Raw genomic sequence first — 72,089 nt, 5'->3', positions numbered from 1 at the left:
ATGATGCCAGGGAACAGCATAGGAGAAACCTGACCCCAAGGATATAAGGAGACTCACTGGGAAACCCTAGTCCGGGGACAATAAACCACTGGTGAGATTAAAAGAAGAATTTTGAGAACAGCAGAATAGCAGTTACTCTATTTTTCCAAAGCCTTGCAAACTCTGACCCAGGGACTTGGACCAGATACCTAGGGAGAGGTGCTTATAAAATGGTAGGACTCTATGAATAAAACTGCTATGGAACATTTGAGTTCAAGGTAAAGCTCTTTGTGTACTGGTGTAACAAAATGAGTATAAAGGATTTTTCCTTCTCTTTGCTAAAGGGGTTATAGGAGCACACTGGAAGGAATAATGGAAGAATCAATGGTTATCACAAGAAGTGACAGAGGACTTGAAGCCACAGTTGCCTACGTCAAGGTCACATTTTTTCACTCTTATCCCAAACAAAAAAAACTAAAAAGCAATAATAAAAACTGCAGATGAACAAACACAAATCCTCGGTGGTGCAATTAACTTCAAGAAATCCATGTGCTCATTGGGCATCTCATCATCCCTGACTTCTCAGCTTACACTTGTACCTCATCCCTCACCAATGTCAAGTACAGAGTCACTTTACTTTACTGTACAGAGGAGTAGAGAGTCATCCTCTAATGGATTCCCACCATACTCTGAATAAAACTGAAACTCCTTGCCAAGGTGAACAAAACTGTATGCATTGACCCCCTCCCTTCTTCACCCACTATTTTCCCTCCCACTCTCTCTCCCTCTTTCAGCTTTAGTCTTTATGACTTTCTTGCTGTTTCATAAGCAAGCCAAACTACTGCAGCCTCTGGGCCTCTGCACTGGGCTTCCCTTCATTCTGCCCTGCTCTCACTCTAGATCTTCACCGTGCTTCCTCTCTCATTTCAAACAGGTTTCTGCCAAAATGTCTCCTTCTTAGAGAGGCCTTTCCTGAGTTCTGGAACCTGTGAGGAAGAATTAGAGTTGGGGTTAGAGTTTCCCTGTTCTGAAGGTTGAGGCTAAATCAGAATTGTGCTCTTAGTTAACAATGTTTCTGTGACGTGTTGAGACTAGGGTGGCCAGAAACAAGTGGGTATCACAGATATATTTCAAGGTCAGACTGTGATACCTTTTTTATTACAACTGTTCAGCATCATGATTTGAACATTCCTTGAACTACTGTTACTCTGTAGAGTTGAATGCTGAAAGGTGCTCTACCCAAACTCTCAGCATTGACAAGTAATAGATCAAACATGGTAATCAGATCATTCTGGAAATTAAGTTTCTAAGAAATAAGGAACTCTATGAAGCTGTATAAGAACCTCTAACAGTCTTGTGGAATCACATTTTCACACACACTTCAAGACATCAATACTGAAGACTGCTTGGGGCACAGCAAAATGAGTCTAAGAGTAAAAATAAGTCATGTGACATCAAATTTTGACAAACAGGCAACCATTCTTAAATCTCTCTTTTCTATGATACAAAGTAATAATAGAACTAACAGAAAAGAGAACTGAGAATGAATATTTTTAACTCCTTTATTCTCAAATACCATGAATGAATATTTACTGCAAAAAAGATTGAATGCAGATGAGAGAGCATCTTATTATCAAATTTTGGTTTTAAAAAAACATGCTTTTAACTTTGGAACGTTTATAGGCAAGTTTGTTTATCTAAAGTCAATCACACCCCAGTGAATTTCCTAAAGTTACTACAGTGCTAACTCATTTAGTACCAGGCATGTCTAAGTCCTATCAGTTTAATAAGTCTTGGCACCATGCAAGTGGAGATGGAAAGAGATACTATCATAGTTTATAAACAAAAAAAGGGGAGCGACTAATGTTACATGAATCTGTTCACACTTGAGAGTGCCAAGATTTTTTTAAAGTTACAGTGCTGATCTTCATGATAATTAAAGAGTCGACACAAGCAGCCCTGATTTTCATTCATCAGTACTCATGAGGTGGGGTTTCTGCAGGTACAGGTGTGCATGGTAGGAGTATACACATGCCCAGGATGTCAGATTCCTGCTCTGCTCACACAGGTGAGGTGCGTAAGTGGGGAAATATTCTAGATGCTCTACTCAAAATTCATAGGACACAGACCCAAGAAAAGGCCTCCATCACCATAATGTAACCATTCCAAGTATAGGCCATGTAATGGGTGGGTCCCAGATTTAGATTTAAAGTAAACTTTAGGGGTTTATCCAGGACTATAATTTCTTATTTAAGGGAAACATAAGTACCTGAGTTTGTCTCAGATATTTCTTCTGAAACCTCCACCTAGGCAGTGCTGATTCATTATAACAGTATTTGTCCTGAAATATTCTTCTTTAAAATATACATGATTTGGAGAGAGAGCTGATTCTAGAATTAGGACAGGGAAAATCCAAGCTGAATCCAGAGCACCTTGTAATAAGTAGGAAATTGCTCAAAAAAAGAGAAAAAAAAGCAAAGTTTGGTATCGGGTAATAAGTAACCCAGTTGATACTAAGGTTGTCAATTCTGAACTGTATTTTGAAAGCATGGACCTAGAACTACCATCTTAACATTTTGCCTTTTAGTAAATAGATGAAGGCTGTGAAATGGTGTTGTTTTCCAAGTTATAGTCAGATTGACTGTACTACCAGCTGCTTAAGGTAAATGTGCCCTTAAGATGAGCTGAGATGCATTGTTTATGGACCACTTACACATGAATGATACTCTTTGTAGCTTATCAGAGTACTGAGTATTCCTTGTCAGAGTACTGAGTATTGCTCCGTAATGTGATACCAAGATAAACAATGGAGACCACTATTTGGCAATGCTTATGTTTCAGAGTCTTCTATAGGAGCATGGCCAGTCACCCTGACAGCTATAATCACACTCTATAAAGCAAAAGGAGTGAGTGGACTTACCCAGACTTTGCCTCCCTCCACTGTCAAATCTTCCCTTTTGCTGGTTCCTATTTTCCTTTTGGATGATTTATTTTCTCATTTTAGTGAAGTATGGCCACTAGAAGTCTCTTAAGAAAGAAGAATGGGAGGTAAGTAATTTTCAAACTTGCCTGTCTGAAAGTGATTTTTTTTGTATCCATATATTGGATTGATAATTGAAGTATCAATTATTTTAAGTTGAAATTCATGATAAGGTTATAACATTTACAATTTTTATTGCATTACCTCACTGTCTTCCATTTACCGGTTTTGCTAGACTGAAAGCCATGCTTATTCTCTCTCTTTTCTTCACAACAGAATGGTTTCTCCAGAATCTTTAGGATCTTCTCTTTATCCCAAATATTCTGTAATTCATGTTGTTATTGTGTCTGGGTATTGGTCTTTTTTATTCATTTAGCTGGAATCTCACATCCTTTAGTTCTGGTAAATTTTCTAATATTATTTCTTTGATAATTTGCTCTCCTCTATTTTCTCTGGTTTATTTCAGGAGTCCTCTTCATTACATGCTGGGCTGCCAGAATTGATCCTCTAACTTTCTTACATTTTATCTCCAATTTTCCATCTGTTTACCTTTTGCCCTACTTTCTTGATGATGTCTTTGAATTTATTTTTCCAAATCTTCTATCAAGTTTTTATTTATGCTATCATATTTTTAATTTTCAAAAGCTCTTTTTCTCTTCTTCCTTTTTTATAATACCTATTTTTTAATGAATGCAGTCTCATCTTTTATTTATCTAAGTGTGTTTATCAAAGTTGCATTTTAAAAGTTATCTTATATTCCCTGATTGTTATATTTTTTTCAAGTTCCTTATTTTCTTCCATTTGTTTTGGTTGCTACATTTAATTTTTGTTTTCATAATTAGCCTAAATGGTAGCTTAATCATTTAGGGGACCTCCAAATATCAGTATCTGTAAGTCTTTTCTTATGAGCTATTCCATTTCTCCAAAGGAAAAAACAATTCACCAATGTTCTGCAGAGGGTGGGGCTGGGGATGGTATATCCCTGACTGCCAGTGTCTCCAAAGGGCAAAGATGAGACACCGTTCACTACAGAACTCTTTGCTTAGTCCTCTTTCAGTTTGTATTTGACCCATTTCCTTCAGTTTTTACCTCTCATTCTCTTTGTCCTTTCTGGTTTATGTCTTTTTTTTTTTTTTTTCCTTTGGGTTTATTTATTTTATTTATTTATTTTTTTATGGCTGTGTTGGGTCTTCGTTTCCGTGCGAGGGCTTTCTCCAGCTGCGGCAAGCGGGGGCCACTCTTCATCGCGGTGCGCGGGCCCCTCACTATCGTGGCCTCTCTTGCTGCGGAGCACAGGCTCCAGACGCGCAGGCTCAGCAATTGTGGCTCACGGGCCCAGTTGCTCCGTGGCATGTGGGATCCTCCCAGACCAGGGCTCGAACCCGTGTCCCCCGCATCGGCAGGCAGACTCTCAACCACTGCGCCACCAGGGAAGCCCTGGTTTATGTCTTTTTAAAAATTTCTTTATTTCATGATTTGAGCTTGTGGTCTATCTACCATGTTTGACCAGTTTAAATTCCCCCATTCCACAGTGCCTAGAATACAACAGATTTTCAGTAAATGTCAGCTGAGTGGGTGACTGAGAATCACAGACATTTAAACATGAAACAAGAGAGAACATTCTATTCTTTGAAATTTTGTTTTCTGAGAAACACCATTTTTTCCTCAAATATAGTAGACTTCTTCGATTAAAAGAGATGAGTTATGTTCCTGCCACTTTCCTCGCACAGCATCTGAAATTTAGAATTTCAATCACGTTCCCTGATTCCAACCATGGTTGGACTGAGAGGTCCTCAAGGTCAGGCTCAAGGTCTGACTCTTCCTTTAGGCTGGCACACAGCCAGCTCCTAAAAATGCTGAATGAAATTTTCCTTTGGATAAAAATAAACCTGGTCTAAATTGATCTTAATCAAGGTCTAGCTCCGTAGCTTGACAACAAGATGGGAAAATCTCAGAAGAGTCAGACTGACAAATCTCTTAGGCAGACCAATGTTTGAGTGTTCTGGGAAGACCTTTTCACACTGGTATTTTAAGATTTCATTCACTTTTATTTGGAAGAGAGGCAAGACTGTGTATCAAATGGTAAGATAAGAGGACCAGAGGTGGCAGTGTCCCAAACTTGCATATCCCACTTTATAAAAGAGAAGCTTCACATTAAAAAGATTTGCAGTTAATAAGAGCCCTTTAAAAATTATTTCAGACACCCTCTATTGCATAAACACAATCCTAAGAAGTGGAGCAATGCTAGTGGTGGTGGGAGTTCTTATAGCTTATCCCATGTGACTTATATGTTCTCTGCCTAAAAGGAGTACACATATGTTCAATTTTCTCTATCTCACTACATTTCCAGTGCCTCTTAGAAATTCAGGTCTGGAATAATTGCTCAACAAGTATTGCCCTTAATTGAACTTTGTTGAATGTATATCTACATTGAATTATGTTTTTTGTTTTTTTTTTCTTTAAGCTGAAAAACTGATACTGGAGAGAAAGAAAGAAAAAGGTGACTTTATGATCTTAATTGAGCTAATTAGTCTTCCTAAGCTTAAATCTAGGGTATGACCACATATACTGATTTCCCAGAATTGTTATGGGATTATAAAGTGAATCTCATTTTACTAATCTGTAATTAGGTTTTGAATAATAAGTTCTATTAATTAGGTTAAGTGTTTCTCAGAGCTCATTGTACACCAAAATCACCAGAAGCACTTAAAAATAAATACAGATGTCTGAGCCTCAGAGATTCTGATCCAACCAGATGGTGTAGGACCTGGACGGTGGTATTTTTAAAGCTCCCCAGGTGATTCTAATGTGCAGCCAGTGTTGAAAACTATTGGACTAGAGCTCAGTGAATGTTGATGATCATCATTCTGGGGTGATGATGAGTAACTTCTTCTCAGGAAACTTAAAATGTTAACAATTCTTCAGCCACCATGGGGAAGATGAGAATCTATGGGCTAAAAAATAATCAGTTCATTTTCATCTACCCTCAGGGTTAGCAATACTAGAGGAAAAATAGTCATATATGGCATTTCTTCTTTTTTCTGCAGCTACAAAGGCCCTTGAATGTATTTTATAGGTTCTGCAGAGAGAGAGCGGAGACTAGTGATCTTAATATCATCAAGATATTTTAAAAAACAGATTTTTTTAGTGGTTATTTCTCATAGATGCTCTCCTATAGTGGTTCACAAAATTTGATATAAAATTAAAAGGAAAATCCCTTACAAGGAGTCAAAATAATTCTTACATGTAAATTTACAGATACATTTTAAATGTTTGATATTTATTTTTTTATAAAACTTCAAATTGGAAACAGGTTATAAAACTTTAATATGTGTACTAAACAAAGTTTTAAGCTATTCTGACATAAATGTAAGTCAGAAATTCTCTATAATCTTCCTGGGATGGTTTTTGCTTTCAGTTGAAAAAAAAGACATAAATCTCATAGCAATATGTTACTAGTACTGGGGGATCTATAATTAAGTTATTCCATACTTAAAAGGTAACTCTAGAAAGTAAGTCAGAACAAACATTTTCACATGCTAACAAAATCAGAATAAGGATAAGGCCACCGGGGATGAATAAAGATCTGATTTCTTTTGTAGCTTGTCCAGAGATCTGACTACAAGACAATTAATATACAGTACTATGTTGAAGGTAAATATATTATTATTTTTATTATTACCAATAATAATAAATGTATTCACTGCACTGGAGAGACTATATAAACAGCCAAAAATAACCACTTAAAGGAATTACTACAGTGTCTGGAAATGTAAAATAGAAAATTTGGAATGAGTTATTTGTTCCAGAACACACACACAAATTCACATCAAAGACATATAGGATGCCTTTGTGGGTTTTCCCATAAAATGTAACTAATATATAGTACTAAAATATCTTATCCTATTATCAAGCACTTAGTAGTTGCCTGGTTTCATCTCATTCAATCTTCATAACAACTTAACCATTATTTCCCCCATTTTATACATGAAGAAACAACTGAGGCTCAAAGAGTTTAAGTCCCCATTACTCAAAGGGTTGTCTAAGAACAACAGCAGCAGCATTACCTAGGAGCCTGTAAAAAATGCATAACGATAGGCTCTTTCCGAACACTATTAAATCATCATGAGCATTGTAACAAAATCTCCAGGTGACTCTTATATGAGCGTAGCACTGGTTTAAGTAAGTTGCCCCGGCCATGCATGTAGGTGTTAACTGAGCCAGGACTTAGCTTGGTCAGTGTTAGAATCAACAGGCTCTAAAATGTGTATCTTAGGAAGTAAATGATAATATTATTTTATAAATTAAAATAAAAGAGGTAAGACTGTGAAAATGGGCACGCATAGGTCATCCCAGAGTGAAGGAGGGTAAAGAGGATCGCAGACCCTACAGGTGTGAGCCAGAGATGAGTCCTCCACATTCACAGCAATGTGATCCTCTGCCCTGACTCTGAGCAGACAGTTGCATCTGTTTCTCCAATGGCCCTAAGTGCCCACACCTCACGGTGTCTGTCCCCTCACACTCCACACACGGAAGGAGCCATTATCTTGGATGGGGTCAGCAGAGGAACTGCTCCACTCCCCTTGCTGTGGCTGTGGTCACCGTTGCTGGGACCATCCTCTGAGTCGGGTGTCAGCTCATGCTCCTGTAACAGGACAGGACTGCTTGTGAGTTTCCCTGGTTATGGAACATGCCTCTCGCTGCAGTTCTCCAAACCCTCACAAAGACAGAGCCCCCCTCATCTGTGTCTGAGAATCCCCATGGGTATCTTATGTGTGTTCACAGGTAAGTCCTACCAGCTGCCCCTTGGTGCCTGCTGTTTTCCTTTTCCTCCTCTGGTTTTCCTATTCCCAAATCCCTTGACTTTGTCCACAGATACTGCTCTTCAGCCAGTCGCAGCTGTAGGTTTTCCTGAGAACCTCTCTGTCCACCAGGCAGCAGCCAACACAGCGTTCCTGGGAGACTTTAGCAGCTAAAGGCAGGCTATGACTTGTGCAGCTGTGAGAAGAAAGACACTGTCCCTCGAGGTCCTCCCCTCTACATCCCCGGAGAGCTCATAGGAAAGCCCAAGCCATGTGACCATGGGACAGCCCAGACTAAGACTAAGCTAAGACTTCACAACTGGCACCGCCTCCTCTGATTGTTTTCCTTTTCCTGCACAGCACTATCTGTTTACCTCTTAGTATATAGGGCTTTGTTCAGCGCCTAGTGCATCATAGATGCTCAATCAGCACTGATGGTTTTGAATGGATCATTAATTCTCTCTCCATAGCTCCTCATGCAAATTCACTAGACATGCTCAGACGTGTCTGAGCCACCTCAGTGGAGAGAGCTTAAGCGCCCAATGGGATTCCCTTCCATTGATGCTGATGATGGATTCTACAAAGATCGGGGTCATTACAAATCAGAGAGGAGCCACTGCTCTGCTCCTGCCTCTCCCCACTGCAGGCTTGTAACCTGCAGCTCCTGGAGGGCGGCCTCTTCTCCTGAGACACTTCCCCGACTGATCCTGCAGCCATGTGAAATTAAGGGAAGACCTGGCTTCCCTGACTCCCAAGTGATGTGGTCAAATGGGGCTTATCAGCCCCAGCCACCTCCTTGCCGCCGATGCACCTGACCCAGCCCCAAAGAGACGGGACTCCTCCTTATGATACCCCACATTTGCCAAGAAACCTCTAATCCCAGGGGATATGTGAATCACCACACTAGGGAATTATTGTATGTTTGGGTTCACTTTTTTTTTTAGGGAAAGTAGCATATAACCAGAGACTAAACTAAGTGCTGTAAAATCAATTACTGCATTTAATTTAATCCTTACAGCCCCTTTGTGAGATAGAACATTTTTTAGGTGAAGAAACAAAGACTGAGCTAGGCAAGTTGACAAGCTAGGTAGCTAAGGAAGTAACTCAGTTAATAAGTGGTATAAGCTAGATTAAAATTCATATCTAGCTGCCTCCACATCTGGTCAGAGTCTCTGGACAAGTGTAGACAGTGGTCCGAGGGAGTGATGGGCTCTTTCTCCTGATGGGGCACCTTTACGAGGACGTGCGCCTGTCCTCAGTAGACAGAGAATTGGTGACTCTGAGCTTAAATGAGGGAAATGACGTGTGTGGTGTCGCTTAAGTCTGCACTACATCACACCTACAGAGGCCGTTTACAAGTTCATTTACAGATTGGTGTATAGGAACTCCTATGGAAATGCTCGGCGAGTCCCTGCTCTGAGCAGCCGTCCAAGGTGATGCTTAAACTGTCCCTACCTGTGTCAGCAAGACCCTCAGGGCCCAAAGGTGGGCCCCAGGAGTAGCGCTGACAGAAGCATGTCCTGCCACTGCCAACAGAAGGCCCTGTCGACAAGAGCCACCATCATTGTAACTTGGTGATGAGGCATGCCTGGGAATCTCTGGCCAACGACTGCCGCCTCCTCCGAGAGCCAGTTCCTCCCGGGAGGCTACGTGGAAGCCGGGCGCTGGCACAGCCCCTGGAAGGCAAGCCAGGCCACATTTGGGAGCCCAGATAGCACGTAGACTGGGGAGACCTGGCTCCCCTCACCGTTCCCAGCGTGAGTCACATTCGTGAGGATAAAGTTTGTTGATCTTTCAGGAAACTCCTCACTGAGAATGAATAACAAATTCCCAAATGAAAAACTGGCAGGATTAGAGGCGCTGAAACTTGAGGCTGGGGATCCTTCTGCAGAGAGTTTCAGTGCTGACTAGGTTCCTTGGCTGGCGGGGCGGCGGAGGGGGGGGGGCGCCGGCAGAAGGAGCGTACGTGTTATTATTTGCCATGTGCTTTGGGACATCTGGCCAGCAGCTGTTTACCGGAAGTCATCTCTTCTAAACTTCAGGGGTCCCCATCATCACTGCGCAAAGACTTTTTTCCCTTATCCTTCTGGCACCTCCATCTTTCTGACATCTATTTTTGAGGTGTAACCTAATTCCCTCCTGAAATTTCTCGGTGTTTCTCTGAGGCTCTCGCCTTGTTCTCTATTCTAAACACTGTTTTGGGAGTTGTGTTTACACGCCTTTCTTAAGGGTCCCCAGACTCCTCTCCTTCAGCTGCCCTGGGCTGCCAGTGCAAAGCCTCCTTTCATCATTTCACTCATGTTTGGGTCTTGTCTTGCAGCTCCTTAAATGTCCCCTTCATGTTCCCACCACACAAACATTTCACTCTTCGCTCTTACACAAAAACACCCTCAGTGATGTTTACATATAATAAGCTACCTTTTTTCCAGGGCTTGAGAAATTCTCTAGGAAAAACTTAGTCATTTGCGGAGGCTTCTTTAAACTCTATCGTTCTGCTGAGTCTCCAGGTAATTACTGCTAACTGCAATGCTAACAGCAGCCTCGGATTACCTTCTCCGCACCGGCCAAGGACATTCCCATGGCACTAGGCAGAGTTTCCGAGGGTGGGAGGTCACTGCCAATCCCTCCTTCAATGAAATGTGCCACAACGTGCTGGTTGTCCCACAGGCTTGCCGTGGAGACTGAATGACATCATGGTTCAATGCATTAATGTATATTAGTAAATACAGCACAATGCCTAGGCTCCTTTCCATCTGCATTATATGTCTTTGGTGCTAAATATGTTTGAATTCCTTTCCAGTCATCATTCATTTTTCTCATATACTTTGACTCTCTTGTGATCAGGTGTCCCTACAGAGATGATTCTTAGGAATTGAATAAGTCTTTGCAAAGACTTTGCCTTATACATATAGACTATTTTTCCTAACAAATGGCACCTTTTACTTTTACTCTTTTCTTAATTTGTTTCTCCTTTTCTTACCCAAAAAGATTGCTAGAAATATGTACTGAATTCTCATTAAAGGCAACACGCCCCTATATTCTCAGGTGAACGTGCTTAAGAAATTTAATTACATTTTTTCCAGTAAAACAATTCCAGTGATTTTTTTTTTAACTAAAAATATTTTCTCATTACCTTGATGAAATGTTGTAAATGTCGTTTCTTATCTGGTTCAGACTCACCTTTTTGTTTGAGAGTAAAAAGATTATATATGTTCCCTTAATGCTGAAATACTTTATTGCAGATATTCCAGACCAAACATGCTTTAATTATTCTTTTAAACTCACTCTTTTAATTTGAAAATAGAAAATGTTTTTAAATTTAATCAACAACTGAATATATGCCATAAAAGGACATCTGAGAATGCCAAAAATGTCACAAGACCCAAGAAAAGGTCTTTATTATTTAATGATTTTAATCATTTAGTCATTTAGTTATAGGAAATATGCATAAAACAATAGATTACTAGGTTTAGAAAGTAATTCTTTTCTCCTAAACCAGGACTACTAATTTTCATCGTTTTATTATGGTATACTTGATGCATAAAAATAGAATATATTTAAGTTGTACACAGTGATGATTTCATATAGGTATACATTGTGAAATAATTACGACAGTCAAGTTAATCAACACATCCATCACATTATATAGTTAATATTTTTGTGTGTGGGTGAGAACACTTAAGATCTACTCTCAGGAAATTCCACGTATACAACACATTATTATTCACTATAGTCATCCAGCTGTACATTAGATTCCCAGAACTTATTCACCTTATAACTGAAAGTCTGTATGCTATGGCCAACATTTACCTGTTTCCCCAGTTCCCATCCCCTGGCAACCACCAGTCTACCTTCTGCTTCTAAGAGATTTAATGTTTTAGATTTCACATAAGAGTGAGATCATGCAGTATTTGTCTTTCTCTGTCTGACTTATTTCATTTAGTGTAATGTCCTCCAGGTCCATCCATGTTGTTGCCCATGGCAGGATTTCCTTCTTTTTTATGGCTGATATATGTCAACAGACACTTAGGTATTTTCCATATCTTAACTAGTGTGAATAATGCTACAAAGAACATGGGATTGCAGATATCTCTTGGAGATCCTGCTATCATGTGCTTTGGATATATACCCGGATGGGATTGCTGGATCATATAATCATTCTACTTTTAATTTAACAAAATTTTAAAGAAATTTCCATACTCTATAATTTCATACTTTCATAATAGCTGTACCAGTGTACATTCTCATCAACAGTATACTAAGGTTCTCTTTTCTCCACACGCTTGTGAAGACTTGTTGTCTCTTGTTTCTTGATTAAAACCATCATAACAGGTGTGACATTTTGATTTTCATTTCCCTTATGATTAGTGACGTTGAACACATTTTCATGTACCTCCTGGCCATTTTGTTGGCCAGGTACCTGTTTGTCTTCTTTGAAGAAATTTCTATTCAGGTCCTTTGCCCATTTTTTAATTGGATTATTTGATTTTGTTTGCTATTGAGCTGTACATGTTCTTTATATTATTTAGATATTAACTCTATCACATTTGCAAATATTTTCTCCTATTCCATAGGTGGGCTTTTCATTTTGTTGATGGTTTCCTTCACTGTGAAGATTTTAGTTTGTTGTAGTTCCATTTGCCTCCAGGGTCACAGATGGATATGTCTCTTACCACGTTCCTGGACAGGTGGTGTTACTCCTGGACCATGGCTGAGAGGAGCTAGAGCTGGGTCATGGGCTTTATAGTCTACCCAAAGTTTTATCAATTTTGTTTATCTTAAAAAAAACTCCTACTTTCATTGATCTTTTCTATTATCTTTCTAGTTTCTATTTCACTTATTGTTTCTCTAATTTTTGTTATTTTCTTCCTTCTGCTAACTTTGAGCTTAGTTTCCTCTCCTTTTTCTAGTATAAAGTTAGGTTAAAACTATATAAAATTAAGTTGTTTATTTGAGATCTGTTTTTTTTTTTTTTCTCTAAGTGTAAGCACTTATCATTATGTTTCCCTCTAGGAACTGCTTTTTCTGCATCCCATACATTTTGGGGTGCTGTGTTTCCGTTTTCATTTGTCTCAAGATACTTTTTGATTTCCCTTTTGAATTCTTCTTTTATACATTGGTTGTTCAAGGGTGTGTTAGTTAATTTCCACATATTAATGAATTTTCCCATTTTCCTCCTATAATTAATCTCTAATTTCATACCATTGTGGTCAGAAAAGATACTTTATATCAGCTGGGTTCACAGACAGATCTGCAGATGGTGAGCCTGTTACAAGGTCCACAGAAGGGGTGCTTCAGGGTCCATAGTCAGGACCAAAGTTGACCTGTCCATTACCCAAGGCATGGGCAGGCATGGCTTTTCCCGGGTAACCCGAGGGATGGTGCTTGTGGTAGGACCAAGGCTAAATGGGGCTATAGCCAAGTCCATGGGGGACTGGGCTGTTTTGGGGTCTGTAGCCAGAACCACGGTCAGCAAGCCTGTCACCTGCAAGTGGTCCTGCCTTACCAAAATGGCCCTTACCAAATGGCCCTTGGGCTCCATCAGGGCTTCACTACAATTTGACTGAATCCTAAAGCTCCCACAAAGGTACTTTTGCTCATGGATGACTACCAAATTATTGTTTCTGTAGGAGGATACAAGCAGGGTAATTCCTATTTTGTCATCTTGCTGACATCACCTCCAGGCTTATTAATTTGTATACTGGGAAATAGGAAACAGGCTTATCTAATTCAGTGTATTTTTCTTTCATCAGTAAATAACAGATAAAAACAGCTGGCAATCTTGGTTAAAAATATTGAAGATTAAAAATAAAAAGGGCAGCCGGGGCCTCCATTTATGGTTTTGTGATGAGGTTGGTGATCCTCTCCCCACCACTGCCACCCCCCAAAAAATACTTAGCTGGACAAAATTGGAAAAACAACCATTTCTTACTGATTATAGGTAGACAATAAATTGAAAAACATTTGTAGTTGAAAAATTCCTAGAGTATCAGGTAAGAATGTGGGAGTCTGTGGCCTATTTGCTAGTGGTTCCTCCCACCCCACCCATCCCGAGGCACAATTGGATGATAACTATAGTTTTTTTTTTTTAACATCTTTATTGGAGTATAATTGCTTTACAATGGTGTGTTAGTTTCTGCTTTATAACAAAGTGAATCAGTTATACATATACATATGTTCCCATATCTCTTCCCTCTTGCATCTCCCTCCTTCCCACCCTCCCTAACCCACCCCTCTAGGTGGTCACAGAGCGCAGAGCTGATCTCCCTGTGCTATGTGACTGCTTCCCACTAGTTATCTATTTAACGTTTGTTAGTGTATATATGTCCATGCCACTCTCTCTCTTTGTCACATCTTACTCTTCCCCTTCCCCATATCCTCAAGTCCATTCTCTAGTAGGTCTGTGTCTTTATTCCCGTCTTGCCACTAGGTCCTTCATGAACTTTTTTTTTTACCTTAGATTCCATATATATGTGTTAGCATACTGTATTTGTTTTTCTCTTTCTGACTTACTTCACTCTGTATGGCAGACTCTAACTCCATCCGCCTCACTACAAATAACTCCATTTTGTTTCTTTTTATGGCTGAGTAATATTTCATTGTATATATGTGCCACATCTTCTTTATCCATTCATCCAATGATGGACACTTAGGTTGCTTCCATGTCCTGGCTATTGTAAATAGAGCTGCAATGAACATTTTGGTACATGACTCTTTTTGATTTATGGTTTTCTCAGGGTATATGCCCAGTAGTAGGATTGCTGGGTCGTATGGTAGTTTTATTTTTAGTATTTTAAGGAACCTCCATACTGTTCTCCATAGTGGCTGTATCAATTTACATTGCCACCAACAGTGCAAGAGTGTCCCCTTTTCTCCACACCCTCTCCAGCATTTATTGTTTCTAGATTTTTTGATGATGGCCATTCTGACCGGTGTGAGTTGATATCTCATTGTAGTTTTTTTTTTTTTTAAAGTATTTGTTTTTATTTATTTATTTATGGCTGTGTTGGGTCCTCGTTTCTGTGCGAGGGCCCTCTCCAGTTGCGGCAAGCGGGGGCCACTCCTCATCGCGGTGCGCGGGCCTCCCACTATTGTGGCCTCTCTTGTTGCGGAGCACAGGCTCCAGGCGCGCAGGCTCAGCAATTGTGGCTCACGGGCCCAGCCGCTCTGCAGCACGTGGGATCTTCCCAGACCAGGGCCCGAACCCGTATTCCCCGCAGTGGCAGGCAGACTCTCAACCACTGCGCCACCAGGGAAGCCCCCATTGTAGTTTTGATTTGCATTTCTCTAATGATTAATGATGTTGAGCATTCTTTCATGTGTTTGTTGGCAAACTGTATATTTTCTTTGGAGAAATGTCTATTTAGGTCTTCTGCCCATTTTTGGATTGGGTTGTTTGTTTTTTTCTTATTGAGCTGCATGAGCTGCTTGTAAATCTTGGAGAGTAATACTTTGTCAGTTGCTTCGTTTGCAAATATTTTCTCCCATTCTGAGGGTTGTCTTTTGGTCTTGTTTATGGTTTCGTTTGCTGTGCAAAAGCTTTTAAGTTTCATTAGGTCCCATTTGTTTACTTTTGTTTTTATTTCCATTCCTCTAGGAGCTGGGCCAAAAAGGATGTTGCTGTGATTTATGTCATACAGTGTTCTGCCTATGTTTTCCTCTAAGAGTTTTATAGTGTCTGACCTAACATTTAGGTCTTTAATCCACTTTGAGTTTATTTTTGTGTATGGTGTTAGGGAGTGTTCTCATTTCATACTTTTACATGTAGCTGTCCAGTTTTCCCAGCACCACTTATTGAAGAGGCTGTCTTTTCCCCACTGTATATGCTTGCCTCCTTTATCAAAGATAAGGTGACGATATGTGCATGGGTTTATCTCTGGGCTTTCTATCCTGTTCCATTCATCTATATTTCTGTTTTTGTGTCAGTACCATACTGTCTTGATTACTGTAGCTTTGTAGTATAGTCTGAAGTCAGGGAGCCTGATTCCTCCAGCTCCATTTTTCGTTCACAAGATTGCATTGGCTATTCGGGGTCTTTTGTGTTTCCATACAAATTGTGAAATTTTTTCTCCTAGTTCTGTGAAAAATGCCATTGGTAATTTGATAGGGATTGCATTGAATCTGTAGATTGCTTTGGATAGTAGAGTTATTTACACAATGTTGATTCTTCCAATCCAAGAACATGGTATATGTCTCCATCTATATGTATCATCTTTAATTTCTTTCATCAGTGTCTTATACTTTTCTGCATACAGGTCTTTTGTCTCCTTAGGTAGGTTTATTCCTAGGTATTTTATTCTTTTTGTTGCAATGGTAAACGGGAGTGTTTTCTTAATTTCACTTTCAGATTTTTCATCATTAGTGTATAGGAATGCAAGAGATTTCTGTGCATTCATTTTGTACCCTGCTACTTTACCAAATTCATTGATTAGGTCTAGTAGTTTTCTACTACTAGAAAACTTTAGGATTCTCTATGTATAGTATCATGTCATCTGCAAACAGTGACAGCTTTACTTCTTCTTTTCCGATTTGGATTCCTTTTATTTCTTTTTCTTCTCTGATTGCTGTGGCTAACACTTCCAAAACTATGTTGAATAATAGTGGTGAGACTGGGCAACCTTGTCTTCTTCCTGATCTTAGTGGAAATGGTTTCAGTTTTTCACCATTGAGGACAATGTTGGCTGTGGGTTTGTCATATATGGCCTTTATTATGTTGAGGAAACTTCCCTCTATGCCTACTTTCTGCAGGGCTGTTATCATAAATGGGTGTTGAATTTTGTCAAAAGCTTTCTCTGCATTTATTGAGATGATCATATGAATTTTTTCATTCAATTTGTTAATATGGTGTATCACGTAGATTGATTTGCGTATATTGAAGAATCCTTGCATTCCTGGGATAAACCCCACTTGATCATGGTGTATGATCCTTTTAATGTGCTGTTGGATTCTGTTTGCTAGTATTTTGTTGAGGATTTTGGCATCTATGTTCATCAGTGATATTGGCCTGTAATTTTCTTTCTTTGTGACATCTTTGTCTGGTTTTGGCATCAGGGTGATGGTGGCCTCGTAGAATGAGTTGGGGAGTGTTCCTCCCTCTGCTATATTTTGGAAGAGTTTGAGAAGGATAGGTGTTAGCCCTTCTATAAATGTTTGATAGAATTCGCCTGTGAAGCATCTGGTCCTGGGCTTTTGTTTGTTGGAAGATTTTTAATCACAGTTTCAATTTCAGTGCTTGTGATTGGTCTGTTCATATTTTCTATTTCTTCCTGGTTCAGTCTTGGCAGGTTGTGCATTTCTAAGAATTTGTCCATTTCTTCCAGGTTGTCCATTTTATTGACATAGAGTTACTTGCAGTAATCTCTCATGATCCTTTGTATTTCTGCAGTGTCAGTTGTTACTTCTCCTTTTTCATTTCTATTTCTATTGATTTGAGTCTTCTCCCTTTGTTTCTTGATGAGTCTGGCTAATGGTTTATCAATTTTGTTTATCTTCTCAAAGAACTAGCTTTTATTTTTATTGATCTTTGCTATTGTTTCCTTCATTTCTTTTTCATTTATTTCTGATCTGGTCTTTATGATTTCTTTCTTTCTGCTCTCTTTGGGGTATTTTTGTTCTTCTTTCTCTAATTGCTTTAGGTGCAAGGTTATGTTGTTTATTCGAGATGTTTCCTGTTTCTTGAGGTAGGCTTGTATTGCTATAAACTTCCCTCTTAGAACTTCTTTTGGTGCATCCCATAGGATTTGGGTCATCGTGTCTCCACTGTCATTTGTTTCTAGGTATTTTTTGATTTCCCCTTTGATGTCTTCAGTGATCACTTCGTTATTAAGTAGTGTATTGTGTAGCCTCCATGTGCTTGTATTTTTTACAGATCTTTTCCGGTAATTGATATCTAGTCTCATAGCGTTGTGGTCGGAAAAGATAATTGATATGATTTCAATTTTCTTAAATTTACCAAGGCTTGACTTGTGACCCAACATATGATCTATCTTGGAGAATGTTCCATGAGCACTTGAGAAAAATGTGTATTCTGTGGTTTTTGGGTGGAATGTCCTACAAATATCAATTAAGTCCATCTTGTTTAATGTATCATTTAAAGCTTGTGTTTCCTTATTTATTTTCATTTTGGATGATCTGTCCATTGGTGAAAGTAGGGTGTTAAAGTCCCCTACTATGATTGTGTTACTGTCGATTTCCCCTTTTATGGCTGTTAGTATTTGCCTTATGTATTGAGGTGCTCCTGTGTTGTGTGCATAAATATTTACAATTGTTATAACTTCTTCTTGGACCGATCCTTTGATCATTATATAGTGTCCTTCTTTGTCTCTTGTAATAGTCTTTATTTTGAAGTCTATTTTTTCTGATATGAGAATTGCTACTCCAGCTTTCTTTTGATTTCCATTTGCATGGAATATCTTTTTCCATCCCCTCACTTTCAGTCTGTATGTGTCCCTAGGTCTGAAATGGGTCTCTTGTAGACAGCATATATATGGGTCTTGTTTTTGTATCTATTCAGCCAGTCTGTGTCTTTTGGTGGGAGCATTTAATCCATTTACATTTAAGGTAATTATCAATATGTATGTTCCTATTCCCATTTTCTTAAATGTTTTGGGTTTGTTATTGTAGGTCTTTTCCTTCTCTTGTGTTTCTTGCCTAGAGAAGTTCCTTTAGCATTTGTTGTAAAGCTGGTTTGGTGGTGCTGAACTCTCTCAGCTTTTGCTTGTCTGTAAAGGTTTTAATTTCTGCGTCAAATCTGAATGAGATCCTTGCTGGGTAGAGTAATCTTTGTTGTAGGTTTTTCTCCTTCATCACTTTAAATATATCCTGCCACTCCCTTCTGGCTTGCAGAATTTCTGCTGAAAGATCAGATGTTAACCTTATGGGGATTCCCTTGTGTGTCATTTGTTGTTTTTCCCTTGCTGCTTTTATTATGTTTTCTTTATATTTAATTTTTGAGAGTTTGATCAATATGTGTCTTGGCGTGTTTCTCCTTGAATTTATCCTGTATGGGACTCTCTGTGCTTCCAGGACTTGATTAACTATGTCCTTTCGCATATTAGGGAAGTTTTCAACTATAATCTCTTCAAATATTTTCTCAGTCCCTTTCTTTTTCTCTTCTTCTTCTGGGACCCCTATAATTCGAATGTTGGTGCATTTAATCTTGTCCCAGAGGTCTCTGAGACTGTCCTCAGTTCTTTTCATTCTTTTTTCTTTATTCTGCTCTGTGGTAGTCATTTCCACTATTTTATCCTCCAGGTCACTTACCCATTCTTCTGCCTCAGTTATTCTGCTATAGATCCCTTCTAGAGTATTTTTAACTTCATTTATTGTGTTTTTCATCATTACTTGGTTCCTCTTTAGTTCTTCTACGTCCTTGTTAAATGTTTCTTGCATTTTGTCTATTCTATTTCCAAGATTTTGGAAGATCTTTACTATCATTATTCTCAATTCTTTATCCAGTAGGCTGCCTATTTCCTCTTCATTTGTTAGGTCTGGTGTGTTTTTACCTTGCTCCTTCTTCTGCTGTATGTTTTTCTGTCTTCCCATTTTGCTTATCTTACTGTGTTTGGGGTCTCCTTTTCACAGGCTGCAGGTTTGTAGTTCCTGTTGTTTTTGGTATCTGTCCCCAGTGGCTAAGGTTAGTTCAGTAAGTTATGTAGGCTTCGTGGTGGAGGGAACTAGTGCCTGTGTTCTGGTGGATGAGGCTGGATATTGTCTTTCTGGTGGGCATGTCCACGTCTGGTGGTGTGTTTTGGGGTGTCTGTGGCCTTATTATGATTTTAAGCAGCCTCTCTGCTAATGGATGGGGCTGTGTTCCTGTCTTGCTAGTTGTTTGGCATAGGGTGTCCAGCACTGTAGCTTGCTGGTCGTTGAGTGAAGCTGGGTCTTGGTGATGAGATGGAGATCTCTGAGAGATTTTCACCATTTGGTATTACGTGGAGCTGGGAGGTCTCTTGTGGACCAGTGTCCTGAAGTTGGCTCTCCCACCTCAGAGGCACAGCCCTGATGCCTGGCTGGGACACCAAGAGCCTTTCATCCACACGTCTCAGAATAAAAGGGAGAAAAAATAGAAAGAAAGAAATAAAGAGGATAAAATAAAATAAAATACAACAAAATAAAGCTATTATAATTAAAAATAAGGAAAAATTATTAAGAGAAAATTTATTAAGAAAGAATTTTTTTTAATTTTTTCAAAATAAATTTTTTAATTTTTAAAAATAAAAAATAAGAAAAAAATTATTAAGAAAAACATTTGTTAAGAAAAAAACATGTTAATTTTTTAAAATAAAAAATAAGAACAAATGTTAAGAAAACATTAAGAAAAAAAATTTTTTAAGTTTTTAAAATAAAAAATAAAAAAATTAAGAAAAAATTTATTAAGAAAAAAATTTTTTTAATAGTTAAAATAATTTTTTTATTTTTTAAAATAAAAAATAAGAAAAAAAAATATTAAGAAAAAAATTATTAAGAAAAAACACTTAAATTTTTTAAAATAAAAAATAAGAAAAAATTTATTAAGAAAAAAAATTTTTTAATTAAAAAAAAAAAAACGGACGGATCGAACCCTAGGACAAATGGTGAAAGCAAAGCTATACAGAGAAAATCTCACACAGAAGCCTACACACACACACTCACAAAAAGTGGAAAAGGGGAAAAAATAATACATCCTGCTCCCAAAGTCCACCTCCTCAATTTGGGATGATTCGTTGTCTATTCAGGTATTCAACAGATGCAGGCACATCAAGTTGTTTGTGGAGCTTTAATCCACTGCTCCTGAGGCTGCTGGGAGAGACTTCCCTTTCTCTTCTTTGTTCGCACAGCTCCCGGGGTTCAGCTTTGGATTTGGACCCGCCTCTGCATGTAGGTCGCCTGAGGGCATCTGTTCCCCGCCCAGACAGGACAGGGTTAAAGGAGCAGCTGCTTCGGGGGCTCTGGCTCACTCAGGCCGGGGGGAGGGAGGGGTACGGATGTGGGGCGAGCCTGCGACGGCAGAGGCCGGCGTGACGTTGCACCAGCCTGAGGTGCGCCGTGCGTTCTCCCAGGGAAGTTGTCCCCGGATCACAGGACCCTGGTAGTGGCGGGCAGCACATGTTCCCGGGAGGGGACGTGTGGAGAGTGACCTGTGCTCGCACACAGGCTTCTTGGTGGCGGCAGCAGCAGCCTTAGCGTCTCCCGCCCGTCTCTGGGGTCCGCGCTGATAGCCACGGCTCGCGCCCGTCTCTGGAGCTCCTTTAAGCAGCGCTCCTAATCCCCTCTCCTCGCGCACCAGGAAACAAAGAGGCAAGAAAAAGTCTCTTGCCTCTTCGGCAGCTCCAGACATTTTCCCAGACTCCCTCCTGGCTAGCTGTGGCGTACTAACCCCCTTCAGGCTGTGTTCACGCTGCCAACCCCAGTCCTCTCCCTGCGATACGACCGAAGCCCGAGCCTCAGCTCCCAGCCCCCGCCTGCCCCAGCGGGTGAGCAGACAAGCCTCTCGGGCTGGTGAGTGCTGGTCGGCACCGATCCTCTGTGCGGGAATCTCTCCGCTTTGCCCTCCGCACCCCTGTTGCTGCGCTCTCCTCCATGGCTCTGAAGCTTCCCCCCTCTACCACCCACAGTCTCTGCCCGCAAAGGGGCTTCCTCATGTGTGGAAACCTTTCCTCCTTCACATCTTTCTCCCACTGGTGCAGGTCCCGCCCCTATTCTTTTGTCTCTGTTTTTTCTTTTTTCTTTTTCCCTACCCAGGTACATGGGGAGCTTCTTGCCTTTTGGGAGGTCTGAAGTCTTCTGCCAGCGTTCAGTGGGTGTTCTATAGGAGCAGTTCTATGTGTAGATGTATTTCTGATGTATCTGTGGGGAGGAAGGTGATCTCCACATCTTACTCTTCTACCATCTTGCTCAGACTCCCTTGATAACTATAGTTTTAGTAGCTATGGACAGACTTCAAAACTTGCACCATTGCTACCAGAGGAGGCAGGATTGATTTGTCACAGAGCATGAAAACTCATAGCTTTGCAACATTGCTATACTTAGTAGAATTAGTCAATACAGTAGTAACTTGACTTGGATTATGATGAGATTATGACCAGTTAAAGATTTATCTTGGCGCCTTCAAGATGGTGGAGGAGTTAGACGTGGAGATCACCTTCCTCCCCACAAATACATCAAAACTACATCTACATGTGGAACAACTTCTACAGAACACCTACTGAATGCTGACAGAAAACCTCAGACCTCCCAAAAGGCAAGAAGCTCCCCACGTACCTGGGTAGGGCAAAAGAAAATATAAAAAACAGAGACAAAAGAATAGGAATGGGACCTGCATCTCTGGGAGGGAGCTGTGAAGGACAGAAGGTTTCCACACAGTAGGAAACCCCTTCTCTGGTGGAGATAGGGTGTGGCAGGTGGGAAGCTTTGGAGCCATGGAGGAGAATGCAGCAACAGGGGTGCAGAGGGCAAAGCAGAGAGATTCCTGCACAGAGGATCAGTGCCAACCAGCACTCACCAGCCTGAGAGGCTTGTCTGCTCACCTGCTGGGGCAGGTGGGGGCTGGGAGCTGATGCTCGGGCTTCGGAGGTCGGATCCCAGGGAAAGGACTGGGGTTGGCTGTGTGAACACAGCCTGAAGGGGGCTAGTATGCCACAGCTATCCAGGAGGGACTCTGGGAAAAAGTCTGGAACTGCCTAAGAGTCAAGAGACCATTGTTTCAGGGTGCATGAAGAAAGGGGATTTAGAGCATTGCCTAAACGAGCTCCAGAGACGTGCATGAGCCGCGGCTATCAGCGCAGACCCCAGAGACAGGCATGAGACGCTAAGGCTGCTGCTGCAGTCACCAAGAATCCTGTGTGCAAGCATAGGTCACTATCCACACGTCCCCTCCCGGGAACCTGTGCAGCCCACCACTGCCAGGGTCCCGTGATCAAGGGACAACTTCCCTGGGAGAACACATGCTGCACCTCAGGCTGTTGCAATGTCACGCTGGCCTCTGCTGCCACAGGCTCACCCCGCATTCCGTACCCCTCCCTCCCCCCAGGCCTGAGTGAGCCAGAGTCCCCTAATCAGGAGCTCCTTTAACCCTGTACTGTTTGTGGGGGAACAGACGATCTCAGGCAACCTACACACAGAGGCAGGGCCAAATCCAAAGCTGAACCCCAGGAGCTGTACGAACAAAGAAGAGAAAGGGAAATTTCTCCCAGCAGCCTCAGGAGCCATGGATTAAATCTCCACAATCAACTTGATATACCCTGCATCCATGGAATACCTGAATAGACAACAAATCATCCCAAAATTATGGCGGTGGACTTTGGGAGCAACTGTAGACTTGGGGTTAGCTTTCTGCATCTAATTTGCCTCTGGTTTTATGTTTATCTTAGTTTAGTATTTAGAGCTTATTATCATTGGTAGATTTGTTTATTGATTTAGTTGCTCTGTTCCTTTCTTTTTATATATATATATTTTTTCCCTTTTTCTCTTTTTGTGAGTGTGTATGTGTATGCTTCTTTGTGTGATTTTCTCTGTATAGCTTTGCTGTTGATATTTGTCCTAGGGTTCTGACTTTACTTTTTTTTTTTAGTACAATTTTTAGCACTTATTTTCATTGGAGGATTTGTTTTTTGGTTTGCTTGTTCTCTTCTATCTTTCTCTCTTTCTTTTTTTTAATTGATTTTTAATTTTTTTATTTTTAATACTTATTTATATTTTAGTAACTTTATCTTATTTTCTTTCTTTCTTTCTTTCTTTCTTTCTTTCTTTCTTTCTTTCTTTCTTTCTTTCTCCCTTTTCTTCTGAGCCATGTGGCTGACAGGGTCTTGGTGCTCTGTCTGGGTTTCAGGCCTGAGCCTCTGAGGTGGGAGAGCCGAGTTCAGGACGTTGGTCCACCAGAGACCTCCCAGCCCCACGTACTATCAACAGTGAAAGCTCTCCCAGACATCTCCATCTCAACGCTAAGACCCAGCTCCACTTAATGACAAGCAAGCTACAGTGCTGCACACACTATGCCAAACAACTAGCAAGGCAGGAACACAAAGCCACCCATTAGTAGAGAGGCTGCCTAAAATTATAATAGGTTCACAGACACGCCAAAACACACCACTGGACGTGGTCCTGCACACCAGAAAGACATGATCGAGCCTCATTCACCAGAACACAGGCACCAGTCCCTTCCACCAGGAAGCCTACAAAACCCACTGAACCAAACTTACCCACTGGGAGCAGACACCAGAAACAACGGGAACTATGAACCTGCAGTCTGTGAAAAGGATACCCCAAACACAGTAAGTTAAGCAACATGAGAAGACAGAGAAATACACAGCAGATGAAGGAGCAAGGTAAAAACCAACCAGACCAAACAAATGAAGAGGAAATAGGCAGTCTACCTGAAAAAGAATTCAGAGTAATGATAGTAAAGGTGATCCAAAATCTTGGAAATAGAATGGACGAAATACAAGAAATAATTAACAAGGACCTAGAAGAACTAAAGAGCAAACAAACAATGATGAACAACACAATAAATGAAATTAAAGATACTCTGGAAGGAATCAATAGCAGAATAACTGAGGCAGAAGAATGGCAAAGTGACCTGGAAGATAAAATAGCAAAAAAATTACCACAGAGCAGAATAAAGGAAAAAGAATGAAAAGAATTGAGGACAGTCTCCGAGACCTCTAGGACAACATTAAATGCACCAAGATTTGAATTATAGAGGTCAGAGAAGAAGAAGAGAAAAAAAAGGGACTGAGAAAATATTTGAAGAGATTACAGTTGAAAACTTCTCTAATATGGGTAACTAAATAGTCAATCAAGTCCAGGAGGCGCAGAGAGTCCCATATAGGATAAATCCAGGGAGAAAAAGGCTAAAACACATATTAATCAAACTATCAAAAATTAAATACAAAGAAAAAATATTAAAAGCAGAAAGGGAAAAGCAACAATTAACATACAAGGAAATCCCCATAAGGTTACCAGCTGATCTTTCAGCAGAAACTCTGAAAGCCAGAAGGGAGTGGCAGGACATATTTAAAGTGATGAAAGGGAAGAACCCACAACCAAGATTACTCTACCCAGCAAGGATCTCATTCAGATTTGATGGAGAAATTAAAACCTTTACAGACAAGGAAAAGCTAAGAAAATTCAGCACCACCAAACCAGCTCTACAACAAGTGCTAAAGGAACTTCTCTAGGCAGGAAACACAAGAGAAGGAAAAGACCTACAATAAAAAATGAAAAACGATTAAGAAAATGGTAATAGGAACATAAATATCGATAACTACCTTAAATGTTAGTGGATTAAATGCTCCAACCAAAAGGCATAGACTGGCTGAATGGATACAGAAACTAGACCCATATATATGTTGTCTACAAGAGACCCACTTCAGACCTAGGGACACATACAGACCGAAAGTGAGGGGATGGAAAAAGATATTCCATGAAAATGGAAATCAAAAGAAAGCTGGAGTAGCAATTCTCCTATCAGACAAAATAGACTTCATAATAAAGACTATTACAAGAGACAAAGAAGGACACTACATAATGATGAAAGGATCAATCCAAGAAGAAGATATAACAATGTAAATATTTATGCACCCAACCTAGGAGCACCTTAATACATAAGGCAAATACTAACAGCCATAAAAGGGGAAATCGACAGTAACACAAACATAGTAGGGGCCTTTAACACCCCACTTTCACCACAGGACAGATCACCCAAAATGAAAATAAACAAGGAATTGCAAGCTTTAAATGATACATTAAACAAAATGGAGTTAATTGATATTTAAAGTACATTCCATACAAAAACAGCAGATTAAACTTTCTTCTCAAGTGTTCATGTAACACTCTCAGGATAGATCACACCTTGGGTCACAAATCAAGCCTTGGTAAATTTAAGAATATTGAAATCGTATCAAGTATCTTTTCCAACCACAACACTATGAGACTAGATATCAATTACAAGAAAAAATCTGTAAAAAATACAAACACATGGAGGCTAAACAATACACTACTAAATAACCAAGAGATCACTGAAGAAATCAAAGAAGAAATCAAAAAATACCTAGAAACAAATGACAATGAAAACAGAGTGACCCAAAACCTATGGGATGCAGCAAAAGCAGTTCTAAGAGGGACGTTTATAGCAATACAATCCTACCTCAAAAACCAAGAAACATCTCAAATAAACAACCTAACTTTACAGGTAAAGCAATTAGAGAAAGAAGAACAAAAACACCCAAACTTATGAAAAGGAAAGATATCATAAAGATCAGATGAGAAAGAAATGAAAAAGAAAAGAAGGGAATGATAGCAAAGATCAATAAAACTGAAAGCTGGTTCTTTGAGAAGATAAGCAAAGTTGATAAACCATTAGCCAGCCTCATCAAGAAAAATAGGGAGAAGACTCAAATCAATAGAATTAGAAATGAAGAAGGAGAAGTAACAACTGACACTGCAGAGACACAAAGGATCATAAGAAATTACTACAAGCAATGATATGCCAATAAAATGGACAACCTGGAAGAAATGGACAAATTCTTAGAAAGGTATAACCTTCCAAGACTGAACCAGGAAGAAAAGGAAAATATGAACAGACCAATCACAAGTAATGAAATTGAAACTGTGATGAAAAATCTTCCAACAAACAAAAGCCCAGGATGAGAGATGGCTTCACAGGTGAATTCTATCAAACATTTATAGAAGAACTAACACCCATCCTTCTCAAACTCTTCCAAAAAATAGCAGAGGGAGGAACACTCCCCAACTCATTCTACGAGGCCAGCATCACCCTGATGCCAAAACCAGAGAAAGATGCCACAAAAAAAGAAAACTATAGGCCAATATCACTGATGAACATAGATGCCAAAATCCTAAAGAAAATACTAGCAAACAGAATCCAACAGCACATTAAAAGGATCATACACCATGGTCAAGTGGAGTTTATCCCAGGAATGCAAGGATTCTTCAATGTACACAAATAAATCAATGTGATAAACCATATTAACAAGTTGAAGGAGAAAAACCACATGATCATCTCAATATGTGCAGAAAAAGCTTTTGACAACATTCAACACCCATTTATGATAAAACCCCCCAGAAAGTAGGCAAAGAGGGAACTTTCCTCAACATAATAAAGGCCATATGTGACAAACCCACAGCCAACTTCGTTCTCCATGGTGAAAAACTGAAACCATTTCCACTAAGATCAGGAACAAGACAAGATTGCCCACTCTCACCACGATTACTCAACATAGTTTTGGAAGGTTTAGCCACAGCAAGCAGAGAAGAAAAAGAAATTAAAGGAATCCAAATCAGAAAAGAAGAAGTAAACTGTCACTGTTTGCAGATGACATGATACTATACATAGAGAATCCTAAAGATGCTACCAGAAAACTACTAGAGCTAATCAATGAATTTGGTAAAGTAGCAGGATACAAAATGAATGCACAGAAATCTCTTGCATTCCTATACACTAATGATGAAAAATCTGAAAGAGAAATTAAGGAAACACTCCCATTTACCATTGCAACAAAAAGAATAAAACACCCAGGAATAAACCTACCTAGGGAGACAAAAAACCTGTATGCAGAAAACTATAAGACACTGATGAAAGAAATTTAAAATGATGCAAACAGATGGAGAGATATACCATGCTCTTGGATTGGAAGAATCAACATTGTGAAAATGACTATATGACCTAAAGCAATCTACAGATTCAATGCAATCCCTCTCAAACTACCAATGGCAGTTTTCACAGAACTAGAACACTAAATTTCACAATTTGTATGGAAACACAAAAGACCCCCGAATAGCCAAAAGAGTCTTGAGAAAGAAAAACGGAGCTGGAGGAATCAGACTCCCTGACTTCAGACTATACTACAAAGCTACAGTAATCAAGACAGTATGGTACTGACACAAACACAGGAATATAGATGAATGGAACAGGATAGAAAGCCCAGAGATAAACCCATGCACATATGGTCACCTTATTTTTGATAAAGGAGGCAAGAATATACAACAGAGAAAAGACAGTGTCTTCAATAGGTGTTGCTGGGAAAACTGAAAAGCTCCATGTAAAAGAAAGCACTTAGGGCACTTCCCAACACCATACACAAAAATAAACTCAAAATGGATTAAAGACCTAAATGTAAGGCCAGATACTATAAAACTCTTAGAGGAAAACATGGGCAGAACACTCTATGACATCAATCAGAGTAAGCTCCTTCTGACCCACCTCCTACAGAAATGGAAATAAAAACAAAAATAAACAAATGGGACCTAATGGAACTTAAAAGCTTTTGCACAGCAAAGGAAACCATAAAGGAGACCAAAAGACAACCCTGAGAATGGGAGAAAATATTTGCAAATGAAGCAACTGACAAAAGATTAATCTCAAAAATATACAAGCAGCTCTGCAGCTCAATAACAAAAAAACAAACAACCCAATCCAAAAATGGGCAGAAGACTTAAATAGACATTTCTCCAAAGAAGATATACAGATCAACAACAAACACATGAAAGCATGCTCAGAAGCACTATTCATTAGAAAAATGCAAATCAAAACTACAATGAGGTATCACCTCACACCAGTCAGAATGGCCATCATCAAAAAATCTACAAACAATAAATGCTGGAGAAGGTGTGGAGAAAAGGGAACCCTCTTGCACTGTTGGTGGGAATGTAAATTGATATGGCCACTATGGAGAACAGTATGGAGGTTCCTCAAAAAACTAAAAATGGTACTACCATACGACCCAGCAATCCCACTACTGGGCATATACCCTGAGAAAACCATAATTCAAAAAAAGTCATGTACCATAATGTTCACTGAAGCTCTTTTACAATAACCAGGGCATGGAAGCAACCTAAGTGTCCATCGACAGATGAATGGATAAAGAAGATGTGGCACATATATACAATGGAATATTGCTCAGCCATAAAAAGAAAAGAAATTGAGTTATTTGTAGTGAGGTAGATGGACCTAGAGTCTGTCATACAGAGTGAAGTAATTCAGAAAGAGAAAAACAAATACCGTATGCAACACATATATAAGGAATCTAAAAAAAAAAAAAGAATGGTTTTGAAGAACCTAGGGGCAGGACAGGAATAATGACGCAGACCTAGAGAAGGGACTTGAGGACAAGGGGAGGGGGAAGGGTAAGCTGTGACAAAATGAGAGAGTGGCATGGACATATATACATTACCAAATGTAAAATAGATAGCTAGTGGGAAGCAGCTGCATGACACGGGGACATCAGCTAGGTGCTTTATGACCACCTACAGGGGTGGGATATGGATGTTGGGAGGGAGACACAAGAGGGAGGAGATATGGGGATGTGTGTATATGTATAGCTGATTCCCTTTGTTATAAAGCAGAAACTAATACACCATTGTAAAGCAATTATACTCCAATAAAGATGTTAAAAAAAAAAAAAAAGAATTAAGGGTCACCTGCTGTTACACATTTCACTCTCATCCCAATCCCAGCCCTTGAAAAGAAAGCTGAAGGAATTTTCACCGTGACAAAATCAAGCAGAGGATGGATCTGCCAAAGACTATTTTTTCTACTCAGGAAGAAATATTGTGACGTCTTGTTTCTAACAGCCTTGTTTTTATTTTGATTCCATTTTTTGTTTTAGGCATTTAGAATGATGTATATTTTGTTTTTTAATTCTGTTAGAAAAGGAGGGCATTCATTCCAAGAATGCAGAGAGATCTTCATGTCCGAGTTGGTGCTGAGGCTCTTTCAGAAAAATTAATGAACGTTTCTTTTTCAGACCCTAAATAAAAGACCAAATTTAAAGTCTGGAGTTCAAATCTGCATCCAGGCAGACCCAAAATAATTTTCACTATTCCTCTTTAAATTACTAGACTGCAAGATTAAATACAGAGCATCAAGTACCCTGATATTACTTTATATTGCATTTACAAAATTTAAAATACTGTGTATATTTTAAATAAACTAAGCAACTACTTAAAAAAAAAAAAGAAAAAAGATTTACCTTTTAATCCCCAGAGTAAAGAAATCTCAGAAATATAGTTAATAAAATAAAAGGGAGTTAAAATTGCACACTAAAAGTATATATATGTTTAACGAAAAAGAAGATAGTAAAGGGGGGACAGAGGAACAAAAGGATGTAAGACATATAGAATACATATACAAAATGTAAATGGACTAAACATTTTAGTTAAAAAGCATAGAGTGTCACACTGGATAAAAATGATACAACTATATGCTTTCTATAAGAGATACGCTTCAGTTCTAAAGACACAAATGAGTTCAAAGTCAAAAGATGGAAGAAGATATACCATGCAAATAATAACACAAACAGTAACTGTAGGAGAGCTGTAGAATCTATATTAATCACGTACACATGTATCATTTCAGTTTCTCTGGATCAGGAACCTGGGCATGTCTTAACTGGCAATACAGGTATCAGTCAGAACTGCAGTGTCATGTGAGGCTCAAGTGGAGGAAGATCTGCTTTCAAGCTCACTCAGGTTGTTGGCAGAATCAGTTCCCTGCAGTTTTTGAACTGATGGCCAGAGGCCGCCTTCAGCTCCTGCCACATGAGATTCCTCAACATGCCCACAGGCTTCCTCAAAGCCAGAGGGGTGGGGTGAGAGAGTGAGAGACTCTGGTAAGATTACCGACCAATTTCAACCCAACTACATATATAGAAAACTGGACCCAACTCCAGCAGAATATACATTCTTTTCAAGAGCACATTGAACATTCTCCAGATAATAAATGCATGGTGCTTTAAACTGTTAACTTTGTGGGTATTTTTATGAAGTAGTGGATAACTAATACAAAGGGAAACTTCTTCAGCTTGATACATGGCATCTATTTAAAAAAATGTATAGCTAGCATCACACTTAATGGTGAAAGCCTGAATGGTTTCCCTCTTAGATTGAGAATAAAGCAAGGCTGTCTACTCTCACCACTCCTATTCAACACCGTACTGAGGGTTCTAGCCAGGGAAGTAAGGCAAGGAAAAGAAATTAAAGGCATACAGATAGGAAAGGAAAAAGTAAAACTGTCTTTATTCGCAGATGATATGTTTATGTAGAAAATCCTATGGAACCTATACAAATTTTAATCTAATAAGTGAGTTTAGCAAGGTTCAAGATGCAAGACCAATGATCAGTATACAAAACTCAATTGTATTTTTATATATTAGCAATGAACAATCCAACCACAAAATTAAGAAAATGATTCCATTTACAAAGAATATTCCTAAAAGCTGGGAGGGGAGGATGAGGTGGAGGAGGAGGAAGGGGAGGAGAGAAAAAGGGAGAGAGGATGAGAGAGAATGAGAATATTTCTGTAGGAACTGAAAGAAAGTTGGGAGAGTGGTTTGAAATAAAGTTATAAAGGGCACAGGAGGGCTGGGTCATAAAGTTCCTTGCAAAATATATTAAGGAGTTTGGACTTTAGCCTAAGAACTAGTAGGACATGTTTGAGGGTTTTATGTTTTTAAAGAAGGAAAATAACATAGAATTTTTATTTCAGAAAGATGGTTCTGGCTGCAGTGTGGATTGAAGAATGACAAAACTGAATTTAGGGAGATAGGATGCTGTTGCAGTAACACAGGCAAGACTGGAAAGTTAGCAAAACTGGAAAAAGTGGTCAGATTTGAAGGCTATTTTGAAAGGTAAGTAATCTGAAAATGATTAGGTATACAAAACAAAGTAGGATTCAATATTTTCAGTGTTTTCTCATGAATACAGAGTTTTCTGAGAAAGCTGTCTAGATGGGATATGAAACTTGGTTCCAGGCAAGATCATATTTCCTCATGGAAACTTCCTCAATCTCTTTTACCTGGTGGCTTTCTGAGAACAGTCCTCAGCTATGGCAGTTGGGCTAGATGAACGTCAAGGTCTTTTTAGCTGCTAAGAGTCTATGGATGGTAAAACTAGCTACTGGGCAAAATGCTCAGAGGACAAATGTAGTCAAGAAAAAGGGAATTTTGGAAATGAGCAAAGGGTATAAAACTCTTCTATCCATGAGCAAAAACTCCAAGAGCAAGATGAAATCATGACATGGGCCATGTTTTTCAATTTTTCACATATTTAATCATTTATTCATTCAGGAAATATCTATTGTGTATTTACTGTACACAATATGTCAGGAATTATCTCAGGCATTTAGGGCACAAAAATGCACAGGACAGTAAGGTTACCTTACCATGATGAAACATATTCTAGTGGGGAGAACACTATAAACTGATAAATAAATGAGTAAGATGGTGTCAGAGATTCTGAAGAATTTCAAAGGATACAAACTTGGAGATGTAGTAGAGCCTGAGAGGGGATTCCATGAAAGGGTAATCAGCAAAGTCCTCTTTGAGAAAATGGCACCTAAACTGAAACAAAGGAGCTCCCAAGGAATCATGATATGTAACAGTTGAAACAAATACAAGATCGAAAATAGTGAAGATGTGCTCATATTCTACTTAGGTCTAAAACAATATCATGGATAGAATCAGTGAGTTGTTTGATAAGTCGAAGTAAGCTAGCTGGGATGTTGTTTGTTATCTTGAAAGTTTTCTAAAATCCTAAAACTGAGAATAATAGGAAATAAGTACAGTCAAATTCTAAAGACGCTGACTGCAACCAACTTATGATCGATCTCTGTCACTCAGGTCTGGACTATAAAGGAGAAGATCAGATGTCTGAAAGGATGATTTGAGAGCACCACTAACATAATGAGTTGTAAGTCAAGTAGAGATTACCCCTCCCCTTCTTGTAGAGTCAGCCAGTTCATGGCTCTTATCAGCAAAGGGGAATTAGTGATTCCTGCAGGGTTTTCTTCAGAAGCAACTTTCCAAACTTTTGTGTCTCTATATTGGAACTAACGGTGTTGAGGTACATGAGGAACTATTTTCTGGTAAATGCCCAGAATTGATACATGGGAAAACTGAACAGGAGGCATATGAGCCTGTTTGCAGCTCCACAGTTATGGAGTCCAGTGGGGCCCAGGGCCCCAAGTTATAGGAGTTGCCCAGGCAGAAACAGTCCTTTGCCCACAACTATCCCATTCTATCCCTTGGTTTTCATGTTATTTTCCTTGATTCTCTTTGGCTCTTCCCAGCTCTGGAGTAGTACCCTGTTTTCTACCTCTGGAAACTTGTCTCTACCACCTCTTTGATTTCTCTTGTCTGACTGAGGCCTAGGGTAACTGTTTTTCTAAATGGCTCAAACATTTCACATGCCCACCAGCACTGTATGAAGGTTCTGATTTCTCTACATCTTCACTCACACTTGTTACTGTCTATCTTTTTAATTAGAGCCATGCTAATGATTGTGAATTGTTACCTCATTGTAGTTTTGATTTGCATTTCCTAAATGACTAATGATGTCACATATCTTTTCATGTGCTTTCTGTCCATTTGTGTTTTCTTTTGAGAAACGTTTACCCAGATCTTTTGCCCATTTTTAAATTGGATTATCTTATTTTTTATTATCTACTGTTTTTTAGTGGTGTTTTCTATTAATATCTATTATGTCTAGATTTTTATGGTGTTGTTCAAGTCTTCTATTTCTTTATTAGCTATTGTCTAATTGTTCTATATTGAATTTTCTATTTCTTCCTTCAATTCTGTCAGTCTTTGATTCTCTTAATTTGGGGCTCTCTTGTTAGGTACATATATATGTTTAAAACTGATGTATCTTCTTGATGTATTGCCCCTTTATCTTTATAAAATGCTCTTCTTTGTCTCTAGTAACAATTTGTCTTTTTTAAAAAAAATTTATTGAAGTATAGTTGAATTACAATGTTGTGTTTAATTTCTGCTGCAGAGCAAAGTGACTCAATTATACATATATATATTCTTTTTCAAATTCTTTTCCATTATAGTTTATCACAGGATATTGAATATAGTTCCCTGTGCTATACAGTAGGACCTTGTTGTTTCAATTTGTCTTAAAGTCTGTTTTTTTAAAATATTTATTAGTATAGCCATTCCAACTCTCTTTAGGTTACTGTTTGCATGGTCTATATCTTTTTACATCTTTTTACTTTCAACCTATTTTTGTCTTTGGATATTAAATGTGTCTCTTGTAGACAGCATATAGTTGAAGCATGGAGTTGGAAAGCGGAAAATTGGAAAAGTTAAAATACCACAAATCTCACTATTCTTAATGAGAATAGTGATTAATGAGATTTAACCATTTTTCTTGGATAAATGCTCCCTGAATTTCTGTAAGCCTTTAGTAAATTTCCAGAGTTCAGAAAGGCTGATTCTGACAATTTTTACCAATGTTCCCTTTTTTTTTTTAATGGATGAAAATACTTTTGGAAGTTTTAGTTACTATTTTTAGGGATATAACCATGTAATTTGATTTTTTAAATGGTGTATCAACCAAAGATATTGAGGTATTCATAAACGATTATAAACTATTAAAGAGAATCATCAATATAATATCTGAAAAGTATAAATAATAATTGCAAATCCTGCATTCATGCCTTTCAAGGACTGCATTATATAATGGTTGTTGGTTAGTTGTTCAAAACCAAATTATTTTTAGAGAAAGGGAAGAGAGTTTCTGCCTGACTTGTGAGATGTGGAATTGTTTCTTTACATAAATGCTTTAGTCTAGACATAAGATACTTTTAGTTCCTCTGAATAGACAGTTTTGTCTTCTTGTTTCTAAGCCTCTGAGTATACATATTCCTGTGCTTAGAACAGAATCATTCCTTAATATGCTTGAATATCTCCTCCTTGTTTTTCAGGACTTAAATTAGACGTTTATTTCTCTGGGATATAATCCCTGACAACCAAATCCAACCACGTCAAGAGAATGTGTTTAAAAAGGAAAGGATGACAAAGAATAACTGTACTTTCTGCTTTTACCTTACAAAATTAATACTTTTTATCAACTAGTTACAGCAACATAGGAGAGTTTGGTATACACGGGGATTGCAAATAATTTTTCAGATTGAAAGTAACCATAGGACAGATTATGAAAAGCCCCACATACACTGATAGGGAGTATATAGGTGGTGGTGGAGTATCTGATCAGATTTGCCTTTTATTTTTTAATTTATTTTTTAACTTACAGCTTTTTTTAAATTTTTATTTTATATTGGAGAATAGTTGATTTACAATGTTGTGTGGTTTCCAGTGTACAACAAAGTGATTCAGTTACACATATACATATATCTATTCTTTTTCAAATTATTTTCCCATTTAGTTTATTACAGAATATTGAGTAGAGTTCCCTGTACTATACAGTAGGTCCTTGTTGGTTTTAAGAATATCACTTTAGTAATACAGAATTATATTGTTAAATATTGAAGAGTTAAATGTTAAAGTGGGATGACCATTCATCAGGCTATTGCAATCTTATAGGCAAAAGCTATGAGGGCCAAAACTAAGGCAAGAAAAAATGAAATAAAAAGACATATTTAGAGTCAGACTATATAAGACTTGATTACAATTAAATATAACTTCTAGAAAGAAGATTTGAGCATCATAACAAGAATTCTGTCTTAGGATGTCTATTGGAATGGAGGACATCTATGGAGTCTATGGAGGAGCAATGTGAGTGGAAGAAGAATTCAGTTTTAGATTGGATATGTGGTGCATGAGTTGCCTCTGGTACATCTGAATGGAGCTAGATATATAGATCTGGAGTCCAAGAGAGAATTCAAGAGAGAGGTCAGCGTTGGAAATGCAATTGGACTTCCTTTTATCTATTATGGAGCCATGGATACCATGTGACATAGTCTGAATGAGATACAATTGGAAATCTGTTGAATGGGAGGTTCCAGAAAAAGTGAACTTCCTCAATTGCAAAAGATATGGACTTGGCCATCATGTTCCTTGTCCTTCTGCCCTTTGTCATTTCTCCTTTCCTTTTCCTACCTGGAATGAGAGCATAAGGCTTGGAGGTACAGAAGCCATTTCATATCCATTGGCAACAGCAGAAAGGCAACAACACCTGCAAGTAGGGGAAAGAGTAGCAGAAAGATGAAAGGAGCCAAGATCCCTGTAGTCAACACTAAAATACCCTGGACAGAAAACCCTTGCATTTTTTCTTACATGAGATAAACCTATAAATATTTAATCCATTATTAGTGAAAATTTTATATTGTTAAGAGTTAAATACAGTTAAAACTGATATAGCCATCATTCACTCTTAGATGGTAGTTGAATAAGATCATGACTATATATGCCCGAGGCACTCAACTAAGTATTCAGGAGATATTAGCTTGCATATATTGAGCTCCTGTGCAAGCCAAAAAGAGTTGTGTCATCAAGGAGCAAGTGAACAATTGAAGCAAATAAGCCCAAGAGGTCAAGTAAAATGGCCCTAGTATTTCAGTTGTTTACAAAATTCATTCTATAGATGTGCATTAGACACTCACAGCTCAGTGAGTAGCCTCCTCTGGGGCAAGTGAAAATGGTAGAAATTTTCCTACATGAGTTTTCTTAATAATGTCAGTTGATGATCTTGCCGAAATATATTCTTACTCACATTTGTTTTTATTTCAGTCTCAACTTCCTGACTTCTGGGGATCCCTAGTCTTAGACTGAATCCCCATCAACATGTGTGCTTCAAAAACACACAAACAACACAAACTCTCTCTGTATATTAAAAGGGGGTTGTTATGGATTGATTGTGTCTCCCCTCCCAAATTTGTATATTGAAATATTAAGGTCATTGCAGATGTAATTAGTTAAGATGAGATCATATTGGAGTAGGATGGACCCCTTAATCCAATACAACTTAGGTGTCCTTATGAAAAGGGGAAATTTGAACCTAGACACATACAGAGGAAGAACACCATGTGAAGATAAAGGCAGAGATCAGGATGATGTTTGTATATGCCAAGGAAAGCGAAAGATTTCCAGAAAACCACCCAGAGGCCAGGGGAGAGGCATGGAACAAATTCTTCTTCACAGCCCTCAAAAGGAGCCAACTTGTTGACATCTTGATCTGAGACTTCTGGCCTCCAAAATTGTGATATAATAAATTTCTGTTGTTTTAGCCACTCAGTTTGTCATACTTTGTTATGCAGTTCTAGCAAACTAATGCAGAGGCTTTTGTTTCTTTCCGTTGGTATTCCCTTGTATAAATTCAATAGAAAGAATTTTTCTCTCTTCTTTTTTTGCTTTTTCTTTTCTCGTAAGACACTCACTTCCTGGATCTCTTGGGACCTCCCTTTCTAATCAGTTATCTGAGGAATCTTCTCTATAATACATTCTTAAGGTGGTCCTTGTTGTATTTATGTTTCAAAACCAAAAAGTTATTAATGGTCTTCCTCTTGATGACTGTGTTGGAAAGGTTGATTGGATCCATTCTTTAAAGTGTGATCCAACATTCATTTGTCTCCTTATTTATTCTCCTGGACTGGCAAAGAGTATCTGAAAATGAACTGTTATGGAGATTTTATGGTTCTGATGAAACATTTATATTCAGAATTAAAGTAAAATGTTCAGTTTCAATGCCATTCCTTTCTATTTAGAGTGAGTAGTAGGGTTTAGTTACCCTCAACTTCAACTGAAGAGAGGGTATATTGGAAAGAGGCCTAGTAGAGGGGTGTGGGAGAGGAAGTTTGTGCTGCATTTCTGAGTTTGTGATGGATGCTGTTTTAGATCATAGAGAGCTACATAAAATTTGGAAAGGATGAGAAAAAGAAGCTAAAAGGTGGACTATTACTGTACTTTATTCCAAGAAAGGATAGTCTGTCCTCTTTAGAGAGCAGCATGATTTAAAGAGGGGGTCAGCCAATGGCCATCTGTATCAGAGAAATACCCAAAACAGCCTGAGCTTCCATACCCTGTGCAGGGCCCTGCCAGGCCACAGAACCATTTTGGTCTGTTTCATATGCATTCTTCAACCATGCACAGAGAGTTACATTAAAGGAAAGTAAATGACAATCCGTCTTTTCTATAATTTAACTTAATTCAAGCCACATTTATCAAATGCTTCTATGTGGCATGTCCTGTGCTAACTGTGCAAAGATTAATAAGGTTTGGGGTACGCCTCATTCACTGTACAGTCCACCGAGGAAAATAAAAAAAAACTTCATGTAATAGGTCAGACTTGTAATATACCGAGAATAGTGATCAAGTCATATTCTTCACATATAGTAGATCTTTGGTAAGAATTAAATACTACAGGTACTTGTGAGGTGGCTATAGGGACCCAGAAGAAAGGAACAATTAATTCTACCAGGAGACATTAAGGAAAGGCTTGGAAAAGAAGCTATAATTAGATTGGGACTTAAAACCTATCTAGAACTTCACTTGGTTAAAAAAAAAGTAGAAAAAAAGGCATTTCTGGTTGAGATACTAAGTTTAGTAAAGGCTAGAAGGCAAACAAGCATGACTTGATTAGAACAAATGTAATAATAGTATTGACTAAATGCATAATTCATTCTGGGTGTTATACATACCTCATTTTAATTTTTCAACAATACTGTGGGGAGTATTATTATACCTAACACAGGAATGAAATCATGATGGCCACACAGCCACCAAGTATCAGCCAGGATTTGAACCACTAGCCCCTCACTATACAATCTTCCTTGGAAAAAAGCGGGGAGGGGATTCTGATGATTTTTAATCAAAGAGATGGCATGTTTTCATTTGTTTTCAGCCAAGAGGAACAAAGATTGGAAGGTGGAAATTTTCTGCCAAGATTACTTAAACCAGATTCAATAATCAACTTAGAAAACACACACCTCTGATGCTCTAATTCAATAAAACGATTTGAAGGTAGGTACTCAGTTTCTAAGTTCTGAACATATATGCTTTCAGCACCATTGAATGTAGAAATAATCCATAGTAAATGTATATATTTGTAAGTATTTTAAATTAAAGTTGGCCCCATGGACATACATTTAGAACCAGGATATTTAATATACCCTGCCTTTATCCCACAAGGCCTAATTCCAAAGTCAGGCAACCAAATATATAAAGATTCAAGTGCAATTTTTAAAAAATGGAGGACCTAAGAAGGGGTAGAATTTTTAACTTCTGCATCCTTAAACATAGCAATTTACCTTCAAAAGAGGCCTAGACTTTATTGTCCTCAAGGTCACTTTGTAATAATTATTATAGTCTGCTTTCGTTCAAAGGTCCAAATGCTAGTATTTATAAGCAGGAATTCTGGAGGACATTTGGCTTATGGATGTCAAGAACTTCAGAAGGAGCATACAGGGATGCTTTCAAAATTTTAGTAATGACTAAAATTTTAATTCACCTTCCTCTCACCATGAAGTCAATTTTATTTTTCCAGCTGAGCAGCTTCCTAAAAGTCATTATGGCTCACTCAGACTCTCAACAATCACAAGAACACATGAGGAATTAGAAAGAATTAGAGGTGAAGAAAATGGGAAGTCTGTTCAAATATACTTGTAGTAACACAGTAACCAAAGTAGTGACCAGACCTTTCCAACTGGCAGATTTTATTGTTTTAGATACTTCATAAAGTGTTGGTCTTCTTTCAGATATTATATCAGTATTCTGACTATATTCTTTCCAGGGAAGAGAAAAGAATACTATATGGATACTTTTACACATATTCTCCATTCTCCCTAAGACAGTTGATTTTAAAGCTGTATTATTACTTTTCATATTGTTGCTGTTTCTTTTGTTATTAATGATGAAACCCACCATTAATTGGACACGCTTTAAAATCATACATGGTAGGCAGAATTTGGGGAAAGACAAAATGGCTCAGAAGTTCTAAGACTCTGTGTTAAACACTAGCAATTCCTAATCAGGGAGTTGGTGGGTAAATGGAGGGACTTAGAATAAACTGAGTTATCTGCTATTTTTTCCCATAGGAGAAAGAGGCAATTTAAGTCATGAAAAGAATGGCAGTTACGTGTTATCATTTTGTGCCATGTTAATAGGATTTTGGCCAAGTAAGGAAAATTGTGGCCTCTTACATTTCCACAAAGGGAAGCTCAGCATTTCCTGGGGTATGATCTGCAGAAAAATAGTTCCTTGCAGCCAAAAAATAGGTGTTATAAGGAAAAATGGGAAGATAAGTTTTTATAAAGATTTAAACAAAAGTAAATGTGTCTCTTTGTAACAGGACTTCTCAGAGTTTTTTTTAACATGCTAATATACATTGTGTTACTGAAACAAGAGAATTTATTATGTTGCATTTGTAGAATTTGTCTCTTACTTTTTTGTGGAGGAAGTGTCAGGACCAGTGTTCCTGAAAACACCTTAGAGCTCACAGCAAAAGATATTTCACTTTGGTGTAAGAAATGGCCTCACGCTACTTCATGAAATAAAGGTGTTACCCACTAGGTATAATTTAAATAAGTTACTTTGGCTATTAGGGTACTTTTTTTCATTTCCCCTTCAGAATTTTTAAGGACTAACATCTCTTTCAAGGTCAGAGGGTGGACAATATGGCAGCTTTTTGTACTTTATTTAGCTGACTGCACCAAAAGTTTTCTTGTATCTACAAACATAGTTGATAAATATCTAAAAGGTTGCCATGACCCTTTGCTAGCAATGGCCCCTGAGGGAAGGACAAGAAATAATTAAAGCAGGAGGTTTAGGAAAAATAATTTTAAAAGGCAGATTGGTTTACTGAAGAACCATGAGTACTCTGCCAGTGTGGGAGGCATGCAGTTCAATGTAACTTAAGTGAGTTATTGAGATCTCACAAGTGACCTTACACTATATTTTTAGATGGGAGTTTTATGTTGGGTGGTGTGCTTAGCCAGAAAATACAGAACGAATGGCAACTGCTAAAATTCTGTGAACAGGAAGGCTGATGCTTTCATAGAAGTCCTACCAGTAAATTGAAAGCTCAGCCATTCCAAAGACAGAAATCACTGTGGCATAACAAATGGAAAGACTCTTGTTATTTGATGGCCATTTCTCTTAGAACTTTGTTTTAAAAAATCTCATTCTTTCAACTTTCAAGGAGATGGTATGAATGTTATCAAAATCGTTATGATTTCAGAAGTTGGTCCATTCCCAAGTAATAACTGAATTTCCCAAAGAAATACTCCCAGAGTAAACATCTCTTGTTGCTCAATGAATTCCACAAAGCATCTTTAGAGGCTTTTAAAAGTTTGTTCCAAGGTCCTTGATGAAATAGCCATGTATAGTGTTGAAATCCATTCAGTAGGGTGAAGGCCCAAAGAATAATCATATCTCCAAATCCAGAACTCCTGGGCATAAGTGTTTCCATGATATAGTCTTCTTCATTCTCCCAGGGTACTTATTGCTTTTAATGTATTTTAGAAAGTATGTGAAGTATTTAAATCACTTCTACAGTATATAAATCCTCGTATTTCAAGCTACATACATTTGAGAAGAAAGACATTTAACATTCTTCTCTGCTTTTCTTATATATGAGGTTGATTTCAGAGGTTTTTTTCAGTCTTTACTGTCAACAGACTGATCTGTTCAACATCTTATACTCAACAATTCATATTATACTGAATATCTACCTGACAATTTTATACAGATACTGACTCCCAATCTGTCACTGGCTTCCCAATATAGGTAGTATTATTACTTCATCTTCAACCAGACTCACTGGACACCTGTTTTTATGTCTGCCCAGTTTTTGCTCATGCCTATTCTTTGATGGTATAGACAAGCTATACGATCACAAACACCAATTTAACTCAATAAGCTATAGTCATCAAATGTGTGAAAAGCAATCCAGACCTTTAAACAATCCTGTAGTAAAGCATTCTTTCCAAGCATCAATGCAAGAGAATTACGACACGACATCATGGACTTACTGAATGGAAGAGCAGTAAAACACAACAACAATAGAAAATCAGGCTTAGAGTCTTAGAATGTTAGAGCTAGAAAGGGAAGTTAGACATTATGTAGTTCAATATTATTTTACAGCAAGAAAACTGAGCCTTCCTGAGATTAAATGACTCTTCAGTAAAAGTTAAACAGTTTCAGAGGTTTTCTGTTTCTTAATCTGGTGAATTTTTGGTATATCATTTGACTAGCTATAGTATCTTTGCTAAAAGACCGCTCTAGCTATGGTTCTCTAGCTCGCTCCCAAATTACCCAAAATACTCAATGAAATGCAATTATTCAATTTTTTCCATTAATATTATAACATAGGGTCTTCTGGCATAGATCTGTTGTCTGCGTATGTTATCCTTCTTAATCTTGAAGGCATCAGGCTATAGAAAATTATACCAGACAAAAACAGGCCCTTTTTACAAGTCATCCTAAGTTCCTCTTACTCTGTCTTTATATTCTGGCCAATAAAATGCCCAGAAAAGTATGATTTGATTTATTCAAATTCAGTGTGGTTAGATTTTCAAGATTTTTTATGTATTGAAAAAGAACTAAAATAATATTGTGTAATATTCTCCTCTTGATCTAAACATACATCTATAGAACATACAATAGTTATAGATAATTTTAGAGGCCTCACTGACATGTGAGTTTATCAATCACCATTAATGCCACCTCGCTAAAGAAGAGGAAATTCTTCACTAGGAATGGGAAAACGACTCTCCAGTTTTGCGTCAGAGTCTTTGCCATCCTTTCTCATGCTGATTCTCTATTATCCACTGATTCATTTCTAAGACCACATATTTTAGTCCAAGACTCAGACGAAGTCACAGTGTTACATAAGAGATCCTCCATCATTCTTTAACTCAGTAAAGATTTAAGGGGTGACTATACATGCTGAAATTGGACCAGTAAGTGGAGATCATATATTGAACATAATCCTCACTCTCATGGTGCTCACATTTTAGTGACTGTATCTTTTTTGACATATAGACTGTAGAAAATTACTGGATTTTATGTCTATAGTTGCTCAATGTTTTGTCATCATTCACTATTTTGTGTTGTTTCAACTATTTTTATTCTTATTTTATACTGGTACAGGCAATTCAACATTGAAATATTGGAGGCTTACTCTCTCCTTGTGGGAATGTATTCATTTAACTCCTATGATCAAATGCTTCCTTTACTAGATTGCTGAAATGAACAGGGTTTTACACATTTTCCCAACTTGCAGCAAGAAGAGAATAATCCAAATTGTATATTCTTGACCCATTTTCTTCCCTACTCCATGTAAGTTCTTTATATTATGGTTATCTTCTGTTTCCTAATGTTATGTGTCTTCTTGACTGCAGATAATTTTAAGAGTTGAGTTTTTGCTTTCATATTAGATTTGGTATTCAAAAACATTATTCTGTATAAGTGTCACTACTATCTTCACATAGTCAATGCACAATCTAAACCATCACCCACCAAAAGCAAAAACCAAACAACTCATTCAATAAAGATGTATCTTTGAGAGGCTGTGGTTCCAGAATAACATCACGACAAACTGAAGATCTGCCTCTAGACTTGGAAGAGAATCACAGTTTTCCATATTGAAGTGGCTATGAAGGATATATTTGGTTTCTGGGGGTGTCTCATTAATGTTACCTATGAAGCATGTTTTACATTAAACAGAGGAATAGGCCTCGAATGGCACCAGTATATTTATTTTAAACCAATGACCATGAATTCCAGAGGTGACATTTTTGCATAATAGTGATCTGGGGACAAAGGTTATCCATCCTGGAGTTTTCATAAGTGGTGAAAGCAAGCAAGACATTTCCATTAATCCTGTAAACAAGTGCTAAGCTTGTGCATGCATGTTCAAAATTTAGAATTTTATATAAATTTATGTGCAAATTAAACATGGCCCTCAGGCTTCTGGCAAGTTGCCATTGTAGCCCTTGGAATATAGAACTGGGCAGCTCCAAATTTATAGCTTTTTCCACTGAGGTCTGTTTTACAGATTTCTGCTTTTTTGTGGTCTTCTGGGAACTCGATGCCTGCTTCTAAAACATACCTTCTTGATCTTATCTCTCAACTAGTGAGACCCAATGAATGAAATGACAAAAACAAGTAAATTAAATTATTTAAGTTTGGAGAAAATATTTTGAGCTCACTTTTCCTGTTTTGAGACTCTCTGTTAAGCTATTGAAAACTTTCATTTGTTAATAATTATATAAACAGAACAGTAAAAAGGTGGATAAGTTATCTTGCTTTTAGGTACCTCCTATTAAAACTTACCTTTCCAAATGGTTGATCTTGCAAACATTAAATTGGCCCTGACTTATTCAAAGGTCACTAACTTATCAAACTTTGCCAGATGATATCCTAGTACCTGGAAGAATTCCTACAAAAACAATCAAAACTGATTTTGAGGTCTCTGTGCCAAAGGTCATGTACTACACCCATAAAAGAGACTTCTCTGACAATCAATAAAAGCCCATTGTATTCATAATTTGCCTTTAAATTCTAATATATTTAATTAGTCCGTTTCCTGGTCCACACTAGTTTGGATGCGAAAATTCAGGAGAAGTGGTTTTACAGCCAGGCTCCCTGACTCCAAGAAGCAATGACATTTGACAATCTGATAATACAATGGGAGAGGGAAAACCAAAACCAAAACCAAAACAAAACAAAACAAAAAACTGGCTTAAGAGTATCAATCTGAGGACATTTGCTATGTGGTCAAAAGCTCCATTCACTACTGCAGACCATATTATCATGGCCTTACTACACAACAAAGAGATGGATTATTTCATTCAACACACATTTATTAAGAACTTAATACATGCCTGGGGTTGGGGAAACAAAGACAAGTAAGTCATAGTTCATGCCCTTGAGAATATTACAGTTCACCTGGGAAAACAGAAACATAAGCAATTATGAGAGAAAGAGAAAGTGCTATAAGCATATAGAGAAGGGAAAACTGATTTGTCTTGAAGCTTAATGGAAAAGTGAGATCTGAAGTTGGTCTTAAAAGCCAATCAGGGGCTTTCCAAATTGATAATGAAGGAATGTAATGAAGGATATAATAGAAAGAAAGGACAGAATATGCAGCAGCATAAGTAATGAAAGAGCATGCCGTGTACAGCAGACAGAATTCTAGGATGACCCCCTCTGAACATGCTCTGTGTAATCCCTTCCCCTTGAGTGTGAGCAGAACATGCCTGTGAATATAATGGAATATCACTTACATGATTGTATTGCATTATATGTCAAAGGGATTTTATAGATTGAATTAATGTTCCTAATCAGTTGACTTTGAGTTAATCAAAATGGAGATAATTTTGGGTGGATCTGACCTAATTAGATGAGCTCTTCAAAGAAGCTAAAAGATTCAAAGATAGAAGGGTATTGAGAAGAGTTCCCTGTGGTATACAGTAGGTCCTTACTAGTTATCTATTTTATATATAGTAGTGTATATATGTCAATCCCAGTAAAAGAATCTAAAAAAGAGTGGATATATGCATATGTATAACTGATACACTTTGCTGTACAAGCAGAAACTAATGCAACATTGTGAATCAACTATACTCTAATAAAAATTAAAAAAATAAAACAAAATAAAAAACAAACAAAGATTCAAAGAGAAAGATAGATTCTCCTGCTGGCCTTGAAGGAGCACACTGCCACAGTGTAAACAAGGCCTGTGATGGGTATCTAAGAGCCACCTGTAAGGAGCTGAGAATGGCCCCTAGTTCTAATGGCCCCTACAGCAGCTAGTAATAAAACAGCTACCTCAGTCATACAGCTGCAAGGAAATAAATTCTACAAACCACCTGAAGGAATCTGGAGTTGGCTCTCCCCCTAGTTAAGCTTCCATATAGGGACACAGATGGCTGACACCTCGATTTAGTGAGACCCTGGGTGGAAGACACAGCTAAAATGTGCCAGAGTCCTGATTCACAGGAACTATGAGATAATGAATTTATGTCACTTTAAACTGCTAAAGTTCTAGTTATTTGTTACATACCAATAAAAAGTTGAATACAGCATTTTGGAGGAATAGAAGTTTAAATTTTCTGGATCATGGAGTAGATGGACAAGACAGCAGGAAGAAAATAGACAAGGGAAAAATTAATTAAGCAGTTTGATACATAATGAAAAAAGTCATCTGAATTTATCCTCTGCGTCACAGGGAGTTATTAAAAGTAGTTAGTGTAAAGGGTGCCAATGTAAAGGGTATTTTAGAAAGTTGATGCTGGCCAAAGTGAGAAAGATGGATTGAACAGGAGAGATGATGGAAGAAGGGAATTGGACTGTACTAAAATAATCCTAATAAGTGGTTATGAAAGTGTTTTGAAAGGCAATGACAGTAGTGAGGAAACAAAAGGAAAAGATTAGAAAAATATTTAGTAGGTAAGACCAACATGATCACCAATGTGAGACCAACATGAAAGAAAAAGATTAACAGAGAATGATTCCAAACTTCCTTGCCCCAAAGTTATGAGAATAAAGGAAGATAAACAGTTAGAGAGAAAAGTTATTTCGTATTTTGAAAACATTTTAGCTGCCTGCAGGATTTCCAAGTGATTAAGATGGAGCTACTCATAGTTAGTTAAAAATATAGTTCTGTACTTTTTTTTTTTTTTTTTTCCCGGACTTTAAAACAAGGTGGAGGCTGGAGATTTATTTGGGGAGTTATCAGTAGAGTTGAAGGCATGGAAATAAATGAGATCATTTCAGAAGAATATGTCTTCTGAAAAGATAATGGCGGATTAAGCTATGGGGAACGTCAACATTTAAGTGTAAATACAGTAAAAGGACCAGAGGAAGAAAATAAGGAATTGTTATTATAATAGGAGTAAAATCTGGAAAAAATGATGTAATGGAAGTGAACGAGGAGAAATTTTAAAAGAAAAGAAGATTGAACATTGCCAAATGTCAGATGGCAAGTAGAATGAGCTTTAAGAAAATGCCTTTGGGGGCTTCCCTGGTGGCGCAGTGGTTGAGAGTCTGCCTGCCAATGCAGGGGACACGGGTTCGAACCCTGGTCTGGGAAGATCCCACATGCCACGGAGCAACTGGGCCCGTGAGCCACAATTACTAAGCCTGCGCGTCTGGAGCCTGTGCTCCGCAACAAGAGAGGCCGCGATGGTGAGAGGCCCGCGCACCGCGATGAAGAGTGGTCCCCACTTACCGCAACTAGAGAAAGCCCTCGCACAGAAACGAAGACTCAACACAGTCATAAATAAATAAATAAATAAGTAAAAGAATGTGAATTTCTTTAAAAAAAAAAAAAAAGCAAACTGCGCTATTCATTTCAGTAACAGTCAAGTGGTCTTAGTTTGCATTCAATTTCCAATCAGTTTCTCAATCTATTTCATCTGAAGTCTTCACATTACCCACTATAAAAAATACCTATTAAAAAAAAAAAAGAAAAAAAAGAAAATGCCTTTGGATTTAACAATAAGAAAGTCCTCTTTGGCCGTAATAAGAACAGTTTGGCCTTAGTAAGAGGGTTTCAAAGGAATAGTGGGTGTTGACACAACATTGCAGTAGATTTTAGGCATGAATGAAAAGTGAGATGTAGCAGACTACAAGGACTATGAGGAACTTCTTTCAAGTAGCTGGGCAACAAGAGAAGAAGGAAATTAAGGGAAAAGGACACCATCAAAAAAGTGCAAAACACAACCTATAGAGTGGGAAAAAATATTTGCAAATCATATATCTGATATGGGACTTGTCATATATTTTATATATAGAATACAGTATATAGAGAGAATCTATAAAGAACTCTTACAACTCAATAGTAAAAAGATAACCCAATTAAAAGTGGGCAAAGGATCTGCATAGACAATTCTACAATGATATACAAATGGCCAATAAGCACATGAAAACATGCTTGACATCATTAGTGATCAGGAAAATGCAAATCAAGACCAAAATGGGATACCACTTCACACCCACTAGAATGGTTAGAATCAAAAAGTCAGATAACAAATGTTGGCAAGGATGTGGAGAAATTGGAAGCCTCATATACTGCTGGGGTCGTGGGGGGGGGGAGGGTGTAAAATGGTACAGTCACTTTGGAAAATAGTCTAGCAGTTACTTAAACAATTAAATATGGAATTGTCATATGACTCAGCAATATCAGCCCTAGGTTTATACTCAAGAGAGATGAAGACATGTCCACACAGAAGCTTGTACATGAATGTTTATAGCAGCATTATTTGAAAGAGTCAAAGGTGAGATATTTGTTTTTCTCTTTCTGACTTACTTCACTCTGTATGACAGACTCTAGGTCCACCCACATCTCTACAAATGACCCAATTTCATTTCTTTTTATGGCTGAGTAATATTCCATTGTATATATGTACCACATCTTCTTTATCCATTCTTCTGTCAATGGACAGTTAGGTTGCTTCCATGTCCTGACTATTGTAAATAGTGCTGCAATGAACATTGGGGTGTATGTGTCTTTTTGAATTATGGTTTTCTCAGGGTATATGCCCGGTAGTGGGATTGCTGGGTCCAAAAATGGTACAGATGAACGTATTTGCAGGGCAGGAATAGAGAAGCAGACGTAGGGAACGGACGTGTGGACACAGAGGAGGAAGGGGAGGGCAGGATGAATTGGGAGGTTAGGATTGACATATATACACTACCATGTGTAAAATAGATAGCTAGTGGGAACCTGCTGTATAGTACAGGAAGCTCAGCTCGGTGCTCTGTGGTGACCTAGATGTGTGGGATGGGGGGAGAAGGTCCAAGAGGGCGGGAGTGGATATAAGTATACATATAGCTGATTCACTTCATTGTACAACAGAAACTAACACAACATTGTAAAGCAACTATACCCCAATTAAAAAAAAAAAGGGGGTCAAAGGTAGAAACAGCCTAAATGTCCATCAACAGACAAATGGATTCTTAAAAAGGTCTGTTATACCTGCACAATGGAGGGTTATTTGGCCATAAAGAGGAATGAAGTACTGATATAAGGATGAACCTTGAAAACACTATGCCAAGTGAAAGAAGGAAGTCACATAAGACCCTGTACTATATGATTCCATTGATATGAAGTCCAGAAGAGGGAAATCTAGTGACCGAAAGTGGATTAGCATTGCTTTGGGCTGGAGGGGATGAGAGGTGGTACCAAAGGGCGGGGAGAATGATAGCTAAAGGGTATGAATTTTTTTTGAAGGTGTTCTGAAATTGACTGTGGTGATGGTTGCACAGATGCATAAATATGCTAAAACCATTCAACTGTACACTTTAAATGAGTAAATTGTATGGTATATGGATTATATCTCAATAAAGTGGCTTTTAAAAAGGAACATAAAGGGGGAAATTCAAGGTAGATAAGGCCAAAAAGAACATTTCTTTTAGCTTGTGAGAGATTCCAGTATGTGTATATTTTGAGAGGAAGGAGTTGGTGGCTATTCACAGTGATTGATGCTCATAATGATAACTCTAAATCATCAGAAAAGGTCAAATCCTGTTCAATATGTAACACCTTTTAGAAAGAGTTCCAGCAAAAATATCTAAATGAAACTTATGTCTTTGAACACGAAACTTGCTTTCTTTTATAGGAAAATTAATTTACGAAGAATAAGTGTTCCCTCGATGATGGACAAATGATAATGGTTACCAAAAAAGTGTCCTGTTAAAAATTATTTTTTATTTCTGAAGTTTTGAGGCAGTTTGCTTTTGAATAAAAGAAAAATAAAAACATGCTGAATCTCATGATTTCCATACAACTGCTAATAAGATCTGTATTAATGTTTAGCTGTCTGGCTCATAAGGGGGAAAGGTTGTATAGTCAGGCTACATGCCTGTCACATTGCTCTGGAGTAAGAATGGAGGGGCCATTGTACTCAGCCATCCAGCTGATAGATATTTAACCCGTATAATTTCTGGTACTCCTTTTGTTTCAGCCAGGATATTTGCTGTCACCATTTTGCTTCCATTGCGTTGAACATTATTCTTGCTTTTATTTATTTTTTTTTTGCAAAGTATTTTTATTATTCTTCAATGCCTGCTGTTGTAGCATATTGCCTGACTATTAAAAACAGATTGTTAAAGACTTACTGGCAAAACCCCAGAGAATCTATGTGGAATTATTTGTTTTAATATTTATTAAAATTCTCTAGATACAGATTAATTTTGCTTGCTCAAGATTTTTTATTGTTTCACCTGCTATTGAGTAGAAACTGCAATGGGGAAGGTTTCTGTTTTGTTTTGTTTAAGTTACCAAGTTCTATCAGAATTGTTTGAAAGTGCCTAAACATTTTTTACCGGAATGATCTGCTTTCAAACAACCCGCCACCCTCAGGAGAGGGTTACTCACACAAGATATCCAGATGTCTTGGGTAACGAGCAAGTATTCAGCATCTTTAAGGAATGGTGAGAGCACTTTGGAACTTGGCAGGAGCTCAGCCCATTAAGAGGAGAGACTCCCCATTTCTCTGTTGATGACCAAGGAAAACGGTCTCCTGGATTCCGAGTGTGAGAAAAGACAGCTGAGCCTTCTACTGATGGGATAAGCCAGGCAAAACAACTTGCCTAGTGCTAAGAGAGAGAGCCAGATCAGAGTGTCCTGTAAAAGAAAGTCTGAGAGGGACAGGGATTCATTTCTGGGAAGAACATAATGAGAGCAAACTGAATAATAAATAAGAGCTGTTTTTCTCTTGATTTGGATTTGAGCTTCAACATAGAGATCAGGTGGTTTTACGAACAGAAAAGAAGCAGGGTCTCTGGTTTAAATAAAAGTGATGAGTTTTCACTTTGTACCTGTTTGGTGAAGAAGACTTCAGAGAGAAAAATATATATATATTTTATGACTTTGCTGTAATTTCCTCATGTCAAGTATGAAAATGGATCTATTATGCTTTTCTTCCAAAACTTACCCCATATATTCTCCTGCCTTTTTATCCTGACACCAGAAACTCCAAATATGCTCCTTCTAGTGTTTTCAGAGGTCATAATAGTGGAAAAGGACCAAAGGAGGCCTCAATTCTAGAAAAAAAAGTTGTTATCCAAAGGCACAGACCCATTGATCTACATCTATTTGCTGTCAATATACTCACGAAAATGGGAAAGACATAGACTTTGGACTCCAAAAACCTTAGTTTGAATTCCTGTTCCTCCATTTAGTAGCTGAATGATCATTAGCCTCTTTAAGCCTCAATTGCCTTATCTTTACCTCTGTTTCCTCATCTGTAAATTGGGGGTAGTAATACTATCTAACGCTGTTTGACAATCAACTGAGATATATGTGAAAGTTCTTTGTATGATATAAAAGGTAATACTTATTTTAATTGGGAAATATTGAACATTTTTCACCTAACTATGCAAAGTCAGGATTTGAATATAGGGCTATATGACTCTAAAGGTTAGTCTTTTCCTAAAATTGCCTTGTTAATCATCTATTAATGAATACATATTTATGAATAATACTTCATAATAATATTTATAAATAAATATTTCCAACATGGAAGGCATTTTTCTTTGAGGGATACCAAACAGAAACAGACTTACTGTTTTCAAGGAGCTAATAGCTTATTATGAAGACATGGCTACAAATATCTACCCTCATGAATTAGAAAATGCTGGGTCTTAAGAGATGTTCATTCAGCTACCTGTTTGATAATTACCTACTGAGCCTCTACAATGTGACAGGTACTGTGTTAGACCCTGGAGACAGAATGATAAACATAAATAGGCATGGTTCTTGCCCTTTTGGAGCTTATTGTCTAGAAGGAGAAGAAAGATATTGATAAATAAATGCAAAATCACAACATTTATAAGGGCTACAAAGTAGAAATACTTATAAAGTGCTAGATGATCCAGAGAGAAATACTACTTCCAATGGTGGGTATAGAGGAATCCTTTTTTAAAAGGGCTCATTGGAACTCAACTTTTGAAGACAAATAAGATTTAGAGCTACTGAACAAGAGGGGAAGTTGTCTCAGATAGAGGATGCAGACAAGGTTAATGAAGGAGTGAGTATTCAAAACGATTTGGAGGAGTTGAAGGCAAACTCATTTGCATGATGTAAGAGAAGATGATTAGAAAAATAAAAATGGACAGGTATATTGGAGCCAAGAGTTTGGATATTATTTTATGATCCATAAAGAATCTCTGGAGGTTTATGAACAGTAGGGAATAAAATAACATGCCAGGACTATGAAGGATGTACAGGGGGTGGAAAGAAGGTTGGAACATATAGAATCTAGGAAGCTACTTCAGCAATGAGCTACTTGAGGATTGAGACAAAGAAGGTCCAAATCAGGCAGTTAGCAATGAGAATGAAGAAGAGGGAAAGATGCCAAGGGTACTACTGTCAAAATATTGACCAATCTTGGTTGTGGAAGACAAGGACAATAAGGAACCATTAATAAATATGTGGAAGAGAAAAATAAATCAGCTATAAATTGGCATAACTCATTTTTTTTTTCTGACTGCAACCCTTATACTGGTATTGTATATATATTAACATAACACTTTTGGACTTCAATTTCTTTATCTATAAATAAAATAAGGTGAATAATAATCACTTAGATGGAACAGTAATAATAAATATTTTATTCAATAAAACAAATAGACACATTAGGGTTCTTTGTGGGAAATGGATGACCTAGATTCACCAACTCGAGTAGCGAATGTCAGGGCTACATAGAAGCTTAGTGACCAGAGTGAGCAGTGGGTTTTCCAAGCTAGGAAGCTAAAGTCCAGAGAGATTAAAGGACTCAAGTGAGGCCAAATAACTAATAAGAGGCAGAGTCCAGATGTCCTGCTTCCCAGGCCAGGGCTTTTTCACCACTTTGCGGAACCTCTTATTTTTAACACTGATGTTTATTTAGGAAAACGATACTCTCATTGCAGCTGGGCTTGCCCAACCCATAATGGCCGTACACTGTTTAACAGAGTCTGTGAAGGAGAAATCCCTTCTCACTTTGGATGAGAACAGCTGGGTGTAGGCTGTTACATCCAGGGCTCTAGACAGATTCTCTGCTGTGTCCATCCTGGGATTCTGTCTTGGGTCTGAGAAAATGAAATAAGTGATGGAAAAAGCCACAGAGGACTGAAAAGCCACTCAGGAGAAACCTCATTCCAAGACAAAAAGAAGCCAAGATGCATTCACTTGGATCAAGTTGTATAAACCAGGTCTGGGAGAGAGAATTTTGCCCCTGGCCTTGTCACTGTTGTCTTCCTTTTGAGTCACTGGATGAAGGGGTTTTACCAAAGACAAATAAATAAAACTTAAAAATTGCTGTTTCTCTACCATCTCTGGGAGGTACTGAGAATGCAAGGTAAAAACAGCAGGGATGTCAGCAGACCTGACATTGGCAGCCTCCATGGTGGTGGGTGGCCAGCAGGGGCAGTGGTAGCATGTGTTGTGTGGGCCAGAGTACAAACAACTAGTCTTAAGCATCAGCTCTCTTGATTTTAGGCATTGGCATCAATGCAGATATCAGTAGCATCAACATCAGCAAATATGCCTTTACTTGGCATTTGGTAGCTAAGTTGTCACTTCTCCTTTGGCACCATGGTGGGGAAGAAGTGGGTACAAATGATGAAGGACCAAGGGTGTTTGTGGGAAACATCTAGAGGACTCCCAGAATTCCTAGCGTGGAAATTCAGGGGGATGAATTTCCTACAGAACAAGGTGGAGGTTAGCAGGTACATTCTCTTATTACCTAACACCTCTTGCATAGGTAAAAAACAAAAACAAATTTAAACCTGCTTTTTAAAAATTATTATTATGTTTGTTTTTTTGATATGGTCCTAATATCTGGAACACTATTTGGGGTTTGGTGAGCTTGTTGGTTTATATTTCTGAGTAATCAGTTTCTGTCAGATCTCTGAAGAGTTGACCCTTTGTGTCATAAGATCTACTGGTGAGTTCTGTGGAAAAAGTTAAAGACCATTTGAATTGACTATTTTTCTTTTGCTAGATCTCAAACGAGCTCTTGGTCCATGTGTTAACCTGTAGAAAGGGCAGAAGATTAAGAGTTAAAGATTTGAGTTTTAGACTTATTCTGCAATATGACCTTAGGAGAGTTATTTACTTTCTCCGTCTGACAGTTTTATCTTTAAAAATAGAGATGGTCATCTCTACTTTAACTGATCTTTCTGGAGTTCTGGTTAAATTCTCTTCAGTAGAATAGAATTTGTTTTAAATTGCATTTAACAATAGGAAATCTATCTTTCTATGCATATTTGGAATTATTTCATAGTCTTTGCAGTATTTTTCAAACTGCACTCATCATAATATCAATAACCCATGAGCTATTTCTTCATTAACTCAGTTAGGCAAATGCTGGATAAGTATTTGTTGAGTAAGTCATTACTGAAGGTCTTATCTGAACCTTTAAAATACACTTTGTCAGTATCCAAGAAGGGGATATATTAAATAGCTTTTCTTATCTAACACAAGTGTTTTGCAGAATACAAGTGTGGGAAAATCTGTTTATAACATTATACAGACTTTTTTGAAACATGAAATTGGAAAAATTCACTTAGGCTCCTTTATCATTTTGTCAAAAAAAAACCCATTTATTAGTCTGAGTCATGCCTGCTGATAAATATGTTTTAATGATGAGAATTGTCAATACCTTGGCTTATAATAGTGAATTGGGGTTATACTGATATTTTTAAATTGTCATTAATTTTTCAAGAGTTGACTCAACAATTCAGGGGCAGTTAAAGGAAGGAAAGTGGCTCCTCTATCAGTTTTGGCTAAACTTGGCTTGAGGTGTAAGATAAGACAATAAACAGATAAAGTACTTCTACTTACATTCCTCAATTTTGAATATTTGGATTCTACAGGCAAAGAATTTTGAGCTCCTTAAATACTAGGTGACTCGTTACCATCCATAGCTGTGTTCTCAACTCTTAATAGAGGTGTAATACATGTCATTACCATGTAATGGCAGTGAGCCCCTGAGAACCTCCATTTGTACAACTATGTCTAGTCCCTTAGACATAGTTGATTGGTCAAGAATATGGGTCCATGACTTATGTTGACCCGATGACAACCTCTTCTTAAAAAATTCTGAATTGAAATTATAAGATTCTGGGCTTAGTTTTGGCTTATCGCTTAATTGCTGTCATGCAGGCATATAGTGAGCAAACCTGTTCACTACCAATTGGACTGGAGTGCAGAGAAAAATTTGTCTGCTGAGCATGGTAAGGATGAAGTTGATGTGTAAGAGAAGAAGAGCTGAGAGGTGGAAAGAGATTGCAACTTTCCAGTCCCTGGTTCTTCCTCTTCCTGGGGGCCAGCACATTTTTGATCTTGGGTACTGCAAGACAGCTCATATTCTATCATTTTCCATCTCAGAATAACTTGAGTTTGTTTCTATTTTTCCAAACAACAATGGAATAGTATTGCTCAAAACAAAACAGTACAAAAGGGTATAATATTGTTCCAAATACTGGAGTATGATTAATAAAATGGAAGGGTCAAGTTGAGACAAAGTATGTATAGCTTTGAGTGACAGACACACCTGAGTTTGAATCCTGGCTTTTCCAATTGCAGAAGCCTACTGATAGTGGGCAATATTACCCTCTCTGAGCCTCAATTTCCTTATCTATAAAATGGGTGTAATAAAAATACCTACTTCAGAGAGTTTGGGTGAAAATTCAATGAGATAATGCATAAAATGCACACAGCACATGATAAGAATTCAATAAATCCTACATTCATTATTATTTATTCTCTCATGGAAGTAAGTTTAATCAGCTTGTTGTCTTCATAATTGTCAAGTATCAGATTCTTAATAATGGAGTTGTTGTTTTTATTGGTTTTATTGTGTTTTGTTTTTGAGGTTTGTGCCTCTGAATCACGGTGCGCAAGGAGGCCTAGCTGGGACTCTGCAGGGGACTGTGGGCAGCCCCAAAACAGCCAAAAAGTACAGATGCTGGGAATGTGGTAAACAAGACCATGCAGGTGAGAGAGGAACACAGAAAAAAGGGAGGAAAATCATCAAGACCAGTCCTGGGAAGCAGTCCTGCTGTGCTAAATGTCCCTGGAAATCACTTCAGTGTCCTTCTCGCTCAGAGTACTTTCCACACATTTACATTTCAAATCATTCCTTTCACTTCGTTCTCCACTGTAAGTAATTCTGTCTTCAGGATTATTTATGTGACCATCCCTTCCTTCTTCACAAGAGCAATGTGCCTATGAATTACATTGGAATCATGGAAACAGACCGCCTTTCTGCAGACAAGAATCCCTGCAGCTCATAAAGGGGGCAGGAAAAGCCTCAGGTTCTCGTCCAAATGCTCACTGTCGTGAGGGTGGAACCCACTCAGGTCACACCCTCTAATGCCCAGCCTTTCACACTACTGACTGCTCCACCAGGTATTTGGGAAGCAAAGGAAACACTGTTGACATGACTGTAAAGAATACAATGGTATTTTTGACTTTTTTCTAACAGGAAAATGGACTGTTGTCAACATATATCTTTCTTTCTTATTTGTCATTTTCAATGAGTTTGCATCCTTTTTCATAGTGCTGCTTTGTTTTTAGGATTAGGATTAGATAATCTGTCAGCAAAGTTAATTATGTAGATGAGAATATTTCTATTTCTGCAGGGGAAAAAATGACTTAAGTAAACCTGATGAGCATGGTGTGCAAACTGGAGAAAATTCTCTAGATTAAAACAACAGGAAGGGGAGGAAAAGAAAACCTGTGGGAGCTCAAAATTGGGTAAAGCAGAGAGGAGCTTGACTCAGAGCCGGAGGGAAGGAGACCTGTAGACTGACCTGAGTGGGCCCACATCTCTCACCATGGCAGCTGGTCAAGACTGCAGCCTGGAACATTCTTTCAATGAATTCTGCTGTTTTTCTGGGTTGGCACAAAAAAATACGTCTCCTGGCTACCATGACGTGACTCTTATTTTATGTAGGATATACAGAGACTTCTTTTAGAGAGAGATGCCACAGGTTACATTCCCTGGTTGGATATTATTTCCTGTCATAAATAAAAGTATGCCTCAAATCTTGGTTAATAGCATAAATTGTTTTTTGATAACATATTTTAATTCAATCTCTCATTCTTTTTGGCTCATTCTCTAAATTTACACCTCAATCTCAGATCTCCTTGCTGTAACTGTCACCTTACCATTGCTTTTGTAGGTTAATGAGATCTGTTATGATTGTTGTTTTAATTCCTGAGACGTTCTAAGGATGCTAATGTAGACTGGCCCATAATTCAGTTCTAGATTTTTTAAATTACTTTCTCAGCTCTGCAATTTAGAGCCAAATGGAATCCATTAGCACCCATTAGCTATGTAGCTGTTTTATCAGTGACATGGGATTTAGTTCTTAAGGTTTGGGAGAAAAACAATAAAATAATGGAATAAAGAAAGTTCTCCTCTCCCCAACTTATTTTTATATTGAATGGTAACACTATGATTACCAATGAGTGAAAAAAACACCATATATAAAAGTGGGCTTTGGAAATGTTAATATAATGATTGATTAATATGACCTCATTAATTAAGTTGATAAACTTGGAAATGAGTTCAAGAAGGTGAGGAAAAGAAATGTGTTCTAAAGAACTGGGTTCATGAAAACAATGGAAGATGGATAGAAAAGATTTAATCCTGCAGAGCACCCACTGTGGGAAATTTATCCGAGACCACAAGGGCTGAAAAGCTTCATTTCACCTTCTTGTGGAACATTCTCAAGTACCTGTCTCTTTTCACTTATATATTATTTCTTATTATACTCTACTGGAACTTTACAATGCAGAGCTCTTAGCCTCTATCTAAATAAAGCTAAATAAATAAATTAAAGTACCACAAGGTGGTCATTTGCATAATTAAAGAAGAAAAAAGCCACTTGAAAAGACCATTCCCACAGGGAAAGAATGAAGACCTATGAACTGGAACACTAGAAAAGTCTTGAGTTTTTAAAAAATATGAGTCTAGCGGATATTGCTTCAAGATGGCAGAGGAGTAAGATGTGGAGATCACCTTCCACCCCACAAATACATCAGAAATACATCTACATGTGGAACAACTCCTACAGAACATCTACTGAATGCTGGCAGAAGACCTCAGACTTCCCAAAAGGCAAGAAACTCCCCAGGTACTTGGGTAGGGCAAAAGAAAAAATAAAAAACAGAGACAAAAGAATAGGGACGGGACCTGCACCTCTGGGAGGGAGCTGTGAAGGAGGAAAAGTTTCCATACACTAGGAAGCCCCTCAACTGGTGGACATGGGGGTTAGTGAGGTGAAGCTTCAGAGCCACAGAGGAGAGCACAGCAACAGGGGTGCAGAGGGCAAAGTGGAGAGATTCTGGCACAGAGAATTGGTGCCGACCAGCACTCACCAGCCCGAGAGGCTTGTCTGCTCGCCTGCCAGTGTGGGAGGGGGCTGGGAGCTGAGACTCCAGCTTCGGAGATCAGATCCCAGGGAAAGGACTGGGGTTGGCTGTGTGAACACAGCCTGAAGGGGGCTAGTGTGCCACAGCTAGCAGGGAAGGAGTCCGGGAAAAAGTCTGAACTGCCTAAGAGGCAAGAGACCATTGTTTCAGGGTGCGTGAGGTGGGGGGATTCAGAGTACCGCCTAAACGAGCTCCAGAGATGGGCATGAGCCGCAGCTATCAGCGCAGACCCCAGAGATGGGCATGAGACCCTAAGGCTGCTGCTGCAGCCACCAGGAATCCTGTGTGCAAGCACAGGTCACTATCCACACCTCTCTTCCTGGGAGCCTGTGCAGCCCACCACTGCCAGGGTCCCGTGATCCAGGGACAACTTTCCTGGGAGAACACACAGAGTGCCTCAGGCTGTTGCAACGTCATGCTGGGCTCTGCCGCCACAGGCTCACTCTACATTCCGTACCCCTCCCTCCCTCCCCCAGGCCTGAGGGAGCCAGAGCCCCCTAATCAGTTGCTCCTTTAACCCCATCCTGTGTGAGCGAAGAACAGACGCCCTCAGGCGACCTACACGCAGAGGCGGGGCCAAATCCAAAGCTCAACACCAGGAGCTGTGCGAAGAAAGAAGAGAAAGGGAAATCTCTCCCAGCAGCCTCAGGAGCAGTGGATTAAATCTCCACAATCAACTTGATATACCCTGCATCTCTGGAATACCTGAAAAGACAACGAATCATCCCAAAATTATGGCTGTGGACTTTGGGAGCAATTGTAGACTTGGGATTGGCTTTCTGCAGCTAATTTGTTTCTGGTTTTATGTTTATCTTAGTTTAGTATTTAGAGTTTATTATCATTAATAGATTTGTTTATTGATTTGGTTGCTCTCTTCCTTTTTTTATATACATAGGTATATATATATTTTTCCTTTTTCTCTTTTTGTGAGTGTGTATGTGTATGCCTCATTGTGTGACTTGTCTGTATAGCTTTGCTTTTACTGTTTGTCCTAGGGTTCTGTCTGTCTGGTATTTTTGTTTTTGTTTTTAGTATAGTTTTTAGTAATTGCTATCATTGGTGGATCTGTTTATTGGTTTGGTTGCTCTCTTCTTTCATTCTTTCTTTCTTTTAATGACTTTCAATTTTTAAAATTTTTAATAATATTTTTTATTTTAATAACTTTATTTTATTTTATTATTTTTTTCTTTCTTTCTATTGTTTTTCCTCCCTTTCCTTCTGAGCTGTGTGGCTGACAGGTTCTTGGTGCTCCAGCCGTGTGTCAGGCCTGTGCCTCTCTGTTGGGAGAGCTGAGTTCAGGACATTGGGCAACCAGAGACCTCCTGGCTCGACATGATAACAAACGGTGAAAGCTCTCCCAGAGATCTCCATCTCAATGCTAAGACCCAATTCCACTCAGCAACCAGCAAGCTACAGTGCTGGACATCTTATGCCAAACAACTAGCAACACAGGAACACAAACCCACCCATTAGCAGAGAGGTGGCCTAAAATCATAATAAGGTCACAGACACCCCAAAACATAGCAACAGACGTGTTCCTGACCACCAGAAAGAAGATATCCAGCCTCATCCACCAGAACACAGGCACAAGTCCCCTCCACCAGGAAGTCTACACAACACACTGAAACAGCCTTAGCCACTGGGGGCAGACACCAAAAAAAATCGGAACTATGAACCTGCAGCCTGCGAAAAGGAGACCTCAAGCACAGTAAGGTAAGCAAAATAAGAAGACAGAGAAACATAGAGCAGATGAAGGAGCTAGGTAAAAACCAACCACACCAAACAAATGAAGAGGAAATAGGCAGTCTACCTGAAAAAGAATTCAGAGTAATGATAGAAAAATATCCAAAATCTTGGAAATAGAATGGAGAAAAGAAAAGAAACGTTTAACAAGGACCTGGAAGAATTAAAGAGCAAACAAACAGTGACAAACAACACAATAACTGAAATTAAAAGAACTCTAGAAGGAATTGACAGCAGAATACCTGAGGCAGAAGAATGGATAAGTGAGCCGGAAGATTAAATGGTGGAAATAACTGCTGTGGAGCAGAATAAAGAAAAAAGAATGAAAAGAATTGAGGACAGTCTCAGACACCTCTGGGACAACATTAAACACACCAACATTCAAATTATATGGGTCCCAGAAGAAGAAGAGAAAAAGAAAGGGACTGAGAAAATATTTGAGGAGATTATAGTTGAAACATTCCCTGATATGGGAAAGGAAATAGTCAGAACAACCTTCCAAAAGTGAACCAGGAAGAAAAGGAAAATATGAACAGACCAATCACAAGTAATGAAATTGAAACTGTGATGAAAAATCTTCCAACAAACAAAAACCCAGGACCAGAGATGGCTTTGCAGGTGATTCTATCAAACATTTAGAGAAGAGCTAACACCTATCCTTCTCAAACTCTTCCAAAATATAGCAGAGGGAGGAACATTCCCAAACTCATTCTACGAGGCCACCATCACCCTGATATCAAAACCAGAGAAAGATGCCACAAAAAAAGAAAACTACAGACCAATATCACTGATGAACATAGATGCCAAAATCCTCAACAAAATACTAGCAAACAGAATCCAACAGCACATTAAAAGGATCATACACCATGGTCAAGTGGGGTTTATCTCAGGAATGCAAGGATTCTTCAATGTATGCAAATAAATCAATGTGATAAGCCATATTAACAAATTGAAGGAGGAAAACCATATGATAATCTTAATAGATGCAGAAAAAGTTTTTGACAAAATTCAACACCCATTTATGATAAAAACCCTCCAGAAAGTAGACTTAGAGGGAACTTACCTCAACATAATAAAGGCCGTATATGACAAACTCACAGCCAACATCGTTCTCCATGGTGAAAAACTGAAACCATTTCCACTAAGATCAGGAACAAGACAAGATTGCCCACTCTCACCACGATTATTCAACATAGTTTTGGAAGTTTTAGCCACAGCAAGCAGAGAAGAAAAAGAAATGAAAGGAAGCCAAATCAGAAAAGAAGAAGTAAACTGTCACTGTTTGCAGATGACATGATACTATACATAGAGAATCCGAAAGATGCTACCAGAAAACTACTAGAGCTAATCAATGAATTTGGTAAAGTAGCAGGATACAAAATGAATGCACAGAAATCTCTTGCATTCCTATACACTAATGATGAAAAATCTGAAAGAGAAATTAAGGAAACACTCCCATTTACCACTGCAACAAAAATAATAAAAAATACCCAGGAATAAATCTACCTAAGGAGACAAAAGCCCTGTATGCAGAAAACTATGACACTGATGAAAGAAATTAAAAAAGATACAAACAAATGGAGAGATATACCATGCTCTTGGACTGGAAGAATCAACATTGTGAAAATGACTATATGACCTAAAGCAATCTACAGATTCAATGCAATCCCTATCAAACTACTAATGGCAGTTTTCACAGAACTAGAACACTAAATGTGACAATTTGTATGGAAACACAGAAGACCCCCGAATAGCCAAAACAATCTTGAGAAAGAAAAATGGAGCTGGAGGAATCAGGCTCCCTGACTTCAGACTATACTACAAAGCTACAGTAATCAAGACAGTATGGTACTGGCCCCAAAACAGGAATATAGATGAATGGAACAGGATTAAAAGCCCAGAGATAAACCCATGTGCATATGGTCACCTTATTTTTGATAAAGGAGGCAAGAATATACAATGGAGAAAAGACAACCACTTCAATAGCTGGTGCTGGGAAAACTGGACAGCTCCATGTAAAAGAATTAAGTTAGAGCACTTCCTAACACCATACACAAAATAAACTCAAAATGGATTAAAGACCTTAATGTAAGACCAGACACTATAAAACTCTTAGAGGAAAACATGGGCAGAACACTCTATGACATCAATCAGAGTAAGATCCTTTTGACCCACCTCCTAGAAACATGGAAATAAAAATAAAAATAAACAAATGGGACCTAATGAAACTTAAAAGCTTTTGCACAGCAAAGGAAAACATAAACAGGACCAAAAGACAACCCTGAGAATGGGAGAAAATATTTGCAAATGAAGCAACTGACAAAAGATTAATCTCAAAAATATACAAGCAGCTCTGCAGCTTAATATCCATAAAACAAACAACCCAATCCAAAAATGGGCAGAAGACCTAAATAGACATTTCTCCAAAGAAGATACACAGATTGCTAACAAACACATGAAAGGATGCTCAACAGCACTAATCATTAGAGAAATGCAGATCAAAACTACAATGAGGTATCACCTCACACCAGTCAGAATGGCCATCATCAAAAAATCTACAAACAATAAATGCTGGAGAAGGTGTGGAGAAAAGGGAACCCTCTTGCACTGTTGGTGGGAATGTAAATTGATACAGCCACCCTGAAGAACAGTATGGAGGTTCCTCAAAAAACTAAAAATGGAACTACCATACGACCCAGCAATCCCACTACTGGGCATATACCCTGAGAAAACCGTAATTCAAAAAGAGTCATGTACCACAATGTTCATTGCAGCTCTATTTACAATAGCCAGAACATGGAAGCAACCTAAGTGTCCATTGACAGATGAATGGATAAAGAAGATGTGACACTTATATACAATGGAATATTGCTCAGCCATAAAAGGAAAAGAAATTGAATTATTTGGAGTGAGGTGGATGGACCTAGAGTCTGTCATACAGAGTGAAGTAATTCAGAAAGAGAAAAACAAATACCATATGCTAACACATATATATGGAATCAAAAAAAAACTGGTTTTGAAGAACCTAGGGGCAGGACAGGAATAATGATGCAGACATAGGGAATGGACTTGAGGATATAGGGAGTGGGAAGGGTAAGCTGGGACAAAGTGAGACTGTCATAGACATATATACACTACCAAATGTAAAATAGATAGCTAGTGGGAAGCAGCCGCATAGCACAGGGAGATCAGCTCGGTGCTTTGTGACCACCTAGTGGGGGTGGGATAGGGGGAGTGGGAGGGTGATGCAAGAGGGAGGAGATATGGGGATATATATATATATGTATAGCTGATTCACTTTGTTATAAATCAGAAATTAGCACACCATTGTAAAGCAATTATACTCCATAGAATATTAAAAAAAAAAATGAGTCTAACCAAAGATTATAGTGCTGCAGTTTTACAGACCACATTCATTCATTCATTCATTCCACAGACTCACCAACTCCCAAATGGCAGGCAATGTGGTAAGTACTGGAGGTACAGTATAAAATAAATCAGGCACACGCACTCTTTTCAACGATATAATTGATCTTTTCAAGGGGATTTACATGTAAGCAATTTTAATGCAATAATCATATGGTAAGAATCGGTAATAATAGAATAGAAATTACGATGGCAATTCAATGGAAGTCACTACCCGTTCAGCTCAGAGGTGTCAATTTCACTTCACAGAGGTGCCAACAGTTAAGTTATAATTTATGAGATAAGCAGACTTCACCAGTTGGAAGGGGAAGAGAGGGCTTATAGGAAGGCAAGCACCTGAGTGAGTTTAGTGTGATATGGCAACGGAGTGGCTGAAGCATGGTGTCTGGGGATGTAAATGGAGGATGGTCAAATGGAGTTGAAGTGTAGGTTGGCACCAGATTGTGAAAGGATTTTTCTTCTGTCTTCCCAAAATTGAGAATTTTGGACTTTATATCTTATGCATTAGGATCTACTGTCTAGTTTCATTTTGTAAACTTCTTTGTAGCAAAGAAACATAAAAAAAAATGCGCTTAAAAAGTTACCTCTTGGGCTTCCCTGGTGGCGCAGTGGTTGAGAGTCTGCCTGCCAATGCAGGGGACACGGGTTCGAGCCCTGGTCTGGGGGGATCCCGCATGCCGCGGAGCACCTGGGCCCGTGAGCCACAAATTGCTGAGCCTGCGCGTCTGGAGCCTGTGCTCCACAGCGAGAGAGGCCGCGATGGTGAGAGGCCCGCGCAACGTGATGAGGAGTGGTCCCCGCTTGCCGCGGCTGGAGAGAGCCCTCACACAGAGGCGAAGACCCAACACAGCAATCAATAAATCAATCAATAAATAAGAACGTGAATTTCTAAAAATAAATAAATAAATAAATTTAAAAAAAAAAACCATTAAAAAAAAAAAGTTACCTTTTATATGACACATAGAATGGATTAGAAAGAGGATAGGAAGTGATAGAAAAAGACCAATTTACTGTATTCATCATAGATGAGAAATGATTACACTTTGAACTAATGTTGTGGAAGGCACATAAAGAAAAGAAGAAGGAGTCAAGATATATTCTTGAGGTATAATTAATAAGAATTGGTGACTGGTTGAATTTTAATGTTGGTAGTGAAAAAATTCATAAATAACACAACTGAGCCTGAGCAACTGGATGATGTGACACATAGGAAGGGCCGTGCAAGAACACAGTAAATTCAATTTTGAACATGTTGAACTGGAGGTTCCTAGTGTAGGGTAGCCAGGATGACCTGTCTTCTAGGCAACTAGACATATGGGACTAGAGGTGATGAAAGCTAATTGGACTAGGAATATTCTTTTGGTGGTCATGGAATATAGGGGAAAATTGAAGACGCAGGTGTGGATCCGATCACCCGGCAAAACATAGAGAAGGGGAAATGTACTCTGCAGGTGTGCGAGGGATGCCAGGAAATGAGATGGAAGAAGAAGGGTCATAGGGAAGAAGGACCAAGAAAGGGAAAAGTAGTTTCAAGGAGGAGGGAGTGGTCAACAGTACAAAAGTACTCAGACATCATATAAATAAAGACAGACTGTCTCTTTTGAACTTGGTAATTACTAGTGATCTCAGAAATTCAGTTTCATGACAGTGGTGGGTCAAAAAACAGGTTATGGTGGGTTGAAGAGTGAATGGAGGGTGGGGGAAACCAAAAATCAGGATTTGGAGATTATTGAAAGAGATAGAGCAGGGTCAATGAAAGACTGTATTTAAAGGGAGAGAGAAGCATGTTCATAGACTTAGGAGAAAGCCCAGGGGAGCGAGGACCATTGAAGATTCAGGAGAGAGTAGTGATAACCAAGAGTCCCCTCTGTATACCCACATACTTTAAAATGTCTCCCAGCCTAAACTGCAGCTTTTTAAAAGTGAAATTCATGTATAGCAAGATCTACCTGGGTGGGGATAGTGTATTTTGTTTTTAAAACCTAAACAAAAATAATTGCGAACTTATGAACCATTTATAGTTCTTTTTTTTCCCTCCACAAACTATTCAAGTTAACAGGGGAAAAATAAAGTTTCTAAATAAAGTCTTCCCCTAGGATTGCATTTTTGACTTGCCAAGCCAAATGAACCAAATCTTTTGTTTCACTAGCAATCTTGCTTCCCAAGAAAAATACACCTGCAAGTATCAGGAGCCAGGTTTTTCTCACACTCAGCCAATTATTTTTTGTCCCTAAAGTAATGTTAGAGGGCACTTCTACATTGTGCTATGCTATCCTTCAGCTAAGAAGGTTAAGCAAGTATAAGTTAAAGCAATCAAATCACTCTCTTTATTTTGGAGGTGAAGTAACTGCCCCCTCATTTGCTCGTGCAGATGCTCAGGCTATGAAGTGATGCTTTAATGTATTCCAGGGATATATAGTTTGAGGACTCTTGACAGTTCTGGCACGGTAGCATGCAAGTTACCATGTGTTAGTGCTTGTGATAATAGCTATTGCCTGTACCATCTAATTATCTTGTCTGGCATTCTACAATCAGTCATTCTTCCATGGCTTGATGAGGAGAAAACTCTTCACATTTTATGTGCATCATGGAGACACTGATTCCCTAAGCGCAAAACCCAGACACCTTATGTGAAGTTCTGGCATGTAGGCAGGCTTTGTAAAATTCCAAACTCTGGAAACTATACCCAGTGTATTTTATTTTGGAAGTTTGGGGTTTTTTTGTTTGTTTGTTTTTATTTTTTTTTTTTAAAGAACTAAAGGAGGAAAGTTCTTGAGATGATTCTGGTATCTAGAAGTTCTCCTACACCTAGATGTGGTTGGTGGGTGATTAGTTTCTCTACTTATTAAAGGGAGAAAGGGGGAGTTAACAATATTTGAATGCTTACTATATGCTAGGCACCATGAAAAGTGCACCATTTGCCCTCTTTATTTATTACGATAATCCTGGTAGATATATATACTGAATATATATTCTCCCTATTATGTATCTAGAAATTAAGATATGGTTAAGTGGTTTGTTTCAGATATCACATCTAGTGAAGGGCAGAGATAACAGCTAATTTCATGTCTGCCTGGCAATTCCTAATACCCTCTTTTAGTATTATTTTAAGGCATTTCTTGATTCCACAAGAAACCACAATATTGGATCAATATAGAAGTGGAGAGTAGTAGCAGAAAAGAAACCTCAATGGGTCTTATTACTCACTGCATGGAATACAAATGCCTCAAGAAACTCCCTAGATCCTCCTTGATACAATTTTCTACCTTTTTCAGCTCCAACAAGGTAGGTCCTTCACTGACTGTGACATGAGCCATGTCCATAGACACATTTGGAATGCCTTCTCCTCTCTCCCTCTAACCAAATCCTCCCTTCTGAGCCCACTTCATACCACTCTTTCCCCATATAGTCATCTGTGCATGCACAAGCCTTCAATGGACCTTTCCTACTCTGCTCTCCTGTTTCACTTACACAGAGTTCCAGACAGTTTGACTTATTTAAATTAATACTGCTGTATATTTTTACCCAGCTTCTTCTTATTGGCCTTGCCGCCTTACTAACTTTTTTTTTTCTTTAACATTATCTAGTACTTGACATGAATTGAGGCCTCTAGCAAGGAAGAAAGTGCTCAATAATACTTTTGGATGAGTAGAAGTTTATTTGATTTTATTGAAGCCTGGGATGGAGGAAGGGAGACAGAAGACAATGCAGGGAAAATATTTTAATTTTTGAATTGTGAAACCAAGGTAAGCCCCCATAAGTGTGCCACTTAATGTGGATACAAACATGCATTTTTGACAAGCTAAGGTTCCCTTTCTCTTGACTACAGGAAATGATTGGGTCTCATCTGCTCCATCACCTGGTGTGGAATCCCAACCTAGGCCAAGACATGCACAGCTGTGAACAATGCAGTAGCAGGCAAACATCCCAGAGGAGAGCTTCCTGGATATCATCCACTGGCATCCGGACCCATTTCCACCCTGTTTTGTATATTCTCTTACATCACAGGGACCAGAAACCATAGAAATGCATTTCCCCAGACTCTCTCACCCACAGACTTTTATTACCATTAAGTGGTAACAAACCTTTGAACAGATGTAAGGGCAGTTTTTATACCAGCAATGGGTTCCTGAAGTCTCCTTACCTATGGGTGCAGCAGTATTTTCCTGACACTGCACTACAGAGACAGGGACGTTAGTGAACCCTCTCCAATCTTTGCTCTTTCATCCCTTCCACCAGGTTTCTAAGCACATGTTTCTCTTTATTACATCCCTTTTCAGATAGAAATACTTAGAATGTTTTCCATTTCTTGAGCCTGCACTAGAATCCCAACTCCACCTTCAATGAGAAAGGTTAAAAATGAGAAGCAGTTACAACTAAAGGTATCTGGCTTTTCTAATAAGCCAGATTCTTCTCTCCTTTCCATCTTCATACTGAGTATTTTTCTCTGTTACAAAGTGCTATGGACTAAATTCCACCCTCTCCCCATTCATATGCTGAAGCCCCAAACCCCAATGTGATGGTGTTTGAAGAGGAGGCCTTTGAGAGGTAATTAGGAGTAGACAAGGTCTTGAGAATGGGACCCTCATGAGAGGATTAGTTAGTGGCTTTATAATTAGAGGAAGAGAGAGAGAGATCTCTCTATTTACCATGTGAGGACACAGCAAAAAGACAGCTGTCTACAATCCAGGAAGAGAGCTCTCACTAAGAACTAAATTGTCCAGCACCTTGATCTTGGACTTTCAGACTCCAGAACTGTAAGAAAAGAAATGTGCCTTAAGCCGGTCTATGATATTTTGCTATAGCAGCCTGAGCAGATTCATACAACAAGGATTACAATTTGGAATGTACTAAACCTATTTTCCTTCTCACACCCCATCTCCTCCTATTACAATGGAGCTGCTGACGCCGGCACTTTATTACTCCCTAGTTAGATGCTTCCACAGGACATGGGTTTAAGCTACGTTGTGACTTGCTTGAGTGACCCCAGAGTCTGACCCAGGCTGGTCTGCTACATCATTTATAGACAGTTAGGAAGACTGCTGGGAACTTGCCCTGACACTGGGAACAACCAAAAACCCACCTTCAAGTGACTGTTATTCTGCCCCATCCTCTGTTTCTTCTAGAACTTAAGCTAAGGGTGGACATCATTCCTGAAGATATCATGGGGAGCAGTGACTCCTGTAAATGTCTCCTTTGCTTCTGCAGAAGAAGTACATCACCAAAACTGGAGTGGTATCTCCTGTGCCCTGGAAATGGAGTGAGCTGGGACTCCCAACCTTCCTAGAGAAGAAGAGTTGAGATCAAAACTGGATCTTATTAAAAGGGCCAAAGCCCTGAAATAATCCTGTTTTTCAACCCAGTCCACATCTCTCCACCCCTTTAGACATTCCACTTAAGGAGAAACACTGCATTGATTTACTTCTTGCCACCATCCTTTAACTTGAAGGATTGAAGTTCCTTCACCCTCGTGATCTAAAATTTCTCTGCAGGAGAAAAGTAGAATCTTTCTTTGGAAATATTGGGAAAGCTAATTGATAGAATGTTGGAACAAAAATCAGGAGTGTTATACTCATCTGCAACTCTGAAAATAGAAATTCTTCCTGTTGGGGATAAGTTTGTGGTCATGCCTGGCACATAACTGGCAGTAAAAATTGAATGAATCAATCAATGGGATGAGGACAAGCTAAAGAAGAAAGGACGCCAGGCTGTACTATGATCCTTTCTGGAAGTAAAAACTATAGAAAACATGAACAGTTGGATTAGGACTACACAAATTCTGTTATGGGTGTCTCTATTCCATATTTATTTTAATGATAGTTGTTAGATGTGATAGGATGTAGAATTACTTGGGCAAAACCCAGAACTGTTGAGCCGGCTCAACCGATACATCCCTATGTAGGGTATATTGCTTCATGTGGCTTTGGCCATCAAACCCTATGCTGGTGACCTGCACTAGATCACAGGTGCACCACTTGACCTCACACTCCTTTTTAATGGAATAGCTTGAGGAGGAGGAGGGTAAGGGTTGGGAGCTGGGTGGTGATATATAGGACATATTTTCAGAAATGCTTTTCCAGATAAAAGGGGAGACACTATTCAAGACTCTGGATATGAACTCAGCCTTGCCAGTAGGGGTAGCTGCTGAGCTGCCAAAAGATGACAGGCTAGTAGGTTTTTCCAGGCCTGGTGGGAGCTTCAAGACCTGGTCCAAATTTTCCAGTTTATTTCTAGCCACTCCCCCTAAATGTTTTTATCTTCCAGTCATGCAGAACTACTTATTATTGCTTTACCACACCCACATTTGCTTTTGTTCATGTTTTTCTCTCTCTGCCAGGAATGCTATCTCCTTCTCATTCTTCAAAGCCAGATCAGATATGACCTTCTCTGACCAAGCATCCCAGGACCTCTAGGTGGAAAAAATCCTCCCCTAGACAAGGTGTCTATCTATCTATCTATCTATCTATCTATCTATCTATCTATCTATCTATCTATCTATCTATCTATCATCAATCACTTATACCAGTGTTGCAATTGTTTCTTTACCTATCTATTCTCCATCTGCAATATGAGGTTTCTGAGGGCAAATCCAAATGATGTTCACCTTTTATCCCAGTGCCTATTATAGTTTCTGCTATGTAGATGCTTCTCTGTGCAAGAAAGAGGACACCATCAATAAATCATATCAGGATTACTCAGAGTCCGTGTTCTAAAAGATATCACGATAGTTTAGGGTTGAAAGGATTTTTATGTTTAACTATCCATCCAGGGAGTAAGAAACACACTTCCCACTGGACTCCATAGGCAAGCGTATCAGTAAGTGTGAGATGGGTGTTTCCTGTTTGAGTCAGTGTCTTCACTTTGAGGAGATGCATTGTTTACAGAATAAGACTGGCTAGGGAAATTGAAAGTTAATATTATTAGAAACATATAGAAGAGAAGTACTTGAGGTGCCCAAGGCATGCACAGGACAGACAGTGCATGCGTGTCTGGAGCCAACAGGAATTGTCATCCCGGGCAGAGGAAGCCTGGGCCCGTCTTCTGAGTCATCACTCCAACAAGAGAGCTGATTTCACTTGCAGGCTAACTTTCATGCTACTTAAGGAATTATTCCCCAATGACTTCTTTCACTACCAGGTAGTTTTAGGAGATGAGAGAGAGAGAGGGTAAGGGAGATTTCAAGAATCAAAATTCTTATAACAAGGAAGAATTACCACATCAAAACCTAGATGTGTTTGTGCCAAGTGTGAAAAGGCATGAAATAGCTAGGCATGAGCTATTCCCCAAAGACTTGTCTTTTACTAGAAAGAACTTTGTAAATGTTAATAGGTACTAAACTAGTTGGAGACGACTTTGCTCTGGGCCCAGAGGCATAAAATAATCATCACTTTGTTTGTCTGATTCTAAATGGGCTTAGTATTGATTTGCATTATAAGAATTTCAAATTCCCACTACTCTGGGAAAGTAATCCAAACCCACTATGTTTCATTCCTGGTTGTTTCCTGCACATGAAGCTTCTCTGAAATTCTGCACCAAATGTGGAGAAGAATACACGTGAGAGAAAGCCTGACTAAATATTGCATCTGTTCCCCTTGCATGGTTCCACGCCAAACACTTGAGGGTGGGTTCCATGTCAGCTTGTTCTCAAGGGTGTGACTGGAGTTCAGCCCACACACAAAGGCAAGAGTTCGGATTAATAATAATCCTAAGAAAGCTTGAGAGAGCAGGTATAGTGTGTAGCTGAAGGCTCACCTCTACTACATGGGATTTAGGAACACACGTTAAAACTACATTGTATGTTACAAAAACACTGCACTTAGAATTTTTGACTGGAGGGGACTTGAGCGGTTAATCTTCCCCCTATGCTACAGTTAAAGATCAGAGCGGTGAGTTAGCAGCGCTGAGACTAGAAACCTCACCTTCTGACTTCAACAGCCATGCTTCTTCCTCTCTGCTGCAAACTCTGTCCAATATAGAACATTCTAAGTTTTAATTCTTTTATATGCATAAAATGAACTTGAACTTAAGTGTCTACACTTGCAGGGTTTATATAGTCTAGTGGGATACTTAAAGCATATGTACTAATGCCCATCTGACAGATCAGAAAATGGAGCTTCAAAAAAAAAAGAAAAAAGTGGCTTGGGAAAAGTTCTTGCCCCAGGTCTTCCATAGAATGGATGCAAACCCATGGTTTTATTTCAGATTTTCAGGCAGTGGAAAATCATGTTAACACAGTCCTTCTTATTTAAGTCAGGCAGAAATGCTGTTTGGGGAGGAAGAGCCGGAAGGGCTTTACTTAAAGAGTGCAGATTCATCAGGTTTACTTCTAAGTCTGTATGTCATTTTGTTTTCTTGGTGAGCTTTATGGGTTGAACTGTCTCCTCCCCAAAAAAGAAACAATGTAAGTCCCAGGTACCTCAGGAGACCTTCTTTGGAACTACAGTCTTCACAGACGCAATCAAGTTAAAATGAAATCAGAAGAGTGGACCCTAATCCGATAAGACTGTTATCCTCTTAAAAAGGGGGAAATTTGGCCACAGAGACAGACACACTCACAGAGGAAGATGACGTGAAGACACAGGGAGAATGCTGTCTATCAGCCAAAGAATGTCTGATGCTACGAGAAGCTAGGAGAGAGGCATGGGACAGATTCTTCCTCACAGCCTCAGAAGGAACTAACCCTGCTGATACCTTGACATTGGACTTCTAGACTCCAGACTGTGAGACAATAACCTTCTGGTGTTTGAGCCACCTAGTTTGTGGTACCTTGTTTCAGCAGCCCTAGAAAACGAATGCAGTAATCCCAGCACGTCCATTTATTTCATGTTCTTATAAAATCAAATCTTTTTTTTTTTTTCATGGAAAAATCTTTCCACACCCCCCTGAATTTTCCCACATTTTTCAGGTCAGGGAGACAGATTTGCTGAGGTTAGAGGTGGAAGATAAAGAGGCTCAGACAAGTGTTATCCTGAAAGATTGAGTGAGCGTCTACCCCACCCAACTCCGCCAGTCAGTCAGTCAGTCACTCCACATCTCATAGCTCTGGG

Source organism: Balaenoptera musculus, chromosome 10 (assembly GCF_009873245.2).
Source record: "Balaenoptera musculus isolate JJ_BM4_2016_0621 chromosome 10, mBalMus1.pri.v3, whole genome shotgun sequence".
In the NCBI taxonomy this organism is placed as follows: domain Eukaryota; kingdom Metazoa; phylum Chordata; class Mammalia; order Artiodactyla; family Balaenopteridae; genus Balaenoptera; species Balaenoptera musculus.
Note: the sequence above shows the minus strand (reverse complement) of the source record.